Source organism: Mercenaria mercenaria, chromosome 18 (assembly GCF_021730395.1).
Source record: "Mercenaria mercenaria strain notata chromosome 18, MADL_Memer_1, whole genome shotgun sequence".
Taxonomy (NCBI): domain Eukaryota; kingdom Metazoa; phylum Mollusca; class Bivalvia; order Venerida; family Veneridae; genus Mercenaria; species Mercenaria mercenaria.
In genome coordinates this window covers 44543392-44615480 of record NC_069378.1, presented here as the reverse complement: position 1 = coordinate 44615480, position 72089 = coordinate 44543392, and the positions used below count along the sequence as shown (strand labels likewise).

Here is a 72089-nt window from a genome sequence, read left to right as displayed (position 1 = left end):
AGAAAGCCAACCTTCACATATTCTGCCATAAACAATAATGGACACGCGGACCGGTGAGTGGTTATTAAGACGACAATTATGACGTCAAATTACCACATGACGACCGATCCATTTATTCCGGATATCAGCATAATTTTCACCAAAATATTTCAATAAGCATTTTCAAATGAAATCAATTCAGGCTTTTTTGTGGTCCATTGTCTAATTTATCACGGTCCTCGTTCAGATACTTGGATATTTTTTCTACTCGGGGGCTAATGTCCCCGTGGTTCAATTTCTAAAAAGTGTGGACCATGATAAATCAGGTTACCAACCACTCGAAGGCCTTGACTATTCGAAGAATTATGTGTTTATAAACATTTAATCCACTGGCTTTTATGTGTTGTTGAAACTATATAGTTTTCAAATTATCAAAAGGATATTTTCATTTAAAAATTATTGATCATATAATCACAGTGACTGCAGCTTTACGCTCTAATGACATTTTTAAAACTACAACCTGACTGATAGTATTTGTCGTATAGACTACCTTTTTATTGATACCAGTTTTAGGCATGATTTAAACTCCATTATAATTATGCATAACGATATTTTTTTTCTACTGTAACTTTTATAGAGTTTAAAAGCTGCCATGTTATAACCTTGTCTTGATTTTATGGCGAAAATGTCTGCTGAAATTATCTTCTTAATTTAACGTGACTTCTCCCCTTTATGACATAAGAATATTGGCAAGGAATTTAAGATGTCTTTATTTGATTTTACTCTGCTAAATTTCCAAAACGAACTATTCCATCATTCAATTTGGGCAGTACCACATTCTATTCAAAGGGGTGTTCACTTAACATTTACTGACTTAATATACATTAAAACATATTTACCATGAATTACTTCCCTTTATATTAAAAACAGGATTTTAGAGGGTGGAGCGGGGGGGGGGGGGGAGTGTAGGGCATTTTTAATATTTCCCTTTTTTCTAGGAATTTTAGCCAAATTGAAAAAGAACAGGGAACAAGTAGGAAATGTACGGTCAATGGACAGCTTGTAGTTTAAGATTGCATTACAATTAAGGTTTTCGAAAAACGTGAGATAATCTTACTAAACCGATTTAGAAATAAAAATATGCATGAGGCTGTACAAGCATTTTAAAAACTTGATCAAAGAAAAGATTGAAACTATGTTGATGTACGAGGCGATTTTAAGCAATCTGAATTTTTTTTTAAAAAAAAATTGTCGTTTCTTTTTGTCGTAGTGAGCGCCCTGTGGAGTTTACATGTTTTGTTTCGTGTGTTTCCGTCATATTTAATGAAATGCGAAGAACTGATGATTTGTGTTTACTGGTATGTCTTGTGCAAAAATGGAAGACAATAAATATAAAATTAAAGCTACTTACTACTAGTGTCCCTGTACAATCGCGTTTTAGGGGCGAATAAGTGACAAATAAATGAAGCCAGCATACATGTAGCGTTTTTACATCTTCCGACTAGAAGGTTTGCCAGTAATATAATGTTTCACAGATATTCTTTTCACTTGAATGCTTTGTCTATATATTGTTGCCCCTAATCAGAAATTGTGGGGCACGATTTATGTTTTATTATTGATTTAATCATTACTTTATACTCCAAGTCAAAACACTTAACAAGTCCGGAACATGAATGCAATGTCAAGGAGACTGAATTCAGCAAAGAAAATGTCAATGTTGAATTAGAAAACAACAAAGATTTATCTACGACGTGTAAAAAAGCCCACACATTCCATTAACGTTTGGCTTTGCAGTACAGGTAAAATTGAAATTTACCGCAACATATAATATTGTCTGATGGTAGTAAATGAATAATGTAAAGGACAAACAAAGTAAAACATTCATTTGTCAATAGATAAGTGTTTAAGTTAGAATAAATGCCGTTTACAGACCAATAGCAGCGCCTAGACATATATACATACAGTTCAAAAGGAAAGCAGCAAGAATATAAAGACTGCTTCCAAGGACTGACTTATTTTCTTGTGACATGTATGGAAATCATTTATTTGTAGTAATTTATTACTGTTTTATATAGAGACCGTACCATAGCTCTTCGCATTGTTCGATTTTTCAAAAAAAGTGGTTTTTCCAAGAGCACCGGTTACGATTAAAAATGTAAACAATGGACTCTGTCTGTAAATTATTTGAATGAATGAATGATCGTCGATCTTAGTCATAATATTGATTGACAGTGAATGCTAATGACTCCTTGTGTTGCAGAAAGGTATTTAGTTTGTAACTGTAATTTCCTATCAATTGATATCCTCTCGAAACTGGTAAAGTAATTGCTTATATCTGGACAAAGCCCACTGTCTTTGCCATTCGCCAGCTACTAAAAGGGCAAATATATAAGATTCAGTGTAAGTTATATTTCACTGGTACTACCAGTTAGTAAGTTCATACTCTAAAAAACACGTCAGAGAAATTTGGGCAGTTTTGACCGATTAAAATGTTAACAGCATTAGATTATATTTTTTCTTTACACGCAAATTGCCGTTAGGTAACAAAGCGAATACGCCGATAATCCGGAGTAGGCCGATTATGTGCTATTGTCACAAAACTGTTCCAGTTCACGTAATGTAATCGGTGCTCTTAAACTGCCTAGCTATAGCTACTGCTGTTATAGGGAAGTGGTAGAGTGTCTGCCTCAGGAGTGAGAGGTCCTGGTTCGAGTCCCAGTTTCAGCTTAACAATTTTCATTCTGCTACAGCATCTTTTTGCTGTTAAAGTACTGTTCCAGTTGTTCTATATTTTTAGCACACAGTATCATGGATCATTATTTAGAAATCCAGATCACAGTTGAATGTTAAATCAAATGCACCCAAGAAGAAAATATTCGCCATATTATGTCCCTTTGATGTTTCTGCTCTCCAGGTTCAAGAAGAGTTACATTTCCTTGATCACAAAATTTTCTTTTACATGAAAATATTAAATGCTCATAACTCTACGTTTTTGCTTAAAATATTGTCAATATATCTATTTTTGAGAAATATATGGACATTTGTCTTCATTTCAAAACTTTTAAACTTCATACCTATGATTTGAAAAACTTAGGTACTATCTCTATTTTATACGTTTCATTTTTAGCATGGTTTGTTATCCCTGTCAGCAAGTTTATCGACGTCTTTACTTGTAGCAGACATAGTGTTTGCCCGCAAAGACGAGGCGATAAAAGCAAAACTCTTGAGCAAGACTATGTTTATGTCAGGCTTATGTACATTTTTGCAAACTGCGATTGGCATCCGGTAAAGCAGATTCGATTAAAAACGGTTCATTTTATTATTGTGACCAATACAATCTTAAATGGCACAACTCAACGTGTGTTCATAAATTTCATATAAAATGCATGAGAAAGTTCTTCATGTACATGTATTTAAATTTAGCTGAATTGTAAGCGTATTTTACTTCACCTAATTTCTGATCCTGATGAAACCTTAGGACGTAGACATACGGCCTATCAAAGTAAACAGTCTATTAAAGGAAACCACATGTTAAGCCATCTGCATTTTGACATGTACATAACATGTACATAACATGAATTTCTTTAATCTATCAATTTCCATTAGTACAGGGGTCCATTTTTGCTTTTGTTTTTTTCTTCTTTCAGCTTACCACTTTACCAGGGACCTACTGCAACTTTTGTAGTTCCACTTGTCGCGATTCCTTAGAATTCGAGGCAACGAGTTTCAACTGTATAAAGCATCATTTTTCTGCATCGTCGTTGATGATGCAGTGCTTTGTCGACGTGTTTTGGCATATCACGGTGAAACCAATTAGTAAATTAAAAATATTTTAAAGGTATCCAATTACTTTTGCATTCAACGTGTACTATTTTTAATCTAATGCGTAGTACTGTTTATACACATAAACTTGTTCATTTTATCTTAGCATACACTGTACGCAATAACTTTTTATGCTTTTAAATATGAGCTTTGGATCTAATATACCTTTAAAGGGATAGGTTATTTTTTGTAATCATTTGAATGAATAAATAGAATTATTTAAAGCATCGTAGAAAAGAATTTCCACGTTTTATGGTAAAAGTAAAGGTCAAGGTGATTGCGACTTTGACTATTTAAACACTTTCAGATCAATGATTGCAGATTCTTTGGCTTAAAATGGTCGATCTTTACGGATTATTTTATCGAGGTAGGTGGTGGAGGGGGTTTGTATTTTACAAAGAATTATTGCTGATATGTTGTTTTCATCATCAGCTGCAATGAATATTACGACCGGAGAAGACGAAGCTGTTACAACCATAGTAAAAATTCAAAATGTAAGATATCATAGTATACTTTACCTGTGCAGTATAGATCGTTTTACCATGCATTTCCGTTAAATTTACCAGTTTTTTTTCATTTACAAGTGCAAATTATTCTTTATAATTCTAAAACTATTGATTTGTCTGTTTTCTGTTAGTTCATGGACGCTAATGAATTTTCTACTGCCAGTTTCATAAATTAAAATATCATTATCTGAGTTTCAAAAGAATATGACGAAAAAAAAACCCGGAGGAGTACCTTTTATCGATTTTTATCTTGTCGATATGAATGGTCTATTTTCTTCATGGGGGATGGGGGAGCGTGACCGAGTACTAATGTTCGCTGACTTCGAACTGCACACCCATCACCGATGTTGGTTCGATTACTCGCTTGGAATATATTACTATTTCATGTGAAGTAGCCATCCAGCTGACCCCTAAGAAAGGTCGATGTTTTGTACCAAGTTGCCCACCTTTGCTTGAAATAATGCACGAAATGGTACCTGGGGTCTTTCGTCGCTATCAAAAGCTAGACTAATAGAGATAGCATTGCGTCGAAATGACTAAAAAAGAAAAAAGAAATAACCACTTACTTTTTCAGCTCGTTGGAAGCCTCATGATTACCGGTGCTCTACAAATGCTCATTGGTTTCCTGGGCCTGGTTCGTCTGCTGCTTCGATTTATTGGACCAATAACTGTAATACCAGCTTTAACCCTGATGGTTCTATACGTCTTTACGTCTACCGTTAGATTTGCGAAGACACAATGGGGAATCGCAGCATTGTGTGTTTATATAGATTTAATCTTGATGTATTTCATGAAAATGAGGTCTTCTTAATTTTGTGTAGAGAATATTATCAGTATTTACTTAAGATCAGCTGATATATTTCTTTGTTTGCCTGTTTTTTTTCTGGGTTGAACACCGTGCAGTATATTTAAGTAATGTAACGGTGGATAGTTAACCTAGTGTTCCTGGATTCTGTACCAGTACAAAACAGTTCTTCGAATGTAACTCCAAACTTTTCCACATGAATCAGAGGTTGAAGACGAAGGATTTCAGACTTTTATCAAATCGACATGGAAATCATAAGCCTCGCCGTGGGATCGAACTCATGTCCCCGCGATTCGAAGATCTGTGCTTTCCCTATTGAGCTAAGCTTAAAAAGCAACAGATTAGTTTTTGTCTTAAGTTCAGAATTTTATGCCAGGGTCTGATTAACGTCTCCATGAATCATAAGCTGTTATAACTTTAATGTTACTAATACTGATAACTTTAGTGGTCACAATTTGGTATACGACTAAAATACCAGATACCCGTGTTTAAGTACAAGTGAATATATAGATATTTTCAATCAATGGGTAAATCATTTCTATTTTATATTGATTACATATGCGTTATGGTACAAGACGTTTATGTTAAACACGAAACATTGATTTTCAGTGAGGAATACACTTCAATGCACTTCACTAAATTTTAGGGACTTTTGCATTTTGCTATTAATTTGAATCTCATGATCATTTATGCAATTCATTGACAAAATAATATATTTCATGTATACATGTATTTATATTTAGTTTCTTTATTGCAAGATTAGGCGATATTACGAATTTCCAGACTTTAATACTACATGGGCAAGAGTTTCACTCCAGTCTAGTATTACTCAAGAGACAGAGAGTGAGGGGTGACTTAAGTTAGCACATTAATCAGTTCGCTTACGGGGGATTTCATAGATGAATTATATAGGGGTGAAAGCGAAAAGGTTCTAGGTGACATTTTTTCTGAAAACCACTTTTTTACAGAAAAAGACATAAAGTGTGTCTAACTAGCATTTGATGAAAGATTTCCAGTCAGAAGCTACATTTATTTGAAATTATTGCAAATTTGTCCAAACGTTTCAAGTGATAATTGTTCCAATGTTTAATGAGAAAAAGTTCCAAGTGTATGTAAGCACTTAGAAATTTTTTCGCTTTTATCCCAATATCAATTATGGTAAGTGACTTTGGGCCTAAGTGAATATTTTTTTAAGGTAGGAGTTTTTTGCTTTTTTATTTGATATTTTAAGGAATTGTGACAGTACTGATGTTTACTGTGAAAGATATTTGTATGTAAAATATAAAATGTTATCACTTGGAACTATTTTGCAATTAACATAGGAACAAAATGAATGCATTACAGTTAATGCGAAAAGGTTCTAAGTGAATTTTTTAGCTACAGATCAGCTTCAACTTAATAATCCTTGCTATATGCCAGTTTTTTTAAAATATAATATGAAATAAGGCACTGCCTCTAGTTGGAATTGATCATATAACTAATGCTTACTTGATATAGAAAAATGGAAAAAATACTTTTTCTCAAATTTTACATCAAAAATGTTTTAGGTGGATAGAAAATCATGTAACTAAGAAAATGAATGGTCACATCAATATTTTTTAATTCAAAAAGGAAAGAATTACAGTATTTTTTCTGTTCCTGTTATTACTAGCCTGATGGTTTTTATTTTTCATAGTATTTCTATAAAACTTGAGAGCACCAGTGTTACATGTACAATGATGTCACTGATAATGTCATAATTATCATGCCATCAATATCAGGAACTTGTGCTGACTTTGGTATTTCATTTTGGAGAGAATTGTTGTTTGTTAGTTGTTTTTGGAAGTTTAGCTAAAAGTACGGACAAAAATATTACTTTTTCGCTTATTTCTGAAGAGGAAAGAAGAAAATTAATACTGGTGAGTATAGTTATTGTTTTTTGAAATGATCTTAATTCTTACAGCACTTATTTAGTTTTTTGCTATTTTTAAGAACGTTTTATGTGCACCAGTATCCCACACATTGTCGTTTACTGGCAGGTGAGTCTGGCTTTTCTTGAAGTGTTTCAACACTAGCTTAAGCTGGCCCATGACTTTTCAGTTCTGACAGTCAAAGATGAGCAAACTAATGAAATATACTCATCTATCATACGTTTTTTAACTCCAGTTTCACCATTTCAATTTACCTTAAAACTGATTTTGTCTGTGCTATTTTTCGCAAACTATTGGTCTGATTTCAATGAAACTTCACAGGACTAGTGTCAGAGCCTAGGGATATTCATCGTATTTTGTGATAGCTCTTGTTCAACATGTTTAAAGGTTGCAGAACAGTCCTTTTAGCAAAAAAGGAATTTCCCAATTCCTGTTAGCAATAATAAACCTTTTACCACTCCCTACTAAAACTGCTTTCTTAATACAGGTTTGACAATATATATTGCTCTTCATTTCAGGTCCCAAATTTCATACACAGTATGTATCTGGTGAAGTACTTTTAGGGAGAATACTTGTGAGAGAAATCAAGCACATCTATAGGCCTACTGACCAAATCACAGGCACTTGCTTAAAAATAATTCAAAGGTCTTGTCCTTACTGGCTATATCCCCTATGACTGCAAACATTTGAATTATTGCTCCTTTTCTGTGACAAAATGTACCAGTGTGGGCACACCTCATCTTCTACGGATACATTATAGTTTCTTTATTCTTTTACTTCAAATGCAATGTTCCTGTCACACAGTCACAAAAGCAAAATACATGTATAAACATGTCTGTCAAGTGGATACTGTTTAAAATAGAAAAAGTGGAAACTCCACAGGTCGCTCAACACAACAAAAACAAAAATGTTACAGGTTTGATTGAGCCTGTTCATGGACTGTAGTGGAAAGGCATATTGTATATATAAAGTTGTATGTATTTTTATTTGCATGATTTTTGATGCCTGACTAGTCATTTGATGTCCAGTAGCATTTCATCTTGCGGTTTATCGTATACCCGCATATAAGGTTAAGGTGGTATACAGTGTAACCTGTTTATAGCAGTCATCTAAGGGATGGATTGAGAATGACCACTATAGACAGGTGGCCTCTATATCCAGCGATATCTTTCATTTGCAGACATAAAATTATAATTTTTATACACGGACCTAAATGATACTGAATTGAGCTCAAACATGTCCCCATTAAACTTAACAACATTAAAAAGTCATATTATAAATGCATTACAAAATTAATATTAAATTTTAAATGTTTAAAAATATATACATTAATATGTTCGCTTTTTTTTAAATAAAAAAAAGATTGTAGTCATGTTTGTACTACTCTAACCTCTAAGTATTCAGCTTTTCTTTTTATGGTTACAATAGTGTTGTACTCCAAAAAGTTTTACTTCTGTTACCATTTTCGAGACAATTTTTAAAATCACGGCAACCCTTTAAGAGAGGGTGCATTTCGTCTTTGAGATGCCGATAAATTTAACAGTATAACATCTGTTTATAACCCTGAAAGTTTTGATCTGTAACTGTCAAATTTGCGTGTACATCATAAATTGAAAATTCGCAATCAGATTAGCGATATTAGTCAAATTATCATAATCACTCTCAGTGTTTATAATTACGTGGTTATTTGTGTACGATTTATACGCTGTGAAATTGACCATCATGGCAGTGACCACTATGTCAATATTTCGGCCAAATTCGGTCTCTTTCCTGCTGGCTATTGATTGCGTTGGACAGGTTCACGCTAATTAAGGTCCATTATACAAGGATTTTAATACGATGGATCTCAAACTGGATGTTACAAACAGGGTCAAGTTATTTACAGGTGACCGTTATTGCAGGTTACACTGTACTTGAATCAGATTTTCAGTACTCTGTCAGTCCATCCGTTCGTCTATCTGTCAGCTTGCCTGCAATACTTCGCATAAACCACTGGGTGGATTTCGACAAAACTTCACCAAAATTATTTGTGCCGAGCCTGGTTATGCATATCAGAGCGGCATTCCAGTTAGATATTTGTGAGAGAGTTACGGCCCCATTTAAGGAAATTATCGGTGCCAATATCAATGATCTGTATTTATTTTAGGATTCTGTCCATTCAAGCAACATGCCATCAAGGCAATGAAAAGTTCATGGGTGCTGGAAATCAATGTACCGCAAATTGTTTAGCAGCTATGGTATATTCTTATTTATGTATTTATTTTGTTGGGTTTAACGTCGCACCGACACAATTATAGGTCATATGACGACTTTCCAGCTTTGATGGGGGAGGAAGACCCCAGGTGCACCTCCGTGCATCATTTCATCACGAGCGGGCACCTGGGTTGAACCACCGACCTTCCGTAAGCCAGCTGGATGGCTTCCTCACATGAAGAATTCAAAGCCCGGAGTTAGGCTCGAACCCACATTGATAAGGGGCAAGTGATTTGAAGTCAGCGACCGTAACCACTCGGCCACGGAGGCCTCTATGGTATATTCAATCACAAAGTCGCCAAAACACTGGACACCCACTGATGTAGAGGACATTCTCTCTAACGGAGACAGCTTGTACATGACAGTCGGGCTGTGCTCTTAATATCTGATGATTTGTGAACTTTCACATAAAACATCAAACTTTGACATGAAAATTAACAGTCTTATTGTGGTACTTTGTTGATACACACACATTAGGTTATAAACAAAAAAAAAACAATCGGATTGAATTGCCCCAATAGTGCACTGTCCAATGAGTTATTGTAAAGGGACAGTAGGTTATTAAGTTAGTTTTATTGTTTTCACATTTGTATTCCTGTTACAGTTTTAATCATGTATGGCCATTTATACACGTAATTACAGAAAAGAGACATTATGTTCCATTAAATAGTTTATTAAATGTCATTTTGTGCTCTAAAAGTGTAAAATCCATTTGTCCACAATATTCAGGTTGATTAGTTTCTAGAGCTTCTGAGTGTTGAAAGAAACAGTTTGTTTGTGTTTCAACTTGCCCAGAGATAATGTTGACATTTTTGCAAGGTGAACATTTTTATTGAAGTTTAATGTTGACTGAGACATTTCCAGTAACATAGCTTAAAGCAAATTTGAAATAAACTGTGCGTTTAAACTTACTTCAAGATGTTAACATTCTTACATAATGGAAGCAGCGTTATTGTTGAATTTTACTGTCCCCCGCCCTTTGAAGAAAAAAGGTAGGCTGTGTCCTTCTGTCCGTACTTCCATCATACTTTGTGTCCGGTACATAACTCGGCATAAATGATCCCTATAATAAGACAATATCTCATGCGCATGAACCTAGCACCAAGGTCAAGGTCAAACTTACAGGTCAGAGGTAAACAGGATTCTGTTTCTTGTCCTGTCCATAACTCTGCCTTCCACGAGGGATTTTGAAATCACTCTGTATAAACATTCCCAGTAATGAGACGATGTGTCATGCTCAATACCCAGACCCTTAGCTCGAAGATCAAGGTCATACAAAGAGGTCAAAGGATAACATGGTCTGTTTCGTGTCCGGTCTATAAGTATGCCACCCACGAAGGGATTTTGAAATACATTGGCACAAATTTCCCCTTAATGAGTTGTTTTGCAAAGAAAACCCAGGCCCACACCTCAAAGTATTCAAATAATTAAATTGTTTGCTGTGTGTGATATGTCCTTAGCCAAGGGAAGTTTGTAGCTTTGTTACTATGGATATTTTCAGGGAAAAGACTCTTTTCAGTAAATTTTTTTATAATTAGAATCGAAGTTGAAACATTTTACATATCGCTAATTTGCTAATTTTCACATTCAGCTTTTATCTTGAATAGGTTTTACTGGACATTAATTGAGGAATAGACTAATCTTATTTTTTCAGAAAAAAAATCATTTTTACCTCCAGTTCATATTGTATATATGGTAAGCTAGTTGTGTAATTTCAGGGCCACTTTCAGCTCATTTGTAGATAATACAGGAACTTGATCATTTGTTGATAATACAGGTATTTGATTATGTCTCTCCCCCCACATACTCTTTTTGCCCTGCCCGTCTGTCTGTTCATCAGTCTGTCTGTCACACTTTGTTTCCGCTCAATAACTAGAGATCCATATGACCCATCGTCTTCAAACTTGATAGGATGGTTGGACTAATTGTCAATGAGTAGATGATAGGGCAGTAGGTCAAAGGTCAAGGTCACTGTGACTCTTACTTCGAAAATAGTTTCTGCTCAATAACTTTTGATCCTTTTGACCAAGAGTCTTCAAACAAGGATGATTGGACTTAGTTAGTACATGATTCCTATTGTTATTCCTTTCCTCATTGTGACTCCTGTCGTCCAAAATTCGCCATTCATTTATTCTCACCTATGACAATGCAGTGAGGGAGACATGCACTTTTTCAAAAATGCATCTTCTAGTTTTACTAGATCTGGATCGTATTCATAAAGCATCATTACTAGCAGGTTTTTCAAATAAAAATTTCAAGGAAATCATTAATTAAAATAACTTAGGGTAAATTTTAAGTTCTACTAAGCTGCTTTATGGATACGGGCCTTGTTTAAGTTTACAGATCAAGGGAAATAGTCTAGTTAAAATATTTGCATATTCTTACAGTTATATTAATGATAAGGATAAATTTTGATGTAATGTGAAATAAAACGTTAATGATTGTCATGTTGGTGTTAGTCTTTATTTACACAACAGAATGTTAGTAGTAGCATTAACATAACAATGGCATATTATTTATTAGATTACTGATCGTAACACAAACATGAAGAAGATCATTATGAATCTATATCCTCCGCCTGAGTTAGCAGTTTTTAGAGGGAACATTTCTGTGAAGTTTGGTTTAAATTGGCCAAGCGGTTAAGGACATCTTTTCACAATAGCTCACCTTGATCACTTTGTGCTCAGTTGAGCTAAAATAAAGCCCACTAATCTCTAATCTGAAACTTGTTTGAAGTAAACTGACTATAAAAATACAAGAGATATTATATTCTTTTGTGAAAAAGTCTTGAGTGATTTTGTTTACAAGAAGTGACACTGCGAAAAGTGTCTATGTGATTTTTTTTTCACATTACATTGCTATTTTTGCTCAGGTTAGCTAAAAGCCCACTCTTTTGAGACTTATAGGAAGTATTATATTCTCTACTGACTATAAGGATACAATAAAATAATACACAATGTTATTGTTAAAAAGTCCTAAGTGATTTTTTTCACAAGAAGTTAATATATAAAGTTATTGCGAAAAAGGTCTAAGTGATTTTTTTTCACATTACATTGCATTCACTGAGTAGTTAAAGATGGACAATTTCAAATGAGGAAAAAGTGAAGAATTGTATACTTCAGGAAGACTTTTTTCTATGCAAAAATTTTAACCTTCTCCTGAAAAGTTTTCTAAAATGCACTTAGAACCTTTTCGCTTTCACCCCTCGAATAGCACTGTTCTTGTAGAACTTCCTTATTTGTGGACCGGATACCTTAAACAGCTTTTACGCTGTTGATAAACCGTTCCACTTCTACGCTTATGCTGAAGTTTAGGAAGGACGTAAAGCGTACAGTCTACACTAATTGAGCCGCACCACGAGAAAACCAACATAGTGCATTTGCGACCAGCATAAATCCAGACCAGCCTGCGCACCTGCGCCGTCTGGTCAGGATCCATGCTGTCCGTTTTCAAGGCCCATTGCAATTAGAGAAACCGTTAGCGAACAGCATGGATCCTGACCGGTCTGGATCCATGCTGGTCGCAAATGCACTATGTTGGTTTTCTCATGATGCGGCTAAATCTATGCTGAGAAAAAAAACAACTAGAAGTACTTGAAAGCAGCCTTGCAACTTTGCAAGTTTTAAATTTTACATTCAAAGTCATGTGTCTTATTTTTACACCACATTTCCTTGGTTGACGGCACCTCAGCTCAGTCAGTTTTGTGAAAGGTTTGTTAATTTTTAAAAGCCATTATAGATCAGATTTGCAGTCTGACTGATGCACACGACTGCTTATAATCATTTTAGATTCGGTTTCAGCTTAGTGCTGATGTTTTAATGTTTACCCGTCATGGCCATAAATTACAAATACAGGCGGCTCGGTGAGTGACTGCAGTCACAATTTTTATTCATAACGTTTAAAGAAAATGGCAAACACTGAAAAGTTAAGTGGAACTGATAATGTTACATTCATTCAGACGGACGACTCCTCTGCTGTGAAGGTAAGTCTGTTGCATTTTTTAATGTATTATACATTTACGGTCAAAATATACTTTCTTCAAACTTCAGACAAAAATTGATTTTCTTCATAAAAATGGTAATCGCGGAAAGTATCATCTTTGCAACGAATGTTTTTTCTGTCATTTCTTAAGATGTTTGTTAGACATGAAAAAAGGGCAATTGTTCTCTGTTGCTCTTAGCTAAAATTGATTATTTTAGTTTGACTTTAATGGAAGGTTAAAATTTATCTCTCTCGAGTCCAATTCCTTGAGAAACTAGTAGATGTGTCATATCAAGACATGGCCGTGACAAAAGTGAAGCCCAGATACACGGCCTCCTGTTTGAAATGACTGTGTATTATAGAAAAGCAGAAAAAATGTCCTTTATGTGGGCAATGGGCAAATCATGTAGCAGGGCGCCTAGGTTGTCCATTCCTTCGCAAAAGACGTTTGCAAAATAGGGCGAAGTGGACTGTGGTAAATATTTCAAGGGTGCCATCTCAACGGAATTTAATTATATTATGTGCGATAGGAAAACAAACTAGTGTGATCACCCAGTTTTCGTCCGTCGTAAACAATTTTGTTTGAAAAAATCCAGAGATCACAATCATGGCCTTATCGTATGACGGAGACTTCGTTAGAAACTCTGTCTTAACAAAATGTCAGATGATTTTGAATCTTGGTCAGATGTAGGCCACTAGGTCTCTAGATTTTTATGATTTGTCATTGTGACCTAGTTCTTAATCCCAGATAACGCAGTATTTAAATTGATTTCATGAAGAAATATATTCTGAATAAATTTTAAATAGAGCAAACAGAAAATATGTCTTCTATATTGCTAAGAAGCAGTTTCTACAATTTAACATAGTGACCTAGTTATTGACCCACGATAATAAAAGTTTAAACTTGACCTAGATTTTATAAAAAGACAAACGTTCTGACTTAGTTTTATTTATATCAGATACAAAATAGGTCTTAACAATGTTAAGAATGTATTTCTATGATATGGCCAAGTGATCTAGTTAAATATTCCAAATAGCCCTTTTTACATTTGTTAGAGATATGTTCTGTCAAAGTTCCATGTAGAAAATACAGCACATACAGCGTCAAGAATGTATTTTTATGACATAACTTACTGAACCACTTTTTAACACCAGATGAGCAAGTTTCAAACTTAACCTAGACTTGATTGAGATAAAATATGTGACCATGTTTCATACAGATCAAATAAATAACTAAGTCTCTATAGGGTTAACAAAGCTTTTCTATTATTTGGCTCAGTGGCCTTGTTTTGGGTTTAGTTTCAGATTTAACTTACATCTGACCCGCTTTTTATAAGATCTAGTAAAAAGTATTGCCACTAGAGAGTTAACAATGTTATATTCTATGATACATAAGCTAGGTTTTAATCTAAGTTAATCCATTTTCAAACTAGGTTTGCACTGAAGGTTCCATGTGCACCGCCGTATGAACACATCTGTGAATGTCTCTAAATTGTTTTTTTGTACTTTTAGCATGTGTAAATGTTGAGTTCTGCTCAACCCGGGGCTAGAGGGTGTGGACGGTAGCATGCATTTCCACTACCGTCAATGAACAGGCTCAATCAAACCGAGCCTGCAACATTTTCGTTTTTGTTGTGTTGAGCGACCTGTGGAGTTTCCACTTTTTCTATTTTAACGTAGTATTAAGCAGTTGTTCAATTTTAATTATTTAATTTTAAAGGGACACAACTCTTTGAGAATACTTTAAGATTCCAATCGTACGCAACAGTACCGTAAGATATGCATTGCACACTTCTGTGCTTTGGCGATATACTGCTAAACCTTGAAAAAGTATCCGATAAAATGTAAGACAAATTTGTTCTATACGTGCGGAAGTATTCATGTACTTATATTAGATAATCTGACTCAGAGGAGTTACGATATAGTATTATATCACCAAAACACAGAAATATTTGGTAGCCGAACGACATCTTTACCAACACTATACCTGTCCAAAGCATGTTGTACAGTTCTGTCCCCTTGTGACTGGATACTCAAACTATTTTCCAAAAGTTGTCCCCCTTTAAAAAGTATGCCATTTGTAAAAACATGATATAAACAATTAAACTATGTTATACTTAGTCAATGTGAAATTTCAGCCCTGGGACATTATTGCAAATGCAATAAACGAAGATACGTAACAGTTCTTTGAAAAAGTCTTTTCATTATCGGCTTTAGCAGGATTCACTCGCATATCTTAAACTCAAATTACATGTATATACTACCTCATTTTTAATCTCCAAAAATAGAAACAAAATGTATGCCTTTATTTCCTTTAAAATAAATGAAGCATTGCATTTTAATCTTAATTGAAATCTGTAAAATGTAACCTACATATATTATCTAACTGCGTATTTGCAAACTAGTGTAACAGTTTGAAGACGCATACAGCGTACGTATTTTTATTTGAGTAGGATGCTCTAATTGCAATTTGTAAATGTAAGACATATAAATGTCTGACTGCAAATTTAAAAACTATGTTTTGTGGAGACACATTTAACTTATCTGCGTTCTGATCGCTCTAATGTAATTTGTAAAAATAACTCACATATTTGACTTTTTTTGCAAACTGGTTACCTAGTATGTGGTAGCAACAGCAGCCGCTTATCGTTTATTATCAGATCATGATGAAAATCATTGTTTTACATTTCGTAACTATTGTATGTTAATGAATATTCTAATATGGCTCGATTTGATTGCCAGTTAAACAAAGAAGAACGTCAACCTATACATATTTTGCCATAAACAATAATTGACATGCGGACCGATAATTAGTTATTATGACGTCAATTATGACGTCAAATTACCACATGACGGCCCGTCCATTTATATTTGGATATCAGCATAATTTTCATCAAAATATTTCAATAAGCATTTTGAAATGCTTTTTTTGTGGTTTATTGACTAATTTACCACGGTCATCGTTCAGATACTTACATATTTAACTACTCGGGGGCTAACGCCCTCGTGGTTCAATTTTTCTAAAGTGTAGACCGTGAGAAATCATGTTACCAACCATTCGAAGTCCTTGATTATTTGATAGATTATGTGTTTATAAACATTTAATCTACTGATGGCTTTTATGTGTTGTTGACAGTTTGACACGTCAAAAGTGTTTCATAATGTCAGACAAAGGCTTCCATAACGGTGCATTTATTTTCACTGCGTGTATGAATTAATCATCTTTGATGTAGGAAGGTTTGCCTAATTTTTAATAATAATTATATAGATATAATAAATTATAATTATGATATTTTTCAACTACATTGTATTAAATCTTTTTTTAAAACATCAGCATTATTTATTCACATTCATTTAGTAATGCATGTATTCTGACATTATAAAGATAAGTTTGAAAATAGATTGACAGCATTTCACAAGCTTTTTCAAATTTCTTAACAAGAGTGTACAAGAAGAATCTGTTCTGATGTTATTGCTGTAAAGAATAACATTGTGTGCCTAGTTTAAAGCAGTTTTTGATGTCGCGTATTCGCTCACTCAAAACACATGAACATTAAACAAATTGCTGATTTGTTATGTTTTTATGTCTTAGCGAAGAATAATATTAAGACAAATGAAATGATAAAGCAAAAAAGTATATTCAAATACCGGTTTTGATATACACATGTAATTCACGTAAATGCACTTAAACAAATAACACACTGTATAGTTTTCAATTTATTAAAGCATTTCTTTCCTTTTAAAATCATTAAACATATAATCACAGTGACTGCAACTTTACGCTCTAATGATTTCTTTTATAACTACAACCTGACTGATAGTATCTGACTACCTTTTTTAGTCATGGTTTAAACTCCAATATATTTATGCATTACGACAATTTTTTTCTACTGGTAATTTTTATAGTGTTAAAAATCTGCAGGGTTATAACCTTTTCTTGATTTTATGGCGAAAATGTCCTGCTGAAATTATCTTCTTAATTCAACGTGACCTCCGCTTTATGACATAAGAATATGGGCAAGGATTTTAAGATTTTTTTTTAACCTTTACCCTGCTGAAATTCTAAAATGAACTAGTCCATCATACAATTTGGGCAGCACCACATACTCTTCAAAGGGGTGTTCACTGAAAATTTACTGATTGAATAGCTAACAGTGCAGACCATGATCAGCCTGAGTAAAGTGCTTGCATTGAATATGAAGACTTACAGAACTATATTAAAACATATATACCATGCAGTACTTCCCTTTATATTAAAAACAGGATTTTAGGGGTGGGGAGTAAGGCATTCTTGGGAATTTCAGTTAATATTTCTTTTTTTTTTTAGGAATTTTAGCCAAATTGAAAAAAGTAGGAAATTAAGGGTCACTGGACAGCCTATAGTTCTTAATTGCATTACAATTAAGGTTTTCGAAAGAAAATGAGATACCCTTACCAAACCGATTTAGAAAAAAATATGCGTGAGGCTGTACAAGCATTTTGAAAACTCGATCAAAGAAAAGATTGAAAACATGTTGATGTACGAGGCGATCTCAAACGTTAATCTGACTTGTCGCGCCTTTTTGTCGTATTGAGCGAACTGCGGAGTTTACATGTTTTATTTCATGTGTTTCCGTCATATTTTATGAAAAGTCGAAGAACTGCTGATTTGTGTTTGCTGGTATGTTCTGTAAAATATGGATGAAGCTACTTACTTATAGTGTCCCTGTACAATTGCGTTTTAGGGGCGAAGACATGACAAATAAAACCAACATACATGTACCGGTTTTACATCTTCCGACTAGAAAGTTTGCCAGTAAAATAATGTTTCACAGATATTCATTTCACTTGAATGCTTTGTGTCTTTGTATCGTTTTCCCGAACCAGAAATTGTGGCGCACGATTTGTGATTTATTATTTATCTAATCATTACTTTATACTCCAAGTCACAACATTTAACAATTCCGAAACATGAAGGCAATGTCAAGGAGGCTGAAGGCAGCAAAGAAAATGTCAAAGTTGAATTAGAAAACAACGAACAAACAAGATTTATCTACGACGTGTATGAAAGCCCACCCATCCCATTAACGTTTGGCTTTGCAATACAGGTAAAATTGGAAGTTTATCACAACATATGATATTGTCTGATAGTAGTAAATGAATAATGTAAAGGTCGAACAAAGGCAAGCATTCATTTGTCAATAGATAAGTGTTTAAGAATAAATGCCATTTACACACCAATAACAGCGCCTAGGCAAATATACTCACAGTTCAATAAGAAAGCGGCAAGTATAAAGACTGCTTCCAAGGACTTATTTTCTAGTGACATTTATAGAAATCATTTCTTTGTAATAATTCATTACTAAGTTTTATTTGTTTCCGTTTTAGCATGGTCTGTTATCCCTGTCAGCAAGTTTATCGACGTCTTTACTCGTAGCAGACATAGTGTGTGCTCGCAAAGACGAGGCGATAAAAGCAAAACTCTTGAGCACGACTATGTTTATGTCAGGCTTATGTACATTTTTGCAAAATACGATCGGTATCCGGTAAGGCAGATTTGATTAAAACGCTCAGTTTTATTATTGTGACCAGTACAATCTTAAATGGCACAACTTAACGTGTACTCACAAATTTCGTATAAAATGCATAAGAAAGGTATTTAGGTATTTAAATTTAACTTCGCCAAATTTCTCATCATGTTGAAACCTTAGGACGTGGATAAACAATCTATGAAAAGAAACCACATGTTGAACCATCTGCATTTTGACATGTAAATAACATTAATTCCTTTAATCTATTAATTTCCATTAGTACATAAACCCCAAGTTTTCAGCGTGTCTGAGCATTTTGTGCTTTTTTCCAGCTTACCACTATACCAGGGACCTACTGCAACCTTTGTAGTTCCACTTGTCGCCCTAATGTCACTTCCGGCTTGGAGTTGTCCTGTTGAAAATGTGGCATCTGGTGAGATTTATTATCATAAGTGATACTTTAACTATAAGCAATATATCATCTGATAAAATAATTTTAGTTTATTATTACCCATATTTCAAGTGGATATGGTTTTTATGAGTACTGTGTTCATAAAGCTTACATAATACATATGAGGCTCAATATCACGAACTCGCTTATCTCAGAACTCCTGCTTTCCCGAAGATTATTTTCAAGACCCATCCCGAACACACGTGCACAAAATGCCATTCAGTCGAATTTTGGTTATCTCGAAGTAACTCGCTCGATCCCTTAGAATTCGAGGCAACGAGTTTCAACTGTATAAAGCATCATTTTTCTGTATCGTCGTTGATGATGCAGTGTTTTGTCGACGTGTTTTGGCATATTACGGCAAAGTCAATATGACCCTCTCCATGAGAAAACCAACATTGTGCGTTTGCGACCAGTATGGATCCAGACCAGCCTGCGCATCAGCGCAGTCTGGTCAGGATCCATGCTGTTCGCTAATGGTTTCTCTAATTGCAACAGGCTTTGAATGCGAACAGCATGGATCCTGACCAGACTGCGCGGATGTTGGTTTTCTCATGGTGCGGCTCATATGCATTTTAAAGATATTTTCAAAGGTATCCAATTGCTTTTTAGCATAGAGTGTGTACTATTTTTAATCTTATGCACAGTACTGTTTATACACATAAACTTGTTAATTTTATCTTTACATACATAACACGCAATAATTGTTCATGCATTTTAAATATGAGATTTATATCTAATATACCTTTAAAGGGATAGGCTATTTTTGTAATCATTTGAATGATCGAATAGAATTCTTTAAAGCACCGTAGAAAAAGAATTTCCCCTCATCTTACTCAATGCTTTGTGGTGAAAGCAAAGGTCAAGGTGACTGTAACTTTGACTATTCAAACACTTCCAGATCAATGATTGAAGCATTCTTTGGCTTATAATTGTCAAACTTCACAGATTATTTTATCTTGAGGGTAGGGAAGAGGTAGGTGGTGAAAGGGGGATATATATTTTACAAAGAGTTCTTGCTGATACGTTATTTTCATCAGCAGTTGCAATGAATATTACCACCGGAGAAGACGAAGCTGTTACAACCGTAGTAAAAATTCAAAAGGTAAGATATCATGGTAAACTTTACCTGTGCAGTATGGATCGTTTTACCAGGCATTTCCGTTTAATTCACCAGTTGTTTTTTCCTTTATAAGTGCAAATGATTCCTTATAATTCTACAACTATCGTTTTGTCTGTTTTCTGTTTGTTCCTGGACGCTTACGAATTTTTCTCTGTCAGTTTCATAAATTACAACCTCATTATCTGATTTTCAAAAGAATATGACAAAAAAGGAGAAGTACCTTTTATCGATTTTTATCTTGTCGATATGAATGGTCTATTTTCTTCGTAGGGGATGGGGAAGCGTGACCGAATACTAATGGTCACAGTCTTCGAACTGCACATCCCTCAGCGCTATTGGTTCGAAACCTCGCTTGAAATATATAACCATTTCTTGTGAAGTAGCCATCCAGCTGACCCTATAGAAAGGTCAATGTTTCTACCAAGGTGCCCACCTGTGCTTGAAATAATGCCCGAAGTGGCACCTTGGGTCTTTCTTCGCAATCAAAAGCTAGACAAGTAACATTTGACCTAAAATTGCGTCGAAGTGGCTGAAAAAAAAAAGAAATAAAATAAACCAATTACTTTTTCAGCTCGTTGGAAGTCTAATGATTGCCGGTGCGCTACAAATGCTCATTGGTTTTCTGGGCCTTGTTGGTCTACTGCTACGATTTATTGGACCAATAACTGTAATACCAGCTTTAACACTGATGGCTCTATACGTCTTCACATCTACCGTTAGATTTGCGAAGACACAATGGGGAATTGCAGCATTGTGTGTTTATATAGATTTAATCTTTGTGTATTTCATGAAAATGAGGTCTTCTAATTTTTGTGTAGAGAATATGATCAGTATTTGCTTAAGACCAGCTGATATATTTCTTTGTTTGTTTGTTTTTTCTGGGTTGAGTGCCGTTTTCAACAGTATATTTAAGTTATGTAACGGCGGGCAGTTAAGCTAGTGTTCCTGGATTCTGTACCAGTACAAAACTGTTCTTCGTAAGCACAGTCAACTTCCCCACATAAATCAGAGTTGGAGCAAATCGACATTGAGAACATACGCCTCGCCCGGGGATCGAACTCGCGACCCCGCGATCCGAAGGTCTGCGCTTTCCCTATTGAGCTAAGCGTAAAACGTAACAGATAAGTGTTTGTCTTAAGTTCAGAATTTAGTTTGTGAATTCATATAAATTCTGGAAAAGTTGCGGTTTTGCACGTGTTGAATACAAGTAAATATGCAGATCTTTTAAATCAAGGTGTAAGTCGCTTCTGTTTTATATTGAAATAATTTGTTCATGATAGTACAAGACGATATTTTAAATCCAGTGCTATAAAAGTGCCAAATGTTAATCAGGGTATTCGATATACATTTCCTGAACTGCAAAAAAATAAAGAACAGTCATACAATACGCCAGGGTCTGATTAACGTTTCCATGAACCTTAAGCTGTTATAACTTTAGTGTTACTAATACTGATAACTTTAGTGGTAATAATACTGGTTTACACAAATTGGTATACGACTAAAATACCAGATATCCGTGTTTAAGTACAAGTAAATATACAGATATTTTCAATCAATGCGTCTATCGCTTCTGTATTATATTGATTATATTATATGTGTTATGGTACAAGACGTTTATGTTAAATACAAAATATTAATGTATAGTGAGGAATACACTTCAATGCATTTCACTTAATTTCAGTGCTTTTTGTATCTCATTATCTGATGAAAAAATAAATTTTTAAAGTAAATAATAAATTTCACGTATACATAGATGTATATTAGTGTCTTAATTACAAGGACACAAATTAGGTCATATTACGAATTCCAGACTTTAATACACAAGGAAAACAAAATAGTTTCACTCAAATGTAATATTATCTCAGATAAAGAGAGAGTGTGGGATAACTTTAAATTAGCAAATTTATCCATTCATAGACGAATTATATTCTGTACAGATTAGATACAAGTGCCGTTGTTATTCATTTCTCTCAATCTACTACATTACATTACAAAAATGGTACAATATTTGCAGTCACATTTATTAATTTGAATATGCTGAATTTGAATAAATGTGTCATTCTTTTCAAGAACGGTTGGTGTGACCCTTGTGTTATCATTTTATCTTGGAAAAAAGAAGACACCAATACCCTGGTATAGCAAATCACGTGGCTTCCACGTCAAGTGGTCTTTGTTTCATAAAATGTTTTCGGTAAGTCTTTAAATTTGTATGCGAGTCTCATTGTTCTACAAATATAAAATCTAACGATTAAGACTTAAAACTTGTTCAAGTGGCGCAAATAAAATGGAAGCTTCTGTAAGTTACATAATGACCTTGTTTTAAATTTGGAATGAAGAAATATATACCAGCTTTGCTCATATATGTGACGTACGCAAGCTTTGTTCACGGAAGTTTTTATATTGAAATCGCGCTTTGATTTTCCATTTAATTTCAATGCTGAATCACATGATGTCCTTGTCATTAGGATTTAGTCTTAATTTGTTGCAAAGGACTAGTCCGTCTGACTTTTGAACACGCCTCTTGGCATTACCCTGTGACGATGCTATGTCAAAAACACGGGACAATTTCGGCTTAAATAAGATTCAAAAGATGCTTAATAACAGTTCATAGAACATTGCTGATTTTCCAGATACTCCTCGCAACTATGGTGGGCTGGTTCGTAAGTTGGATCGTTACGACCGCTGGTGGATATGATGAGTCTCCAACAAGTCTAGATTACTACGCTAGAACAGACTCTCGCACTTACATTATTGGTGAAACAAAATGGCTTATTTTTCCATATCCAGGTATTATATATTTTATCATGTTTGAGGAAGAGTGAAAAGCCGCAATGTCTTATTTTACTGTTACATTAGAATGATAATGTTTTGACGTTGCCGTAGTTTCAAGTATATAAGACGTTGGTCGTATGTACTTTGTATATCACAAGTCTAGATAGAAGAAATGTCTACGTTTCAAATGAAAAGTCTAACTTGTGTGAAAGAATATTACTTTTTTTTCCACTTATAATTTATTATGGTGAATAAATATACTTTGTTTATTCAACTCGTTTGGTGAATTCAATACGAAAAGACATTTTAAGTTAAGAGTCTCATTTTATTTTTTTCAACCAGTAGGTGAAGGTGCAATCTGACTAAAGTACTCAATCTTCATAAATTAAGATATGACGGCCATCGTTTTGTGTAATCGGATTTCCAATATCGCTATTTTTATTTCGACCAATCTATTTTCATTTGAAGCAATTAGTTTACTCGTTTAACAAACGTTTGGCTTAACCTTCAAAATTGCACAAACCTTCAAACTGCACAAAACACATTTGTTGTTTTCTAGGCGAGGATTCCACCATATCTATCTTTAATCTTTAATTACTTTATTATTTTATTATGTCACAATTTAGAAATTTCTAGATGTGGTCATATTAAGTATTATAAATCCGTGATAATCACATATCTAAAATTGGAATCCCAGTCTAAATAAAGATTATTTAACTTCTACTTGCAATTTCAAAATGTTGAAAGTAAAGTTCGGATTGGCTAGCGGAAAGGTCGTCTGAACGTGACCCTCTATCGATTGTCTTCAGATCCAATGCGTAGCAATAGTAGGAGATTGTTTTAATTAGATTGATGAAAGTGCTACTGAAATTAAAATATATATAATTTATTCTTTTTTTTTACAAATTTTACCTGGTCGCAACGACTCTTTTTGAAATGAGGAATAAAATTAACTTTTTTTTTCAAAATTTGATATTTATTTCCAGTTGTCATTTCTTTTGTTCATTTTATAAAGCTTATAGTTTAGTTTTAAAATCAATGTATGTTTTATACCACAGTATTCGTAAATATATTTACTCTGTGATTAGGTAGCTTGACTGAACTTTAATTTTACAGGACAATTTGGTCGCCCTAGGTACGATACCGGTGCATTAATTTCCTTTCTGATTGCTACACTTGCATCGATAATTGATTCTATCGGTGATTACTACGCATGCGTGAAAGTTATCGAAGCTCCGCCTCCACCGAAGCATGCTGTCAGTCGTGGTATTGCAGTTGAAGGGTTGCTGAGTTTTATTGCAGGAGCAGCTGGGGCTGGGCATGCTACATCAACATTTGGAGGCAATATTGGTGCAATAGGAATAACTAAGGTAAATTTAAATACTTCTACGGTAAATGTTTTTTGTAAATTTATGCAAAACACTTTAGTAAATGTTTTTAAAACGGAAAACACTAAGTTAAATGTTTCTTTTTAAAAACAATGCATTAGGGTAAATTTTCTGAAAAGCAAAACACAAGGACATTTCTTTTTGAAAAACAAAACACTAGGGTGAATGTAAACATGATACTCTTTAAAATTCTTTTCAACGTTATATTGCAATATCTTCTTAGTTTAGACATGTATATTTCTTGTCAAAGTAGGCATAATAATATTAAAGTTGTGTAAACTGTACTCCGTTAAATTTCCTTGACATAAAAAGTAATATTTGTCATAAAATGTGTAACTTTAAAATTCGATACTGTACTATAAACTGTACTAATATCCATCAGTCCACTGGTTCATTTGAATGTTCAAATGATGTTTTCCAATTTATTACATTTCTGCACATCATAACACACAGGTTGCAAGTCTACGAGTGTTTCAACTGCTTGGTATAATTTTCATGTTTCTTGGAATAATTGGAAAGATTGGAGCTTTTCTTGTCACGATTCCGTATCCTGTCATTGGCGGATTACAAATCATCAGTTTTGGGGTCCTTGCCGGAGTTATGCTGTCAAACCTCCAATTCATTGACCTTAATTCGAGGCGTAACCTGTCAATAATTGGAATATCTATGTTGGTTGCTATGATGTTGCAGTACTGGATTAACAACTCTAAAGATGCCATTTTGACGGGTATGTTATCAATATTTTGTCTGATGTAATATTACGATTACCCCGCAAACGAAACTAGGGTGGGTGGAATATAAAATGGAATAATCGTACGCTCGTTTATCACAAACAAAGTGAGGATGGAGTATAAAATGGAATATTCGTACGCTAGTTAGTTAGCCCCTTGCAAATCAATACCGTGGTGCATACTGCACCCGCACCTTCAACGGAATTCCAATGAGACACCATGCACGTAATTATCTGATAATAATATGTGCATGACATTGTTATCGAGACGATTACATGTACATCCTATTTCTGTATGTAGGTGTTGTACGGGTTGCTGCCTTCCTTAATTTGGCTTTTTTCTTGGACTTCTGTCCTTGTTTTATACATATGATCACTATTAAATGCATGTGTTGCATAATTCCCTGTGTTGGTCTAAGCATTGCAGAGTTGAGGATCTTTGTTTGCATTATTTGTAAATGGTTGTGTGTCGCGCAAACAAACGCCACATTTAGATGAATCCCAATGAAACTTGTTACGCTAGATCATTTTCATTGCAGAGTCAAGTTACTCTTCAACTGGATAAAATGGCGTAATTGGTATATGGATAAAATATGTAAAGAAAGCGTTATGAGTATATGGACACAATTTGTAAAATGGCGTTATTTGTACATGTACATAAACATGTATATAATGGCGTTATTTGTACATAGACATAATATGAAAAATAGCGGCGCAAATAACTGCAGTACACTTAAAGAAAACTAGCTATTAAATGTGTATTTGCACGACATATTCTTTTACAGTCATTTAAGATATTTCCGAGTAATACTGTAAATACTGCGTCAAATGAAAGTAAGCGGCTCAAAAGTCTTCCAAGTTTTATAATGGATTTCTAAAAAAACTCTGAAGTCCGTTACCTTGACCCCTCGGCCACGGATGCCCAATCATGAAATTTGAAGATCAAGTTTACTCCTCATTATTTATGGAATAATGCAACATTTATATAAATCTGTATTTGATTTACAGGTTCAAAAGATCTTGATAATACAATAACGATGCTGATGGCAAACCCGGTGTTTATGGCGGGTTTATTGGCTTGTTTCTTTGACAACACAATGCCAGGTATTTCATGTTGGTTTTTACAACACAAAATATGGTTAGAAAAATCATCTTTGTAATTCAAAATTATCGAATGGTTAATAACATTTTATTTTGAACTGGTCCTGAAATAAAAACATTAAACAAACTGAAAGAGGAAGTTATCAGCGTCGATAAAAATACAAGATCCTAAAAGGAGACAGCATAGCCGCAACAATACTTTGAATTGTAACTTTTAAAACACTCCGGTTATTGAGCTGTCTATTTTACATTTTCGACTACTTCAATGACCATGTGTGAAGATCCTTATTTGAAGTGGATGGTTATTTATCAGACTGGCTCAGATTTTACAGTAACTAATTATAACACATATTTGGTATTAGTATTGCTGAGATCAAAGAATATACATTTTGACTATTTTAAGGGCAGTAACTCTAGAAATACTTGTTTTTTTATCAGACTTGACCTTGATATTACAGAGAAATACCTTCTTGCTTCTAGAGGATTAAACTTTCCAGAGGGAGGTGTTTTTTGCCACTGACCGTTCCAAGGCGGTGCCCCACTGTGTTCCTTTATTTGTTTGTTTTGTCCTCGTGTGTTTTCTTTGTATGTGTGTGTTAGTAGTGTGCACATCTGCATGCTGTGGGTTTTGTTTTTGGGAGGCTACATTTTTAGAACGTGGCATACTCTGTTTGATATTTATCTTTGTTTTTCTGTATAACTACGAATGCAATCAGGTGAACAATCTCTGTTTAGCAGTCAGTGTAAATTACCGAATATTAGGCTAACTCAAGAGCAGTATACTGGTTTTTGAATTTAGCCTTGATGTTATAGATACACATTCCGTATTAGTTTGATTTAGTTTAAACACACTGTATGTAGTTCTGTCAGTGTTTGGAATTTGAAGTAATTCAAGGAAAATATTTCTTAAATGTTCTGGTTTTGTAGATACCTTCTGTCGCCTCAATGTGATCTAATAAACCGCCCCGCCAAGACGAGGGAACTATGAAAACGTTGAATCAGAAAATCAAAACAGATAATTATAGATAAAGTTCTAACGACAATTAAGTTCAAAATATCGCAATTACTTTATAGAACTGGCAACAATATTTACATTTTTAAGAACTGGGTAAAAATTGATAAAACAATTCTGTTTTACACAATATTGTACGACTTATGTTACAACTAACATTTTCCTTGTGTCAGGGACCAGAGAAGAACGTGGTATCGTCGCATGGCAAGACGAGTTTAAGGCAGGAGTTGACGAATCCGAGACACCAAAATGTGTCAGTGAGGACAAAAGGGCTAAGAAACTGGCGAAAACAATTTACGTCATTCCGTACTTCGACAAAATTCTTAAACGGTTCCGAGGCGTTGGGTTTCTACCCGTTTGTCCGAAATACGATCCTAAATTTGAAGACTAGGCAATTGTGTAGTCTCTATAAAAGGACATTTAGATCAAATCCTCAATCACACTCCTATTTAGAGGTGCCATTGCTTTTGTCATTTTATTAAACTGTTCAGAAAGACAAAAATATATAATTGGATATCAAGCTTATCTGTGTAGTTATGACGTTTGTGTTATTTTAGCTTACGTATATAATGTCAACGGTTTAGGATTATTTTTTGTGGGGTGGGGGCGAGGGGTGGAGGGTGTAACGTCGCACCGACACAGTTATAGGTCATGTGGCGACTTTCCAGCTTTAAAGGTGGAGGAAGAACCCGGGTGACCCTCCGTGCATAAATTTATTAGGAGCGGGCACCTGGGTAGAACCACCGACCTCCGATAAGCCAGCTGGATGGCTTCCTCACATGAACAATTCAAAGCCCCGAGCGAGGCTCGAACCTGCATCAGTGAGGAGTTTGGACATATTATAAACATTAGAATATGAGTGTTTGTTTCTAAAATATTTTAACAAGAGGGCCATGATGGCCCTATATCGCTCACCTGTTATCATTGCACTTGAGGACAAGAAGGGCCTCAGAAAAAATATCTAAGTCCAAAGGACAGGAACAACAAAGGAAAGAAATTTAACCAAAAAGAAAAAAAAATTCTTACAAGGTACAGATATGTCAAAATACACCTAAATATTGGAGGTACCATCCATGTTGTACCATAGAAAATTGGTCTCGGTTTTTCCCTACGGCCAATAATAAAAAAGTTACTAAAAATGGCTATTTATATATTGACGTAAAAGGGAAGTAATTAAAAAGAAAATTATTGTAAGTGAACAAAAGAAGGATCTGCCAAATAAATCTGTTGACATAAATGAAAGTTCAGATCAGTATCTTCATTAGTTACGGAGATATACCCATTTTAATTTGAAATAAAGGGAGGTAATTTGACATAAAATCAGTCCATAGTTACCTACCCTGATTGTCACAGTCCAACTAATGACAATAATGAAATTTCAAATAAGTCCTATAAGTACTTACTGATATAAATCCATTTTGACTACAATCAAGGGAGGTAATCAGATATAAAATAACTCTGGAATCTACGATCGGATCTGATTTGTCATGGAATCCAAGATTTATTGTTGCTGAAGATATTTTGGAAGTTTGTATCAAATAAAACCATAAAAGAAGTCTCTATATGGCTGCAAAAGCCAAAACAGCCAATTTTGGACATTTAAGGGGCCATAACTCTAGAACCCATGATGGCATCTGGCCAGTTCAAGAAAAGAACCAAGATCTTGTGGTGATACAAGTTGTGTGCAAGTTTGGTTAAAATCAAATCATAAATGAAGTTGCTATTGTGCAGACAAGGTCAAAATAGCTAATTTTGGCCCTTTCAGGGGCCATAACTCTGGAAGCCATTATGGGATCTGGCCAGTTCAACAAAGGAACTGAGATCTTATGGTAATACAAGTTCTGTGCAAGTTTGATTAAATTCAAATCAAAAATGAAGCTGCTATTGTGCAGACAAGGTCAAAATAGCTAATTCTGGCCTTTTCAGGGGCCATAAATCTGGAACCCATAAAGGAATCTAGCCAGTTCAAAAAAGGAACCAAGATCTAGTAGTGATACAAGTTGTGTGCAAGTTTGGTTAAAATCAAATCATAAATGAAGCTGCTATTGTGCAAACAAGGTCAAAATAGCTAATTCTGGCCCTTTCAGGGGCCATAACTCTAGAACCCATAAAGGGATCTGGCCAGTTCAAGAAAAGAACCAAGATCTTATGGTGGTACAAGTCGTGTGCCAGTTTTATAAAAATCAAATCATAAATAAAGCTGCTATTGTGCAGACAAGGTCAAAATAGCTGATTTTGGCCCTTTCAGGGGCCATTACTCTGGAACCCATAAGGGGATCTGGCCAGTTCAAGAAAGGAACCGAGATCTTATGGTGATACAAGTTGTGTGTAAGTTTGGTTAAAATAAAATCATAAATGAAACCACTATCGTGCAGACAAGAAATTGTTGACGGACGCACGGACTGACGACGGACGACTGACGAAGGGCGATCACAAAAGCTCTCCTTGTCACTATGTGACAGGTGAGCTAAAAAATCCAAATCAAGGAAAAATGATGACCGCGTCGAGAATCGAACCCGGACCGCCGCGGCAATAAAGTCATTTTCCCGTCCTCGTAACCAAAAGAGCTATAGAATTAGAGCTATAGAATTTTGACTTCCAAATATCGAAATTTACAACTGAGACATTTTACCTGGAAAACGCTTTACGATTTTCATCGTACAAAAAAGTAGTAAAAACAGCAAGTTCTCATGTGTTTCCGTAACATCTTAAGAAATATAGCATTTATTTCCAGAATTCTAAAAAAAAATATATGTTATGTTGTCGAAAGATCTGGAGACGAGTCCCTTTAATATGTATAGATGCATTAAGTATTACCTTAGACATAGTATCATGTGCGGCATATTAGTTATGCATGTCTATATACAGATTCACTTCCATGTTGTTGTTAATATATTATGGTTTTAGTTTTACTAATTTTATAAAAACAATATTTGCATGATAAACAAGGTAAAATGTGTTTTAATGTGCTTGAGACATTTCGTCACTTGTAACGAACAGGGTCATACAAATCGAGTCTGCTGTCATTGTGCTTTGTTCCGTTCCATGCTTACAAACATTATTGCACATATACAATCAACAAATATATCCACTGTTAGTACAGATCAGGGCGGTCTGACCTCAGGCTCTGAGCAAGCGAAAGCACCAAGAACATGCAAAAATTTAAGATATAGGCATGATTGGCAAAGGACTTCGGACACTATCTATATGAATTTGCCTACTCCTGGAGTGAAAAATAAACCACTCAGAAATAAATATTTAATTACAAATACCGTCAGAGTACATACTTGAGACTATTTCGTAAAGTCAAATTTTCAATGTTTGTTTCGTTGAACGGTGATTTTTGCTCTAAATAGAATTACGTACCCTCCTATATAGATATTAAAGCTATTTTTCTTTATACAACATTGCCCCCCCCCCCCCCCCCCCCCCCCCCTTCCCCCCCCCCCCCCCATGCATCAAAACCATATTTTGCCAGCATATGTAGATATTTATTATACACAGTTTCTGTAACTATTGTGTTGATGCAAGGTGGGGGGGGGGGTGGGAACAGTACTTTAAAGCTTTAAAGCAAAAAATATAACTACAGGGTGTTCCCAAAAGTAAACTAACCAATACTTTTTATAGTCATTTTATATAATTTGATAGTCACATATTTTTACATCTCGTCGCCTGATTCTTATAGTGCTCTATCTCCATTTTTTGAAAAAATGAGATTTTTACATCATTTTGTTTGTCTCGCCGAGCTCTATCGTTCTGGAGCAAGAAAACGTAACATTTGACGTCATAGAGAAAGATCCTGCGTAATACTTTGCTCCATGTCCTCTGTTTGAATGTAACAGTAACGATTAAAGTACTCTATCTCCAGGACTTAAAGCACTGTAATGTTTAAAATTATTCTGACCAATCATACACATAAACTAATATCATGTGATCATCATTAGACTTTGTAAAGGAATGCTCTATCTCCATTTAACTTAATCCAGAATTGCTCTAACTCCATTTTAACCAATAGAAAGCACAGTTACATGCATGTGATCACAACAAAATATGGCGGATAGGCATAGTTGTAGCATGTTTGAAATATACTTAGAATGCCTATCTACACGACATGCATTGGCTAGCCATAGGTGAGATTGCTTATACAGGTCATTTTATCATTTTATTGCTAATACAAACACATATCATTGTCAATTAAGCTGTAGGTAGACAATACATGCAAGATTTGCAACAGACCTTATTGATGTGTATTTCGGACAGAAACTATTTTCGTCATTCTGAAGCTGTATCTTAAGAAATACCACTGAATATAACAACAGTATTTGCAAACATGTTTCCGAGAAGCAAATTTGTGATAGTAAGTTATTGTCTATTAAGAGCAGTAGAAATAAAATCAAAAACAGAACATATGTTACGTTACAAAGTTACAGTAAGGGGCTAACTATTTTTTTTTTTGTTGATCACTTTTTTAACTATGCAAATTTTGCTGAATTTAGTATTCGTAAGACAACAAGAACTGGCAGTACAATATCCCTACTTCCAGACGCAAAAATCCTATCGTTCAACTTGCAACCCTTGACAACAGAGAAAATTGAAAATTAAATACTTAAAAAACAATGTCAAATATCAAACAAGGAATGCAATGCTGAAATTCAATTCACTAAATGAAAGTACGTACATGAAGAGAAACTGTAAGGAATATAAAAAAAAACGATTGCGTTTGTTAGAGAGAATAGATATATATGTTTCTTAGAATTGTTAGTAGTCAGTTATTACAAATGGTTGGTGTAAATCAAAATCAATGCCACAAAACTATTAAAGTATCACATGATGTAACTCTACCAAATATGAAACATGTGTGCTGTGACTGCAAATGTTTAGTTGCAAAATAAATTCTATGAATTCTTGTTATGATACTCCGCATTAAGTTGAAATGTATGCCACCAGATTTGAGAACAACATGCAGAAACTAAATGGAATATATACAATAAGATTAGTATGAAAGGTATGACCGGGACATATTATTTGCGATGTAATATCTTTGAGCCTTAATTTAATTGTGTGAAAAGTTAACAAGAGGCCTAAATGGGCCTAAGTCCTTCAACTGAACCTTAACCATCTGACTTTGCTTCTAACTAGGTTTGGTGAAAATCCTTTAACCTGTTCATTATTTTTTATTATCATTTTGCTGTCACGCACCAAAGCATAACCATCGAAAGAAATAATCTAAAGTTATTTCTTTTTCAACTCTAGTGGTCCCTAAAAGGGCCAAAGTGTCCCTATTTGAATAGATTTTATATAAGACATAACATGGTAAAAGACTTTATAATGATGCTCTGGACAAGGTTTTATGAAGACCCATTCAGGAGTTAGAGAGGAATTTAGTAAAAGGTATCTCTATTTTGCAACTCTAGCAGCCCCTAAAAGAGGCCACACTAATTGAATAAATTAGTTAAAGGACCTAATAAAAGTTTGATGAAGATCCATCAAGCGGTTGAAAAGTAGTCATTTAAAGGCATTTGTAGCTTTAGGTCTAGTGGTCCCTTAGAGGGCCATGCGTTCCCCCACCCCAACCCACAATTAACTGAAGGGGGCAATATAATGATGCTACGGACCGAGAATGATGACAGTCAATTGAGTGGTTCATTAGAAGTAGTCATTAAAAATATTTTTGATTTTAGCCCTAGAATGAGCAAACAGTCTCCGTTTGAATACAATTGAGAGAGAGCCCTCTAATGATGCCACCGGCCATCTCTGATGAAGATCCATCCAGCGATTCATGACCAGAAAATATTTATATTTGTAGCTCTAGTTGCCACTAAGAGGGGCAAAGTGCCCTTAATCATACAAATTTGAGAAAGGACCTTATACTGGTCTCTAGACCAAGTTTGGTGAATATCCATCAAATGGTTCATGAGTAGTCGTTTAAAGGTATTTCTGTTTTGAACTCTAACAGACCAAGTGCCCCTAACAGAACAATTTTGGCGAAGATTCTTATAATAATGCTACAAATCAAGTTTGAAGAAGATCCATTGTGTGGTTCATGAGATAACATCACTTAAGGGAATTTCCAATTTTAGCTATGGTAACCCCTAAAAAGGGCCAATCGTCCCCATCTGAACCAGTTTGGGAGAGGATGTTATAATGATGCTACAGACTATGTTTGATAAAGATCTATCAAGCGGTTCATGGGAAGTTCCTTAAATGTTTTTCCTATTTTTTTTTTTTGCTCTAGCTGGCAGTAGCTGCCCTTAAAGGGGCCAAGATCAATCATTTGATCAAATCTTTCCAAAAATTCTACTGACCAGTAGTTTCAGAGGAGAAAAAAATTAAGTACAATGTTGACGCAGGAAGACGGACGATGGACGCCGTACAATCAACCTATTTTAATAGCTAAAAAAGAGACATGAATATAACATTGATTGTGTTGTGTAAAAGAGAACTGGTATGACTGACAAGTACAGTTACATGCAAAATTTGAACATAATATAAAAACTGTCGTTTTGTGAAAGAATACAGTTATAACTGAGAATATTTAGATGCAAAGACAATGTCATTAGGTATTGTTATAATGCTTAGTATTATATCAACCTTAATGCCAACTGATAACAAAACACGGAAAATCTTACTCAGCGTAATGAAAAGCAAGTTGTAATTGGCAAATAGAATAGTTACGACTAAAAAAGATTTTAGATCTTTGTTCATTGCTGACAATAATGATTGCGGTTACTGAGTAATTAAACTTCAAAATCTTTCTGTTTAATATAATACTACGATATGGTTTACAAATACCCATCTGCAAATAAGTAGGACCAATGTGCCTAGTTTAATAGCCGATTACGTCAATAGCGTAGCAGTTCAGTTAACCCTGAACAGTACGGACAGCATGGTAAAACCATTTGCAAATCAGTCCAAATCTTCTGACTTTGAACACCTGCCCCTCACCACTGTTTGAAATCTCGCTTTTTCATGAGGGGAGGCCATCCAGTTGACACGAAGAAAGTCATATACCCAGGTATCTGCGAGTGCCAACTAGAGTCCTCCTCCTCAAAGAAAATCTTGAAAGTTGCAATATGGCCTATGATATCGTGTCAGTTTGATAATACTAAAACCAAATCCAATCCTCCTTTAATTTTAAAATGAGTACAGTGACTGTCATTACTGTTTAAGAGCTCTCGCACTATTTTCAATATACAATTGTAATAAATATTATCTGGCTCTATGTCCAATTTTGTAAATTCACAGTGCTCTATCTCCCGATAGAGCAATACACCTTTAACATTTTTTTCTATTTTTGCCAAATTTGCTCTATCTCCAAAGTGAAAAATGTATAAATGCAGAAAAGTAAAAACGAAATGTATTTAAAAGCATTTACAGTCTGAAAGAACTAAGCGCAAGGAACAAGCAGATATATTTATCACCATTTTCGCCCAGAAATAAAGAAAATAGACAAGAGTTAAGCTTTGGAAGCGATTTTCGCCACGTTTAAAAAATGGTAGATAGAGCATCGTTCCACTCACGCGACGATCTGTTTGTAACTTAAATAACATACAAATGTTTTCAAAGCGTGGAAATAGGTGTGTTATGCATACATGTATAGTAGTGAGAGAATCAAATACTGTGAAGTCATTATTATTCGTTGGGTTGAATTTTCAATGAACTTGACTTATTCTGGTTGTTTTTTGCAGTAGATTGGAAAATGTGTGCAGTAAAATACTAGCAACACACCGGACAATCTACTGCATGTCCTCCTTGCGACGCGCACGCCACTAGCGATGAGGAAGTTATTTGTTTTCCAGTTAATTTTATTAGTTTTGTTATTATTTATCTTTTATCTTTTATATATTATCATTTCTTTATTTGTTTCATCTTTCTCTGTGCATTGATGATGATTTCTTTTAGACACATACTAAATGTCACACGCATTCATTACTTCATGTTCTACATTTTGTGAAAACTAAACTGATGATTGTTCTATGTTGAGGTCTAGGCCTAAACACCACAGTAAAGAGGCAATATATGTGTTGGTCAGAAAGTTCCACGACATTAAATAACGAAGAAACCAACGAATGATCGATAATCTATTTATTTTTCTATAACGAAATAAACACGTTTTTACTATAGGTCTAAAACCACTATATCTATTTTTTACTACTAGGTGTGTTACCACTATCGATATTTTTCTCCTGTTTCACACTCTTCTGTCCATACCCCCCTCACATTGAGAGGTTAAACCGAACAATACAATAACGTAACAATCTATAGCTATTGGTACTCAAAATGTACTTGATATGTAATTAATGTATTCGATACTTTTTTCTTCCACAAACTATTTGAACTTAACTAGAAATTAAAGCATTTTGGTAGCTTCAAGTTTATATCGAATAGCAAAGTTCTAATTGTAAGTTTTCCCTTGAAAAAATATATTCTGTGATAAACATCATTAATATCAATACAAAGATTACTTAATCTCATGTATTTTAGCAATATTTGCTATCCAAATTGGTACATGTAAACTAACTCAACTGTTGGTAGACAGCCTTCAATTCAAATTATGCAAGGGGAACAACCAGTTCCTCATTACTACTAAATCTAGAACAACAGTTACTTCCCTTTGTAAATTCCTACAAAAGTACAAAAAACAAAACAAACTCTTTACTAAATCTAGGAAAAATGCAGTTTTTAAAATAATATTCCCACTTAACATTTAGTTAGATAGCAAAGAGTACATGTACTGTAGATGACCATGTTTTGTCATATATCAAATCTTGAAAAAACTACAACAATGTATTCAGTCAAGTTTCATGCTAGTGTTGTAGTATTACAAAATTTACAATATACATGTATATACATGTGGTCCACAGATTACTCTATCGCAAATCTGCATCTTTAAAGGTAAAAAATGTATTTAAATACAATGCAACATATTACGTCTTAAATCACTAATTTTATATTAGTGTGCACTATCATCAACAAAAGAAAATATACTGCAAATACTGCAAACATTTTCAGTTTCACTTCAATCTCAAAAAATAAGACTACTCTATCTCAAGTATTTTACAGTATTAAAAGTGCTTGTCTTTCTGTTTTATTCTGTCTCTGTAATTCAGCTTTTTTTTGCATTTCTAAAACTTTAATTCAAAATGCAAAACAGCATGAGGAGCCTGGAATTCACATAATAAGGCACTTGGGGATTATTATGCCCCTTAAACACAATGCCTTTCCGAAAAAAAAAAAAAACTGCATGACTTGTATAGAAGGCACTGGGGATTATTATGCCCCTTAAAACACTATGCCTTTCTGATTTAAAGAACTTGCACTTTTTTTATTTTACGAGTGTTTTCTAGTTTGACATTTTAATTAATCAATTTTCAGCCGCTTCAACAACTAGACTCAGACGCGTTATAGGACGCCGAAATATGCTTATCCCAACTTGAATGTCTACCACCCGAACATGTCCATCTGGTCCACTGTGTAAATTTGTTATTCTACCAAGAGACCAACATCCTCGCGAAGTATTTGGATCCACTATAAGAACAACATCATTGACTTTGAAGTCACGAGAATCTTTGAACCATTTTGATCGAGTTCCGAGAGTTGGTAGATATTCCCTAATCCAACGTTTCCAGAAGTGACGTAACAGTTCTTGAACGTAGCGCCAACGCTTTTTTGTATCGTAACAGTCCGTATTAACAATATCTGGAGCGAATCGTCCGCCAAGTTGACCAATCAGGAAATGATTAGGTGTTAGAACTATATCATCACTGGGATTTGATGACTGATACGTCAAGGGTCGACTATTGATCAAATTCTCTGCTCCAACTACTGCAGTATGCAATTCTTCATCTGTGATGTCCGCGTTGCCTAATAAAGCATATAAAGCTTTCTTTGCAGATTTCACCATGGATTCATGACATCCACCAAAGTGTGGGGCATTTGGCGGAATAAACTTCCATTCAATTTTCCGGTTTGAAGCATCTTTAACTATTGCACTTTGGTCAAGGTTCTGGTAATGATCTTTAAGTTCATTCACACAACCAACAAAATTTGTCCCGTTATCTGACAGAATGAGATTGGGTGTGCCTCTACGACTTACAAATCTGTTTAAGGCATTCAAAAAGGAATTAGTGTCTAAACTGTACGCAATTTCTAGATGAACAGCTCTTACTGTCAAGCAAGTGAATACACAAAGATAACGCTTTAGTCTTGTTTTACCACGCCCTTGCTTTGTAATAAATGGCCCCGCATAGTCCACTGCCGTGTTGGTAAACGCTCGCATCGAGTGTCCAAATCGCTCAACAGGTAATGGACCCATTTTCTGTTTTGAAGTTTGCACTTTTTGACGTCTACATTTAGCACACCTTTTTTCCCATTCGCGTATCTCTTCTCTGGCTGCTATGATCCAATATCTACTCGAAATTTCAGCCAATGTCAAGTTTGTTCCCCCATGGTTCACTTTCTCATGACAATTTTTTATGATTAACTTTGTCACCGAATGCTCTCTTGGAAGAATAATTGGGAATCTGACTTCATATGGGATGAATTTTGCAAATTTTAGTCTACTGTCACTTCTCATGACGCCTTCAGAATCCAGTTTCGGATTCAATGGTGCAAGTTTACTAGTTACAGATACATTTTATCCTTTCAAAAGGCATGGATATTCAACACTAAAACATTCTGCTTGTGCTGTTCGAATAATCTGAAATTCTGCTTGTTGAAGTTCATGAATACTTAGCTCAGGAGATAATCTTCGTTCGTGTTTAGCGACTTGACAGTTATCTATGAAACGATGTACCCAAGCCGATATACGTAGTAAGTGATTCCAGTCGGAGTATTGCGCCGGATCAAGTCTGAAGTCACTATCAGTATTTACATCGATAAAGCTGCTGTTCATGGAATTCCGTTTCATTTCTATTTTACCTGCTTCATGCAACTGAAACTTGTTTTCAGGCCAAAATTCTGGGCCGTATTCAAGAAACTTTGGTCCATGCCACCACTGAACACTTTCTGCAAGATCATTTACAGGTATGCCTCGTGACGTCATATCCGCCGGATTCTCTTTCGTTGGAACGTATCTCCATTGACTAGGTGAGGTATGTTCATGAATAAATCCTATTCGATTTGCAACGAAAGTCTTGTATTTCCTACTTTGGCTATGAATCCAATAAAGGACATTCATACTGTCAGACCAAAACGTACAATGACTAATGTCTATTTTCAATGCTGAACAGATTATCAAAGTCAAGGTCAACCCTAACACTGCGGCTAATAATTCCATTCTTGGAATGCTTTGTGATTTTAAAGGTGCGACTTTTCCTTTTGCTGCAACAATGTTTGACCAACTTAATTGCGGTTTTACACTATATACAACTGTTCCATAAGCATCACTTGAAGCATCAACAAATACATGTAACTCGCCTTCCTGTTCTATCTGAATACACCTTTGCACCTTTATTTTATTTAAGTCACTGAGTTCAATGTACCACTGTCTTATCTCACAAGCTAAACTTTCAGGCAGTTCATCATCCCAGTCAAGTCCTGTAAGCCAAATCTTCTGCATAATCATTTTAGCTCTTATTATAAATGGCGCTAAAAACCCATTGGATCATAAAGTGACGCGATTGTTCTTAACACATTTCGTTTGGTAATTTTCATGTTAAGTTTGATTTCAGAATGGGTATAGATGAATTCATCGGTGTTTGATTTCCAACTCAAGCCTAATGTTTTTACCGTTGGTAATTGGCTTTCTGACATGTTGACTTGTGATGATCTCTTTTCGAGTGGGATGTGTTCTAATACTGCTGTAGAATTTGAAAGCCATTTTCTTGCATTCATGCCCGCCTTTTCCCATAGTTCATTTAGTTCCTGATACAATTTGATCCCTTGCACTTCATTTTCAACAGATGTCATACTATCATCCATGTAGGTACATTTCATGACAGTTTCAGCAGCGAGAGGATATTTTTCTGCATACTGCAAGGCATTGAACTGGGATACATACTGCGCCAAAAATGGAGACACATTTACGCCAAAAACAAGTCTACTGAATTCATATGTCTCTACCGGATGATCTGATGACGCTCTCCAGAGGAATCGATGATATGCTCTATCTGGCGGAAACAAACCAACTTGTAAATACATTTCTTGAATGTCACAGATCAAGGCCACAGGGTTTCTTCAAATAGATCATTCTGCAGTTTTGGGCCTTGATAGATTACATCATTTAGTGAAAGCGAATTGTATTTGGCAGAGGCATCAAAAAATGCGCACTTTAGTAGTGTCCTTGTCTGGACGTACGACCGGAAAATGCGGCAAATACCACTTAGTCTTCTCAGCTTCACAATTTGTCAATTTGGAAATGTAGCCCTTTTCTTCATATTTTTCAATAGTATTTCTATAGCAATCTTTCAGTTCCATATTTGAATTCAGTTTTCTCTCATTACTTTTAAGTCTATCATATGCCATGTTGTAATTATTTGACAATTCACTTTTGTTTTCTTTCCACGGCACCGGGACTTCATATCTATGAAGCTTTTGATCATACTGCAATTCACTCTTCATCAAATTCATAACTTTCTCATTTTCCCTACTGATATACATGACTTGTTCAGTTTCAACATTTTCCAACTCCCAACATTTTCTCAATGTTTCATTTATTTCACAATCAAACGGTTCACTATTGATGTGAAAGGTGAACATACTAACTTCGTTTTCTTTTTCAAGTATGGGTCCCACACAGGTCCACCCGAGTGGAGTCAATCTTGCTGATGGTGATCCTACTGGGCCGTTAACTTCACGCAAACATGTATGCAATGCCAAATAATCTAGTCCTATTAACAAATCAACTTTTGGCTTTCGTTCAATCGACGGAAACTGTATTCCTTTCAGATGTTCCCACCGCTTCGCATAGTTAAACCAGTTTGTCGGTTTCAAATTCCCAGCTACGTTTTGTGTTGTATATGCTTCCATTTCAATTTCAGTTTGTCTATCTATACTGCACAGTTTGTACTTTACACACATTGTTTCAAAATTCACAGATTTTTCATTCAATGTATTTACCACAACTGTTTCATACACAGACTTTAGACCGAGTTCTGCAGCAACATCTTCATTCAAATATGTCTTAGTGCTCCCATCATCAAGTAGAGCATTGATTACTATTTCCCGACCATTTGCCTTTAGAATTACAGGAACAGTTCGAAGAGCTATATATCCATTTTGCGTACTTGTAAATGTCTGACTCTGTGTAACATTCTGATTTTGTTCTGTATTCTCTTGGATTTCTGCTGGTGAGAATAATGACGCTTGCGGGTTCAATTCCGATTGGTACAGCAGTCTGTGATGTGTCTTTTGACATCCATTAATACCACATTTCTTCATTCGTCTGCAATTACTGCCTGTGTGATTGTTTCCTAAACAGCGAAAACACAGTCTTAATTCTTTTGCCTTTTGCCATCTCTCAGTTACTGGAAGTCTATTCATTATACTGCATTCCCACGTTCCATGAGGTTTAAAACAAAGCTTACAATCTCTTTGTTTACTGTTAACGAAGAAGGATCTTTGTTCTTTTGACTTTTGATAGCTTCCATCCAATCCACATTTAGTTTCCATGGCAATGTTGTGAAATTCTGATTCCTTTAACACCCACTCATTTAATGCTTCCACAGACTCCTTCTTATCTTTTTCATAAAGCCATCTTTGGTATCGTGAAATCATACTTTCAGGGAGTTTTTCAACAACTGCTGGTACATAAAACCACTGTGTATATCTTGCACATCGTTTTCTTTCAAATTTATTAATGCAATGTCCAACAAATCTGCATATCTTTCAACTGACTTTGCATTTTCATATCTGATTACAGGGAATTTATCAATTTCTTCTATAAATTTATTCACTAATCTCCGTTCACCGCCAAATTTTCTCTCAAGTCTCTCTTTAGCCTTTTCGTTTGCTAATGCGGAGTGTCCAAGACCTTCAATGGCTTTTAGTGCTTCGCCTTTTAGGTATTGACGCATTTGCAGAAACTTGTATTCCTCGGTTGCCTCTGTGCTATCGATACAGGCAGTAAAAGCCGCTTTCCAAAATGCATAATCTCTCTTTATACCTGTGAATACTGGGATAGAAACCCTTTTCATTTGACGTGATAAATCAATATCAAGTTGCTTTTTGTTGATTCACTATCTTCTGGCATTTCACCGCTGGAAGATTTATTACTATTTGTTTCACTTATAAACTCGTGATACTCTTGAATTACACTATCATATTCTTTCTCAATATGTTCGATCTCTTTTATTGTGTCCATCATTTCTTTGGTTTTTCCTTGTATTTTATACTCGTCACTTAGTTCTTCTATCGACTTGATAGCATTATCCATTGCAACCTCAAGTTTGTCTAACAGCTCTTTCAATAACAATTTTTCAGCCTCCTCACTGATTTCATCTTTCAGCTTATTTCTAGCTCGAGTGAAGGCTGCCTTGCTTCGAGATTTAACCTTTTTTAATTCCATAATTTTTACTTCCCTTTCGTGCTTCGCCATTTTCTCACTCTCGTCTTCTATTTCACTCATTGTCCGAAATTCTATTGTTATGCACTATCCGAACTTCTACTCAAGTTACGCTTCGAATTGGTTACGATATAATAGTCCCATTACAATTGTCCAAAAAACCTCGCTCTGCTACCAGTTTTATGTTGGTCAGAAAGTTCCACGACATTAAATAACGAAGAAACCAACGAATGATCGATAATCTATTTATTTTTCTATAACGAAATAAACACGTTTTTACTATAGATCTAAAACCACTATATCTATTTCTTACTACCTGGTGTGTTACCACTATCGATATTTTTCTCCTGTTTCACACTCTTCTGTCCAATATGTACAACAGTTACTCTGATCCTGACTATAGTCTATCCATCCGAAATAATGCTTGGCATTGATATGCCTGTGATGCATAGGTCAAGAACAGTAGCTTCTTGGCAGGTTATATCAGTGACGGTTTAACATTCAGTGTGATGCCATGAAAGTGATGTGTCAAGTCGCTTTACATGCAGATGGCATATACAAATACGGCTAGACTAGAAAACGAACTAAAAAGTCCAGCCGAGCTTCAGGTGGAATTTTTATGCAGCGGCCTGCTACTACTTTAGCCCTACAAATGACACATTTTGAATGCGTGTTGCCTACAACTTCAGTCCTGATTTGCAGAACAGTGGGGTTGCAGTCACACTCATCCTGCGTTAACTTTTTCCGATACAGCTTCCTTAGGCAAGCTCCACAAAGAACTATCATTTCGGATACATTTTTATTACATGCTTTAGTCCAATATTGTCTGTGCCACTGCGAGAACCCTACGGCCTTGATAAGATGACTGCCTTTTCTTAGTATGAATGTTATATTGCGCACACATATCTGCCATCAGGCCAACCGCTTAGCTCGATAGAGAGAGCACATATCTACCGATCGCGGGGTCGTGAGTTCGAGCCCTGGGCGAGGCGAATGTTCTCCGTGACGATTTTATAAAAGACATTGTGTCTGAAATCATTCATCTTCCACCTCTGATTCTTGTGGGGAAGTTGGCAGTTACATGCGGGGAACAGGTATGCACTGGTACAGAATAGAAGAACACTGGTTAGGTTAATTGCCCGCCGTTATATATCTGAAATACTGTTGAAAAAAAAACAACAACAAACAAACATATCTGCCATCACTTATAACAGAGCTATACAGACAAGTACATGTACTTGAATAACCAAGTGCCCACTGTAATAAAACTGACCGGTCACTTATACATGCATATCTGTAGCATTCCTATTCACACATGTAATGCATCAATAACTTTACATTATGAACAGTGTATAGATAAGAAAGTAAAGTAAGTTTAAATCAAGTACAGGTTGTTTGCAAAAAAATCGTTTCCTTTTTTATTCATTTACAAGATTTTTATCTTAAAATGCTAAAATTTCCTTAAATAAACAGATTTTGTCACTTTTATTCTATTGAAATTCATATATTTGAAACTTCCGTAAAGTGATGACATCATATTTTAACGGAAATTAAAAATTTTATTTTTTTCAAAAACATATACCCTGGCCTAGTTTAAATAAAAAAAAAACATCTTGATAAGAATGGATACAAACCAGTTTCTGTTATAATATGTTAAGTAACACATTGGTTTATATGTGATTTGAAACGATTTGGATATTGTTTCAATACTTAATGAGAATTTTGCATTCAAAATGTAGGCTAGAAGCATATGATAGTGTCCGAAGTCCTTTACTCTGGTGTAGAGCACCTATACATGTGAAGCGTTCTTCAAAGTTTCATTTAAATTGAAAACCAAGAATGTACCGATCGAACGGACAGACGTACAGACAGGGGCAAATTAAGGCGCCAACCACCCCTCCTGTTACAAAAAATGGGAATGGGGTCATAAAGAACTTTATTCAATTTTCAGCTAATACAGGTATATGAATTAAAATATGTCAGTACATGTCAGTGAACATTGCGTTCCTCTCATATCTGCTTGCAAGAACCACTTGGGCAGGCATGATCTATAGAACACTTATCACCAGTCACACCGTCTGTTGGTCTTTGACTGCTTGCGCCTCCAGTGCAGTAATATCCTGTGCGGGAAGAAATTGATATATTGCTGTAACATTGCAATGTTTATCTGAATATAATGGACGAAAATATGAATATTTGAAATGTTACTCAGTGTAATGTAAAGTCGGCGTTTGTGGAAGCTGGAGGGTAGAGCGTCAAATTTCTAACACATAGGTCAAGGGTTTGGAACCATGTCTTCAGGCTTTTAATGAAAATACGGGCACAGCATTCGATTAATTTATTAATTAATGCAAACAAATGAAAGAGTGGGTATAATGTATCCTAGTTGCCATATATTTTGATATGTCGTAGAAAAACATGGACTTTAACGTTGAAATTGGCGTTGAGTCATGCCGTGTAAAATATTACTGACAATCAATAATACATACTTATATTGAAAAGTACTACACATTCTAATTAATGTAAAAATATGTCTAAAACTACCTGAACTGCAATATCCTGTTGGCTGGAAAAGGCCAGTTGAACTGCAATATTTTCCACACGGACATGATATACATTCTGCTATGCTTGTTCCACTGGATTTGTTCTGGTAGGTTCCTTGTGGGCAGGGTATAGGCTGAGAGGTTCCTGTTGGACAGTAATATCCAACTGGACATGGGCCACAGGATTGTCCTGTTGGACTGACAAAGGTACCTGCCGGGCACATGGTAGGTGCTACCGACCCAACTGGGCAGTACATATCATGCGGACAATGATAAATCTCAGTTGTATGTGGACAGTACCATCCTGCAGGACAAAAGTAGCAAGTTGACTGCTCTGTTCTGTTACCACTGTATGTCCCGGCTGGGCACATCTTAGGCGCTTCTGATCCAGTGGGGCAAAAATATCCTACAGGACATGCGATACATATGGACTGCCCAGTTTGGGTGCCATATGTTCCGGCTTTACATGGGATAGGCGCAGTTGATCCAGTAGGGCAAAGATGCCCCACAGGACATGTGATACATGCCGACTGTCCAGTAAGTGCATTATATGTTCCGGCTTTACATGGCGAAGGTGTAGATGCTCCAGTAGGACAGAAATAGCCTATAGGGCATCGTGACCCAATAGTCAGAGCTTCTACTGAACAAAAGTAACCAGCTGGACAGACACGACATGATGTTTGTTGCATTAAGTTGTTGTACGTTCCGACTGGACATGGAAGAGGCGAAGAGGTACCATTTGGACAGTAGTGACCCGATGGACAAGGTACATTATCATCTATCAATAGCCTGCGATGTCCCGTATGACCATCTGTTATAATGTAAAGTCAATATATTATACAATTTTTATACAGTCCAACTCACTGAATTTGAACAAAGACACCGTGATTTTTTTTTTTCTTCATTTGTGAAAGGACTAAAATTTCATCGGAAACGAAGTTAAAGTGTATAATTCTTTGAATACGGTAAGGATTATGAGCGTAACTCTTAAACACTCGTCTACACATAATTGTGTATGCTTAAGTTTATATAACAAAATTCGATTAACACTTACGTGCCACTGTATTACAAAATACTAATATCGTCAAAAGCGAAGGTAAAGTATTCAATGAGCCTGAAAATAGAAACTGACCAGTTTAAGACAGCTAAAATCTTTATATGTTTGTATATTTTATTATCAGTGATTATGTTTATAGACTATGAAAATCTTTTAGAAATTTAAGGTATTTTCAATACCTACTTTCTGAAGATAATTAGAAAAGATAAAAACATTCAAAACGTGTAAATATCACTTCACCAACTTCAACGTATTACACCGCCTTAAAAAAATGAAAAATGAAATAAAATTTTAAACTGTTACCATGAATTAAAAGTTGAAAACTTGTTAGAACAGTTACAGTGGATTCAAGGGCGGATCCAGCCGGGTACATTCGATGCCCCGAATACCATTCATCAGCTATAAATCCTGCGAGCATACATTTTGACCGCTTGAAATTTAGACATTTTAGTGGAAAGCAGAGGATTGCTTTGCTTGCAAATATATCAGTTACTATAGTAATTATTATTGCTGGAACATTGACAACTTAAGACTTTCGAATTAACAAACTTTAAATTGCTTTAAAATAATACATAACATTGGTACAAATACAACGCTATTTCTACTGTACCTCAGATTGCACTATTTGAAATATTACGGAGTGACATGCTCGGATCCCCTAGAAATACAACGCCCTCTAAAGTAGTATTTTAAAAACGTTCATACATACGTGTTTTATTCATAGTTCAATGTAGTCTACCAACGTGTTAAATTTATGTATATTTGTAACACAGTCCTCATATGCTACCGATCCTATATTTAACTGATAAGAGTAAAATGATAAATGGTATCGTAGCAATGTACATGTACACACTGATCTAACGTACTAACTGACAATGAAATTCTCGTTACTATGGTGACTCGTTACTGCAATGTCGAACTGTCGTGTTCACGACCTCCCACCCCCACCGTTCTTCTCAACCCTCCCTACAAGACACAACGCCAGATCAGTTTCGATGTTCTGGTGCTTCGAAGACAATACCAATTTCTCTGTCGGGTTGGCTTCTTTTCTGACACGTCATCGTGCTTGTGGGACAAGGAGACGACAAAATATCATGTGTCTTTCTGTTGTGATGTTGCTTAGCGCCAACCAACAAGAAGAAGGTAAGAATATATTCTGTCGTAATTTGCCTTCCGGCTGACATGCGCAAACGCACAAAATATGTATTAAATATTGATATCTAAAAGAGAGCTAAATAGTATTTAATAAAAACAAATTCAGTCATCAAGACGCTTTGCTATTAAACCATATGTACATCTCTACATGCTATGATGATAATACCTCAATATTGCATCTGTCAAATTAAAAAAAATTATCGCCATTCCACTGGACGGCAAGCTACAAATTAAAAAATAAACCTTTTGTCTTTTTCCTGTTATGACGGTGCCCTGCCATTACGACAAATCGACAGAATGCTTCTGTGTCTTTTCTTGTTTTTGCGTGGCGTATCCGTCAGCATAAAAAAACAATAAATTAGGGCGACCACATGACGGAAAAAAAATTGTCATTTACTCGTGATGTCGTGTCCTTGTAATTGCGGAGGGCGAAAACACAAATTTATCGTGTTGTCGTGTTGTTGCTCTAGTACAGGTGCAAACATGAATAAACGAGCCACCAAACAATAAACACCATACTCTGTTACTGGTATTTAATTATCTAGTTGAGACTGTATACTTAATCAAAATAAAGTTTCAAGATAGCAGGATATGTTCAAAAAGCTAACAATTTTTCATGATGGCTGTCGATTGGAGAGCAGATCTTAAAACATATTTTGATTTTCTTTTTACAATGATGTTTCGTGCACATAGAATACAATGCCTATCAATAAATTCAGTGTCTTCCTTTAAATGTTCGGTATATTTGATGTAACAACATTCTTTTAAAAGCAGTGTTCCCATCATACAATTGAAATCATAGCTACTTTATTTTCTATTTAGAAGCATTTGTGCATGATGTTTGTTCGGTTGCAACTATTATTTTGTAAGAGAGATGCTTTCGAATAAATGTTCCTTTATGTGGTATTTGAAAGATGGTATCATTATTGTTACAAGTAGGCATGTCTCAGTTTCTGAAACTTTTCAAATGCCCGATTAATATTTGTCGAAATAAAGCGTATTCTTCGCCCGCTTTACCCCGCCTATGAATCAAAGGGGGATCACTTGATGACACAACAACAGTTTTGGAATGTAAAGACTTGTATGCGAAAATTTGATAAAGTGTCTCCGTGGATTTTAAAATTAGTTTTTATTGTACTTGATAGAATGTTTGCAATTTTATTGTTAAACGAATAATCCCCTAAATTTGAAAAGGGGTATACAATATTAGTTACAAACCGTTTAGATTAGCATTTCAGCTTTCAGACTCAGTTTGTGAAAATGTTTGTAAAATTACCAGATTTCCGAATTTAGTAAAATACAAACGGAAAGGCAAAATATTTATGGAACTTGTTGATGTAAAAAGATACATCACGGTGTAGTGACAGCTTATGGAATAAAATCGGAACTTAACTTTTGCCCATATTATGTTTTGCGTTAAAAATCAATTCGCCTTATTTTCAGTACGATATCATTTGCAAGCCGCGTCAAGTTTATACTTTTAATTCATGGTAACAGTTAATGATCCAATGTTTACCAGAAAGTTTGATATATTAGTGGTAAAAATATACATATGTTAGAAATGTTAACCCGTACCTGGGTCTGTAAGTTATTAAAACATTAAGATTTTCAAAAATAACTCGGCAAATTGACACGATACCGGTATATTTGTCAACAGTATGTCAGGTTTCTCGTGTGATCTTGGGACAGTCAGTGGCTACGTTAGATACACTGGTATCTTGGTTGTGCGAATGTTCGAAAGGTACATTATTCTTCAGCGACAGGTGTATATGTATCAAGCAAATAGCCAGAAGCATGCTTGAAACTTGGGTGATGCCCAAGATATTACTAGTTTTTTATTGGAAATTTTTGAGGACTCGGATATAGGAACCTGTGAGTGCGGACGACACGCTCTGCAATATATGACCTGTGTGTGCCAATTCGCCGTTAAATAAGACTCATTCACTTATCTTTGAACGGTAGAGGCATTCTGAGTTGCGCAACATTACTACTTCTCCGCCGTCGTGTGTCTCAATGGAAGCACATGATCAGCGGAAAATTAACTGCCAACACGATAGTAAATCCGTTTATTGATGACAACACGAAACACAATTTTGACAGAGTTCAATATGTGTTTTTTTATCTCGAGTGGGTCCAGACATTGTAGTCCATCAAGGCATTGGCATACAAAATGCAACATCACGCTGGTCACAGGGAATCACATGTATGGTTCTTTTGCATCGGTTAACACGACCAAACAAAAGTGCATCTAACCGTTTTCAAATGCCATAAACATAAAAAGTGGCACAGAAAAGCGGAGTCAACATCACCACATGTTAAATAGTTTATTGGATTAATAGACAAAACGAGAATACTACTCAACATTATACTCAACTAATACACTTTATTTTACAAAATACCAAGAACATATGAGCTCCAACAACATCATCCAATCACATCAGTCTCGCCGCTGAAAGATAGAAGCGTAACAATTTTACTGAAAAATACGAGGGTTGGTCCAGAAGTAATTTATTATTAATGAAATTGTTTCAAGATGAACGCTTATTCAATTATGATTACATGGGTAACTTTTATATCCTAGGGTTGATCGTTTTAAATGGACAAAACTTCAAAGTTCATCCTTGACGGCGTTTCGCCGCACACAAAAATAGTGTTACTTTCATAAACAGAACAAAATGACCAGGCAAAGACAATCTGCAACTGATATTAAAATTATAACAAAGTAAATGATATGAAATTATTATGTCTTTCAGCAGTCAACCGTGAAAACAATATTGGCATTCTTAAGGTTAAAGACTGTTGTGTAGTGCTATGTTTTTTTAACTGCTTAGTGAAAAAAATATCAGTTTCTAACGTCAATAACGTTTGACGGTGATCGTTACCATGCTTTATGTATATATCGATATCTCGATCAGTAAGCAATATTTTTTTGTGATATTTTCAAAAATTTAAAGTATTGCAAATAGTTAAAAATACTTGGGTAGGAATTTGTTGTTTTCTTTTCTTAAACACGTTTGGTATGACTCCAGTGACACTAATTTTGGATTAATCCTCGTATATAGAGGCTTTCTTAAATAAGTATGAATCTTTTAACAAAACTGACTTTTTGTACTGTTAATGAAGTACTGATTTACATTTTCCTCCTTTTGTATCTACGTTTATTATCAGACACGAATTGTTATTTAAACAGAGGAGTGACAGATTTAAACACAATTTTGATACGAACTAAATTTCCACACATAGTTTTAATATTGTAAGTTTTTCACGGTATTCAGGTACTAACCAAGAAAAAAAGATATAATTTTTATTAATTTATCGCTGTATAGTACAAAAACATATGTTTTGAAAGAATGATGACTGACACAGGGCCTTTAGATATGTACAAAATTAATATTCTTCATTGTTAGCTACATGTACTTTATGCTGGGTTTTATTTTACTTTTATTGTTTTTTTGTGGGGGTGGTGTGGGTGTGTGTGTGGGGGGGGGGGGGGTTCAAACTGCCATATATTGATACAAAAAAGCATCTTATGCCCAAATTGTTTTTGAATAAATGACCAATCATTACATGGCATCTATGTAAACATAAAATAAACAGGTTTGTTGAATAAGGAGTTTGATATGAGAAGTTTCGATTGTACTACATAGCATAAATTTATATAACCACTACAAAATTGGCAGTTCTTAACAAAAGACACAATTGATTTTTTTAGTTAAATGCATTTGATGAGACTTTTTTGTATTTAAAGTTAATAAGTTATGATAAAATGTTTTAATAAAAACGCCCATAAAAATGTTGGCAAATTTTAGTGAAATCTTTAATTTGTAGATATAAGTAACCTTAGGGTTTGATTTTCCTACCAATGAGTCAATGAAGTGAGGTTAAATTGGCATGGTACGGGATATGCGAAACCGACCCTACGTATGTAATTTCAAAAAGTAAACATCAGTAAGTGTACGTACGTGATTTCGCATAAAGGTATTTTCTTGTCCGAGCAGACTCCATCGTACCACCGGAAGTCTAGGTCTGTCTTTGTTGCCGCACAGTCTTCGTTACCGCTATTAGAATTTGGTTCTCCTGGATTCCAGTCTGTAAATGTAGGAGAGGTTTTTGTGTCATACCATTCCCATAGTCCCTCTGTAGCTTCATCTGTTAGACCTATCCATGTGTCGTCAGCTATATTAAAACAAATAATAATATTTTATTTGTTATATATTTTTTATATTTCTTGCGTTCTTATTTCTAGCTTATAGAACAACGATTTACTGAAAAGCAGTTACTTATAGAATATAGCAATATAACATAAAATAAACTAAAACTTGCACTACATTCTACCTATTAGTTAACATACGTAACGTAACAATTTAACTTGTTTCAGGCCTGTAGCTGTTGATGATTATTTAATACGTAAACTGTAAACATCAGTAAAAAATTATAAATAGTAGAGTAATAATAAAACAATATAATATCTGAGATGTGATGGTTGCATTTGAGATTTATCAAAACCAAACTTGTATTTAATCATTTGTTCATAAAAAGGATCATTAATGTCTGGTGTTTCTCTTTATAATATGTTAAAAATTATCTCAAAGTAAAGAATACTTTTACTTAAAATAATTATCATGGAATTACCACGGTTTCGCACAGACAAAAGAATGTGTATGAACATAAATGGAGGCACCTACATTTTATTTGGAAACAACGTAACACGTACCTTTTATTGATCGCAGCTCGTCTTTAATGAAAAGATTTTCTACTTGATCATTTATATGGACAAGGTGGCCACCATTGTGTTGGTTGCAATAATGCTATATAGATTGAAAAATAAAAAGCGTCAAATAAATCTCAGCTGTCCAAGCGACTTACAGCACAAGAGTTAAAACCATACAATGCTAAATATCATTCCTGTTAGCCCGTGCGTATCAGCAGAATACCGCCTCCAGATTATGTGGCGAAGCTGTCATTTACTTGCGGAGAACAAGCTAGTTCCGGCTCAGAAACCACAAACATTGCTTAACCTCCATCTTTACGTTGAAATAGGATTTTAAACTTTAATAAAACAAACATTCTTTATACTTTTTACTTTGATATATTCTTGTCAAAAGGAAAATCGGAATTTTAAAAAGTTCATTTTTAATAATCTTGCACGTTACATCTAATGTCGTTGTTCCAAATAGTCGTTCAGTCTTTAAAGCTTAGAATGGGAATCTTTAAAATAATGCGAGAGTATAGGTTTTAACAATAAACAGTTTTTACCTCAGCTTCGTAGAAAGAAAGTGGTCCGCCATGAGCAAAAAGATAGCAAGACCCCCGGTATGCGATCCATCTGTCTGGGCAATCTGTTCCATGCACAAGTACTAAAATTGACAAGCTCTTCCTTAATCAGATTTATTTGAATTCTAGTAGTCACGCGATAATTTAATCAAGGGACCAATGTAGATTTTTTTATTCCCATGATTAAATTGACTTGTAGCCACAACATACACTCGTATGGGAACAAGATAGTAACTCATGGCAACGCAGTAATCTACTATTCTGAAACAACATTTAATAATTTGAATATTTGAATTTGGAACGACCATTAGGTCTTATGGTACATTATTTACATGATCCAACTTAATTTTGCCCATTTTTTACTTTTGTTGTTTAAAATGTTATAGATTTTTTTTCTACAATGTAGATTTTAATGAAACTTCTTACAATGGAAAATAAACATATGTTCTATAATGCACATGTGTATGTTGAGATATTTGCTCATGATGTTAAACAAAATATATACATTGAAATAAATCAAAATTTTTAGACATTAGTTAGAATTACTGAACGAGTCAAACATTTAAATATCATATTAGATAACTAAACGTGCAGTACGTGCAAACTACCTAATATTAAGAAAACTTGTGGTTGAACAGTTTCAACCCGTCAATATTCTATTGCAAAGTATGCGTTCTTCATATATTTCTTCTTTTTTAAATGATCATTGCAGACTAAAATCATATTACGTGTACGACTAATCGCCTATTGTGTTGATACATATACAATAAAATAGTTTGTAGGATCATATGTTGAGAGTATTTTTGAAATATCTGGTCAATGTTTAGGAGAAAACACATCATTATCCTAATCTAAAAACGTTAAAGGGACATTTTACTTTAGCATATTGAACTGTAAATTTGAAATTCTTTAATGTTTAGCAAAAAAACGATCCTGTTAAAATGACAGTTTTTCTATCTTTTGTAATAAATATATATAGTAAACCTACATTATTTCGAGGGGTAAGTGCCAGAAGGTGCTATGTACCACATTTTACGTTTTTCACTTTTTTGCATTTTCTGGTAGAGTTTTTCAAGCTGCATATTTTGCACCAATTTGCGTCATTATATCATATTTCTTTCCTAAGTTATTTAATTGGGATCAAATCAGTCATTGCAGAATCTCTGTTAATAAGTTATGCCAAAAACAGTTTTCATTACATAGCACGTTATCAAAGTAAGTTTATCTTATTTGAAATGAACCAAAACAGTCTATATACTAATAGCTGCTTTTGACAGACTGCATTTTAAGGCTTTGGGAGGATTTTTCAAAATCCATAACATGATATGTAAAGATAGCACGTTTTAGCAGAGCAGTTTTCTCCATATTATGCATTAACCCAACTGAGCCAGAAAAAGTCATGTAAAGATAGGACCTAAATCTTACTGATATTTTACAGTAGTGCAATAGCCATATTGTGCTATGTTATGATAGAAGATTCTGGTTGAAGGCTCGGTAGTAAGATTGTTTGTCATTTGCATGTCAAGAAGCAGACATTCCACGATAGGTTTAATAGGCAGTGTTGACTTTTACTGTTTTTTTTTCAATAATTAGGTGAAGAAAACGGACTATCAAGTTTAGAGTGTGTGGCAGATATTGTATTTTGCACTGGAATGTTGAACATTATCCTGTTTAAATGTTTTAGAAAAAAGTGTGGAAGTTATTAAAAGTGAAGTAGACTTACTACTGTCAGCAAATGATCTTGGAAGAGGAAAAATCAAACCTTATTAATTGTAACTGCTTTTTATAAGCTAGTTGGAAACATACTGGCAAAGATCCATCACATTTATGACACTCTTGAAGAAAGAATGGAAAAGTATATTGCCTTTGTGTTAACTGGCATTATTCAGATTATGAAGGAATAGCTGAAGCTTGATTATGTGTCAGTGGCAGACCTTTTCCCATTGGTACTGGCTAATTACACAAAGCGCAATGTTATATTCTACACAAATAATGTTGAAGAACCAGTCAGCACAATGAAACCAACCAAAAGTAATTTACTTGCCACTGCAGATAAAAGTAAGTGTAACTACATGTATACATCCTTTCTGGAATTTTGGATCAGTTTGAAAGATACCTTTAAAATTCAGGCTCTAAAATATACTTTGCCTTGCCGTTACAAGATGAACAATTTGACTAACAGAAACAACAAATATACACCTACCACCAATGATAAATCAACACCACAGAAAAGAGCTACATCAAGAAAAAATCAGTTTTTATAATGCCTGAGGAGTTCCATACTAAAATAGGAAAAGCATTACAAGAAACATGGAATGAATGTGAAAAAACGTTACAGGCTGTCAGGTGCAGAGTATAAATCAGCAGATGGAAAGCCAAACACCACTAGTTGAGCCAGTAGGCTGTAGCAACTGCAGACAAAATGTGACACAAAAGTTACATCAGAACAAAGGCAACAATTCTTTAAATCAGTTTGGTCATTGACAAATTATGATAGACAAAAAAATGTTTGTCAACTGTAGAAGAGACAGACACTAAAACATATCAAAGCCAAATCAAAATGAAAACAGGTTTCAAGAAGAATTTCTTTCGAAACTGAAAATAAAGGTATTCAGTCTGTAAGACGTTTTTTTAAAGAAAACTTCAATAGGTAAGGCATAACTATATTGATCATACGTTGAAGAACAAAAAGGATGGACATTTTACAGGAAGTGCTTAGAGAGGAAAACAAACCCTTATAACGTAATTTCTCAAAGTAGATGCAGTGAAAAAGCATACTGAATCTTTCCCACCCATAAGTTCACATTATGTACGAGAAGGGAAAAGGAGACAGTTCCTGGATTTGCATCTCACACTGCCAAAAATGTATGACCTCTATCTGGAGGAGTAAAACAATGAAAACAAAGCCAGTTTTATTGGAAGGATACAGATTAATGTTCTACCTAGGAAGGACCAATGCAACAGATGTAATCAGTTTTACATGGCATGGCAAGAATGAATTATGATTTATGAACAAAATAATGCTTTTGACAAACCTAAGCAAAGAAAGAACCCAAACCAAAATGGCAAGCTTAATTAAGTTTGCATTAAGGTCGCAGCAAGATTGCAGTTGCGATCTTAACAAGCATGCAGCAAGATTGCGACTGGAACTATCGCAACCATAATTTAAGCTTGCGCAAAGTAATTTGCGCGCTTCCTGCAACCTATTTAAGATCTTGCAAGCTTTTAAGGTTGCGCATGCTTGCGACTGGAACCATAGCGATCTTAATTGCGACCTTGCAAGTTTACACAATCATAATAAAATTGCAAACTCGCACAATCATAACAAGATTGTAAGCTTGCGCAAACTTGCAAGCTTACACACACACATATCAGTGTACTGAAAAACATTTGTGAGTCCCGTGCAACTTTGTAAACATAAAAAAGGTTGCGCAATCTTGCAAACTTAACTGTCTTTCCAAACATTGTTTAGGTTTATGAGACAGTTTTAATAAGTTTAGGGTGTAAAAATTTAATTATAAACGATTTTATAAAACAATATTTGTAGTGATCAGTAAATATTAATACTCAACAATCAGGGACAATAGTTTTTAAAACAACATATTCTGACAAAAAATGTTTAATAATTGGTTTTATATATAACCTCCCTTTTATATGTATCAGTGAACTAAACGAGTTTTAAAAAGGTTATAGGTAATGAATTTGAAAAACTGAAAATGTTTCCCTCCAGAAGACAACAAGTAAATACTGTTGCAAATTAAGTATCATTCAAAGCTACCTATTTCTGCCGCAAAGAAAATCTATCTATCGCAACTATGCAACAGTGGTAATATTCCTGAATATTTCCATGTATTACACGGCTTTAATTAACAGTAAAAACAGTACCAGAGATTGTTTACCAGAACCAAATACTGTTCAAGATTCAAGCAATGACTCCAATAGTAACTTAACACTGAGGGTCAGATAAATTTACCACTACATTTTAAATGTGACTGACAATGTGGTTCCTAAGACTTAGCCCTCTCCTTTCCCTTGCATTTACGCTACTTTTTGCATCCCATCCCCTTTACTTTTAGTAAGTTTTCATGGCTCCTCTTATTTTGGCAGCCGAATCCCAAGACGGTACTTGATTGTTTTTTCCTACTTGTGCGGGTGTGTTTGTAAGCTTATGGGTCTATAACGGTGCCCTACTGTTTTCTTATGTGTTGCTTGTTCGTTTTTCTATGTTATTCAGTTGATCGTCGTTGTGTGTTTGTCTTTGGTACATGAGTGTCTGCGCTACTGTGCTTAAAGTTGTAGTGCGACTGTTTTTAAAGAACATGGCATTCCCTTGTATATTTGTCCTTGTTCAGTTTTCCCCCTTCGGATTCCTCCCTTACCCCCGACCCAATTTCGCCCCTTACCGTTTCCTTCCCCTTTATCAATATTTAGCTTATATTAATATGTACTTGTTGGATGTTTGAAGCAACCCGTCTGAAATATTTTTCCATTACAGCTTCTATTTGTTGTGGGCCTACTATGTAAATGCGTGGCTCTGGGGCTGTGGTTTTGGTGCTCTGTGCTTTCAAGAAATCTACCCTTGCCTATTATCTTTTTTAGTGTGTGGCAATAATGATAGTTACATAGATTACAGTCATAAGCATGTGTATCAAACTTTATATCTCTATTAATGCAGTGTTTATATTTCATAACATCACATTAATGTATTATGAAATACATAAACACATTACCTAAAACGTTGTAGATGATTCTTAATACATGATAAGACAGTCTAATAAGAGCTTAAAATGGAGCTATATACATATAGGCTATTTGTGACCTGAAAAGTCTTAAGCTAAGACAAAGAAAGCATCATGCCATAAGAATCTATGTTTTTATAGAATATATTTGTATGCCAAAAAACTTACATTTATGTCAACTTTGCATATGCTAGAAGATTCTATTGCTTTATAGAATGTTTTCGACACTTACAAAAATTATGACATGCAACATCTTCACCAGCTATCAATTTATAGCATGTTCTGGCTCAGTATTGTTTCGAAAGTTTTAACAGAATTGTACATGCCAAAACCAGATATCTTTCAATGGAATGTTTTAGTTATTCTGATATTTGCAAATAAATGGCCTTTTAGTTGTGCCAAAACAATTGTTTTGGATTTGACCTAATTTACTAAAGATATCAACAAAATACATATATCATGTATCAAATAATGATAAAGTAAATAAAACCATAGTTTTGATATCTCAAAATACCCTACTGTTAAAAAGAAAAAAGAAAAAAACGCTCTCCTGTAAAATTTTAAAAAATGCACATAGCAGGTTCTGGCACTTACCCCTCGATTTGTTATTGAATGGATATCTAGTTTATAATTCAAATTATCATTATAGCTAGTAATGTAACATTAAACTACTTAAAATAGCAATTGAAAGCATCTGTCCAGATGCAACTAACCTTACTTCTTTTATACTTTGCCTTTGTTGGGATACATCCACATGTTACATTGCGAATTGCAGAAATAATGAAACACTTTAATGATATATATTAAAATTTTGCAGTTTGTTTTGGGTCAAAATATTAATACAATGTTTTCTTATGATACACTACAATATTCTGAAACATATTACTGAATGTGAGGTGATCGATTATAGCACTTTTCATCTCCATATAAAACTGCTACGCCCCGATGTGAAATCTCCGCGACAGAATTCAAAAGTGATTAACCTTAAAAAGTTCCTGATGTTCATTCATATTTGTATAGTTTGCATCTTAAACGGACGAAAATAACGTGCATGTTTTATATTGTTTCTACAAATACAACCGCTAATTTTTTAAAGCTAGAATGGAACGTGTTAAGTCAGAAAGATAAATATTGAAAAAAAAATAAATACCTTGGAAGAACAACAGGCTGATCGCAATAGCTATAACACTACCTTGATACGCCATTTTAATGTAGCCTGAAATTTATGAAATATCTTAAAATTATTTTGGCCAACAGAGATAAGAATGTCTGTAAGTAGACTAATCATGTCAGAATTGGCATCAGTACTGTTGTTTTATTATTGACATGGTATAGATTATTATTTCTTTAAAAGACCATCAAGGTCGGGAGGATGCGATTATTTTTTGAGGATTTTGAACCTTATATACGTCCTCAACTTCTCACTCTTGTAACAAATACGTTATTTTAAAATTTGCTTTTTTTATTGTTTTAACGTTACTCCGAGATAATTACAGATCATATGGCGACTTTTGATCTTCTGATGTTGTAGGAAGACCAATGGTGTCCCTCTGGTAATTATGCTTATTATTTCAGAAGGGGCGGACACTTGGGTTAAAACCGTTGAACTTCCATTAACCACGTGGGTGGCTTCCTCATACCTCTGGCGCAAGGTTTCCAGCCCATTGCGGACAGTAGCCTTTAACAAATCGGTGATGGAAGTCCCTAAATTTTCTTGTCTAGAAAAAAATAAATAGAGTACTGATATGGTATTTAGTATATGCGGCAGGTTAACTGATTACTGTGACACAACCGAAAAGTGTGTCTATGTTTATTTATTGTCCATATGGACGGCCTCTCGTTTCCTAATCTGGTGAAGTGAAACCAGATCTGTTTTGATCTTGTTTAGTTGTTTCAAAATATTTACTTAATTTTCCGTTGTAGTTTATACACAAACTGGGGATATTATTGTTTCTGTTTTCAACTCGAAACCTCTGCTTATTACACTATTACGAAACGTTATTGTTATAACTCACACAGAATACATATATGGCATAATAATTTATGACACAGATAGATTACACATTTGTTAAATAGGTGCGATTGTACCGTAAAGGAAGTAGCCTATCTACAGATAACCCTGTTGTTTTAGCTTATATATCGAGCTGACATTAAATTGACCTCGCAGTTTTTGATATCTTAAGGACAATTAAGTGTAGATATTCTATGATAAGGCTCGAAATGACTCGAAAAAAACTGTACACATTCTGTAAGTAAAAAAAAGTATTATTTTTTCATTGTTAAATTAATATGAGTATGGCATTAATGCATAAAATGGGCGCGATTAATAACAATTTATTAGTATCTCCTTCGAAGTTATCCCAGTTTCGTCCGGCTGATGTTTGTGTCAGTTCTATCATTATTTGGGCCATTCCATGTACAAAAACCTGTATAATTACTGACAAAAAAAATAAAGTAACACAATATTCTTCAATAGAACATTCTTTTACCGTTCAAATCTTAAGTAATTATCTTCTCTAAATCAAGAAGTACAATGATTTTAAGTAAGTCACCTAGGGCATTTTAGACGTGACGTTAAGAACTTCAGGAAAGCAGTATGACGTCGCCGGGCATAGCGTGTATTTTACAAGTAATTAGATTGCAACAAAGTTTGCATATCAGTTGCTAAACACCATACGTTTGAATATTTAAGAACAGTTTAAAATGATTTTACTGAAAAACATACATTATCCGTATGCTTTTTGGTTTCATCACGGGCATTCTACCGGCACATCTATATATTTTCATGATGCATGGGTGCTTTGGAACTCCGTTGTTATGAAAACACAAATAACATTTTTTGTTAAATATACACAATTGTATTACAATTAGACTTACAAAGTCTGTTGGGATCAAATAATCTGTATTAATGTTAATTTCTTTCCTCATACTGACAGTGATTATTACTCAGAAAACTGTCTTCTCTCTAGACTCATCTCAAGAGGCAAACATAAGAGATATTGTAATTTTTTCAAGAAAATGCTATGAAAGGGGATTTTATGTAGTAGAGATATTTGTTTTGAAGGACTCTAAGGTCTGATGCCAGTTTATATAATTACAATATTCTTGTTTCTAGTTTCTGCATGAACATAAGTAAAACAATGATTTTCCTGTATTTTAAAGTACTTATTATGCAATATTTATATCATGTCATTAATACAGGTTTTCTCAGGGCCCATTTATAATTTCTACTGTATTTAGTCAATAAAAGGAGATATATAGAAAAAGGTGCTCAGTCTATCGAATCAAATTAACGATCGCTACATGATTACAGGTGAAGTCTTGAACAGTGATATATTGTCCAGTTAGATACTGACCTCCAAACCCTTCATTACCTTACTTAGTCTATGATAGACACATATAGTTGAAACAAGAGGGTCATGATGACCCTGGACCGCTCACCTGAGTAATATGAGCTACATGTTTCAAATGTTAAACTGATGATAAAATATTAAGAAAGTCAGTAGGTCACATTCATGGTCAATGAAATTCAGTTTTACGATTGGTGTGCAAAACTATGTATGTCATCAAAATTTCAAGGCTGTATCTTAAAAAAACAAGAAAGTAGGTCAGTAGGTCAAGTTCACAGTCAAGTGACATCATATTACTTGGGGTCATCAGTCAATTATGATTAAACAGTCTTGGGAATAGGGTCAAATGATTTTTAAGTAGTTTTTCCTATATAACTCACATAATAAATAAGTGACCCCAGGGCGGGGCCTCTTTTGACCCCAGGGGCACAGTTTGAACAATTTTCATAGCGGACCATTGGATAAGGCCACATACCAAATATCAATGCTCTAGGCCTTATGGATTTAGAGAAGATTTATTTTAGAGTTTTTCCTATATAAGTCTATATAAACCACGTGACCTCCAGGGCGGGGCCATATTTGACTCTAGGGGAATAATTTGAAATTTTTTGTAGAAGACCACTATATGATGCTATATACCAAATATCAAAGCCCTAGGCCCTGTGGTTTTGGAGAAGAAGATTTTTAAAGTGTTTCCTTTCGTTTGCCATGGGAACCAGAGTTCTGATGGAATTCAATTCATTGAACAATTTTGAAAAGGGGCCACCTAAGGATCATTCCTGTGAAGTTTGGTGTAATTCTGCACAGTGGTTTTCAAGAAGAAGATTTTTATAGAAATTATTGACGCACGACGGACGACGCACGACGGAAATCAAGCGGTCACAATAGCTCACCTTGTCACTTCGTGACAGGTGAGCTATAAACGGAATTTGTATTATACAGAAATGTTCTGATGGTACCTTAACTTTGTATATGTATTAGATAAGCAAAGTCGTGACACTTGTGCGCACACTAGTTTAATCTAAAAGTTAGAATTAGTCTGTCTTTAACTTCAGATACCAATTTATATGCGAGAAATATCTTTAAACTTTACTTTTGTCTACATCTCCAACTGTACATCCCTACCCTCCTCCCCCGCACATATAGCAAAAGGATAAAGATAACGGACAGTTAGTTGGTTAATGGTTAATTCTTGTGTATATCTACTGAACCCCTTGAAGGATCCCTATGCAATTTTGGTTACATGTTCAACTTAAGATGACGTCGTGCACAACGAATGTTTCAGGGTAAGATTGAGGTCGAAATCGAAGGTCATATGTTTCGGTCTTGGATTTTGAGCGCCCTGTCCGTCTCTTCAGTACCTTTAGAAGGGTGTAAAAGAAACTTGGATTGAATGTTCAACTCATAATGAAGACTGATGGTCAGATTAAAACTTCGTATAAATTGCGATAGCCGAAGGTCACATTTAATGTTTAGATTTAGATTTGAAGATTGAATACTGCTTAAGCCGGTGCTAGATGGGCGTGGGCAGTGTTGCATTTTCCATTACTGCCCATGAACAGACTCAATCAAACCGAGTCTGCAATTTTCACTGTTTGCCTAGTTCTCGGTGCTTCCGAGGGATCTACTTTCCAGATTTCATTTACTTCACAACAGCGGGTGTTAAGTGCTGTGTGGCGGACGTAAAAAGTCACCCCGACTTCATCTCAGTGTTGTTATATTTTCTGGTCCTTCGGGATCATTGATTCCAACTCATTTAGATTTGAAGATCGAATACTGCTTAAGCCGGTGCTAGGAGGCGTGGGCAGTGTTGTATTTCCATTACTGCCCATGAACAGTCTCAATCAAACCGAGCCTGCAATTTTCACTGTTTGCCTTGTTCTCGGTGCTTCCGAGGGATCTACTTTCCAGATTTTATTTACTTTACAACAGGTAGTGTTACGTGCTGTGTGGCGGCCGTAAGAAGTCGCCCCCACTTCATTTCAGTGTTGCTATATTTTCTGGTCCTTCGGGATTATTGATTTCAACTCATTTAGATTTGAAGATGTAATACAGCTTAAGCCGGTGCTGGGGGCGTGGACAGTGTTGCATTTTCCATAACTGCCCACGAACAGACTCAATAAAATTGAGTCTGCAATTTGCTCTGTTTGCCTTGTTCTTGGTGCTTCAGAGGGATCTACTTTACAGATTGTATTTTTTGGGAATGGAATTATTTGATCTATTATTACAACCTAAGCCCCTGTAAAGATAATATTCATGTACAATAGGTGGATATGTATAAGCCATGATATCATCGGTTTGATAACAAGGACACACCTATAGGTAAAAGATTTAAGCCTTGGACTTATGTCCGGTCATTTTACATTAAACCCATATGGGGTATGTTTGAAGTTTGCGATATATGAATATTCATTTCAGCACGAGTAAATGCAGAAAATATTACAAAAGAGACAGAGGTAAAGATCTAAACTGAATGGCAAACTTTCGAGCCAAACCTTGCCTTATAAACATTTTAAATGATATCTGTTAAACTTTGGGTCTTGGCTCATTAAGATGAAGTGACTGTTCCATGTTACAGACACACTAGTCAATGGTAAATGCAATGCTGTCAGCAAGTCTAATACGCATGGTATTTAAAGGAAGTTGCTTATTCTATGTATTTCTTTTTTTTTTCAGTTTTGAATATTCTTCTCTGCTTGGTCAACACATCATTTGTGGGTGAGTATTATAACAAATCTATAAGAAATTTCTTTACAATATAGCTAAATAGTATATGTCTAATGACAATTTATGTATCATTAGCTAAACTTCTGTTGAGTTGGTAAGGCGCCAATATGTATACTCCGGTAATAATGAATGTGTCTTTGATAACGCAATCGCGGTAAAAAGATGCGTTCCAACCGTAACTGTTAAGTTCAAACTGTTTGAACTAAAAAGTTATTTTCATAATAATATTTACTGTGTGTCTTTACAGTATCTTTGGAGTGTTACAACTGTACCGACATCGAAAGCGTGAACAACTGTACAAACATATCGCAATGTGGATCTGGAGAGGTATGTATAAAAAAAGAAAAAATGTTCGATAAGATTAGACAAGTTTTAAGAATAGAGTGTTCCATAAACGAATCCCTTCGGCAGTGCATGTGAGGATCAGTAAGTGAGTTGCCTTTTCACAAATTAAACAAAGAAAAACAACCAGAAAACAAGGATAAAACCTACATAATGACGGAACACGCGTGGTCACCTCCTTTGAACGGTCAGTTGCAAAAGACAAACAACCCTTTGGGTTTTATGGTGCGATAAAACTTTACTTTAACTCCTTTCATCAATATCATAGTCTACAAATTGTTAAACAGGATCGCCTGGTAAATATCTTCGTATCAAGCGCTAGAAAAAATAAAGAAGTGGAAAACTATAGGCGACTAATATGATATAAACGAAGTCGTTGCAGGCTCGATTTCACAGAGCCTGTTCATGGACTGCAGTGGAAATGCAAGCTGTCGTTCACGCCTCTAGCCCCGGGATGAGCAACATTTACACAACTTACAAAAACCAGAAAATAATGTATTGTCCCTAGATAAAATAATGGCTTTGTCCTTTACTGGAATTAAATTGGCAGAACAAAACAGGAGTTTAGGGAGGGTACGTATGGGTATGGAAACTGCATATCTCATAACTGTCAAAAGAAGATAAAAAAACAGGCATCATATCCAAGGATCTAAGGAGTTATTAAACAATACCCAAAACTTTTAAAGTCAATATTCAAAATAAAATTGAATATTGCTGTAAATGAATTAAATGGTGGGTAATGCACATATCATTAGGACTATACGTTACATGACCTCTAAACAATGTATTCGAACAATTTTATATCTCAAAGAAAGCCAAGTTTTGGCAAAAGTTAGTTGTGTAAATATAACACACTAACATTGAACGAAGGATATCTATTCTGCGGTTTTCAAAAGAGCTTATAACACATGTCATTATTTCAAAAATGTCATTATGTTTGAAGAAAACTGATGTTAATTATAGAAGACAGTTTTTGAAATCGCGTGGTTTTATAGCTAAAATTACGTTTCATAGTTTCTAGGGGTCAAATTTAACTGTTGGATAATCTGTGCAGATTCGTGTTTGCGTTATAGTTATTCTGCTTAGATTTAGTTTCGTCATTTTAAGATTTACTAACCGTCACCTCTTCATTTAATTGTTTTCATGTTGTTGTTTTTGTTTTTCATTCTTATTACATTGCTTTAGTTTTGTCAGTTTAATTATATTCAATCTGTTTTACAGTCTTGTTACCTTGGTTTAGTTTCGTCAGTTTAATTATATTCAATCTGTTTATAGTCTTGTTACTTTGGTTTAGTTTCGTCAGTTTAATTATATTCAATCTGTTTTACAGTCTTGTTACCTTGATTTAGTTCCGTCAGTTTAATTATATTCAATCTGTTTATAGTCTTGTTACTTTAGTTTAGTTTCGTCAGTTTAATTATATTCAATCTGTTTATAGTCTTGTTACCTTGATTTAGTTCCGTCAGTTTAATTATATTCAATCTGTTTATAGTCTTGTTACCTTGGTTTAGTTTCGTCAGTTTAATCATATTCAATCTGTTTATAGTCTTGTTACCTTGATTTAGTTCCGTCAGTTTAGTTATATCTGTTTATAGTCTTGTTACCTTGGTTTAGTTTCGTCAGTTAATTATATTCAATCTGTTTATAGTCTTGTTACCTTGGTTTAGTTTCGTCAGTTTAATTATATTCAATCTGTTTATAGTCTTGTTACATCGATTTAGTTCCGTCAGTTTAATTATATTCAATCTGTTTATAGTCTTGTTACCTTGGTTTAGTTTCGTCAGTTTAATTATATTCAATCTGTTTATAGTCTTGTTACCTCGATTTAGTTTCGTCAGTTTAATTATATTCAATCTGTTTCACTGTCTTGTTACCTTGATTTAGTTTCGTCAGTTTAATTATATTCAATCTGTTTACAGTCTTGTTACATTGATTTAGTTTCGTCAGTTTAATTATATTCAATCTGTTTTTCAGTCTTGTTACCTTGATTTAGTTCCGTCAGGACAGACAAGCGTTTTTAATCTAGGCTGCCTAGACAATCAGGTAATGTACAACCTTTGCTAACAGTACATCGAACGTGAAAATTTACAAAAACATTTTGTCTTTTTCGTAAGATATCCATTCCAGATCAATAACTTCTGTTAAAGAAACATATTTCAGTACTGGCTCAAATCCATAACATCTTTCAGACTGTACTTTTTTAATTCCATGATCATTGTAATTTTAGTACGTGTTTTATTTGCTCGGCTTTGCATTTAATGTGCAATACTAACGTGCTTATAATAATTGTTTCATTTTAAATTTAGATATTTGCTGCATTTTATAATAAGTTACTTCGTAAGATCGCGATCTTATCTAAGACAAATGAAACAGATCCCTCTCATATTTTGTTACTTTGATTAATGCATCTCTAAAATAGATTCAATAGTGTATGAATTACAGGGAAATTGAAGGCATATGCAGTTAAAAAAGTACTACAGTAGAAAAAACATTTTAACATCTCGCGATATACTGCCTTATAATTACTTAAACATATATAGGATTATTTTTTACGAATCATTACAAGTTGATAAGGTATATCCAAGTGATTACATATTTCGAAAGTAATTATCATGGATTTGATGTTTTAGAAATGTATGGCAATTGGTAACTCTGTTCCTAGTATAGTTGGAAGAGATGTCAACAAACGACAATTAAAAACGTGTCATGAATGCTGCAGTACCGACAACTGTAATAAAGTCCTTTGTGAACATTTAAAACGTATGTTATTTGATATCAAAGCTTTATTTGAAAAAGAAACACCATGTGCACACATGGTTGATATATACTTGTTTAGTTTTGAAAACATATATCACTGTATTCTATAGTAAATGAATATTTGTCCCACCGGGACAATTTGAAGCTTGTGTCAGGATTGTAGTTTCAAATATCATTGTGAGTAATATCAACTTTTAAATCCCTGTGACATAAAGCAATATGTTTTACCATAAATATCTACTGATTTATTTAAAGTAAGTTTGGATTTTAACATTAAATACAACTTTGTAGCCCCATGACACACTTGTCTGTCTTAAGTCTTCTAAGTCTTTACAAAAGCAATAAACAGAGTTCATAATCATAATTGAGCCGTGCCATGAGAAAACCAACATAGTGGCTTTGCGACCAGCATGGATCCAGACCAGCCTGCGCATCCGCGCAGTCTGGTCAGGATCCATGCTGTTCGCTAACAGTTTCTCCAATTCCAATAGGCTTTAAAAGCGAACAGCATGGATCCTGACCAGACTGCGCGGATGCGCAGGCTGGTCTGGATCCATGCTGGTCGCAAAGCCACTATGTTGGTTTTCTCATGGCACGGCTCAATTATTTTAACCTTTGAAACATGACAATACTGATGCCATATTATCACAAGCGCCCTTAACGAGTACTTCCATATAAGACCTTCTTTATTTTAAAATAAAAAAAAATATCAGAATCTAAATGATGTTTAACTAAATTCACCTAGTCTTAATCGGTGAAATCTACACTCTTCTTAATTATCATCTTTGTTTTATCTTTATTTTAACAGGGTCACACTGACCTACATTTTGATGCGATAAGCTACAGGAGATAATTCTTCCTATTTCATCCACATTTCTTTTCATCAAAGAATCAAAATATATAGCTGAACCATATTTAGTCTGCGTAATCGCGAAAGTCTTTTGCAGGTGTTTATTATCTTCGTTGTGCTTAAAAATAATTAGATATTGTTATTCTGTTTATAACTTCTCAAATGTACAAATAATGTCATTTGTTTCAGCAACGGCATGTGTTGACAGTGAAAAGGTCGACTGTGCATTCTTAAACACGGTTGCAAATATTTGTCAAGATATCCAGCATGCGAAAACGATATGCCCACGTTTCTGTAATCTTTGCGATCTTGGTAAGGACCTTCTTGTCTTTAATAAATCAGTCAGTAACAACTTCCGTATACATACGTGAAATAGCTTTGTCATAAGATACTTCATAAGACGTTTATGTAATATCGAGATTTAACTGGTAAAAAGAGCATTTACGAAAATAACCGAGCGACAAATAAACCATGATTACATTAATTTTGTCTTTGTTAAGAATCTTGACATTCACTTGACAAACATGCGGACTACGCATTATATTAAGCGCATGAGCCAAAAATACAGAACTGTCTTGAAACTCGGACGACATGAACTTGATCTTACCATACCAGCGGTAGCATTGAACTGTAGTTATGTACATCCCATTTTACAAAGATAAGGAAACATACAAAATTACGTCGAGCATAAGATAACCAAAGCCATGTCGTACATATGCATAAATCAATTTATAAAACCTCATAAAATCAAGGAATTCTGGTAAGATTAACTATTAGAAAAAAAAAAACGACGTTAAATTGTAGTCAGATAGGGAAAAGGCTTAAATAAAAACGTGAGCTTCAAGGACTAACCAGATGACCTGACAACTGACATTAATAAAAACAATTTCTGAAATTAAAATGTTCGTTCTTTGGGCGACCATTTTTGGACCGACGAGAGCTGTTGCAAGGGGACAATGTTTATGTCATAGACAGGAAGAACTCTCCCCGATCAAATTTCTAAATAATAACGACTATATAATATTCTAGTATCGAAGAATCGTGAAACAAGCTCCCGGTCGCATACCCTTTAATTGTATATCGTGAATCATATAGTATACATCTTGCGTGAAGCGCTCATGCGCTTCGGTCGCGTATTTCATTTGTACAGCGTGCGCTTCGTGTGACAACTACAGATTTCTGACTACCTAGTGGCTGAAAGTTTGCATATTATCTTGCTAAAGCAGCCATTATTACAAAAGCCTTCAAACATAGTAGAAGAACAGACAAACGGATATATGCTCCCCAAACAGCCTTTCGCGAGGTTTTACTATCAAATAACTATTTATAAATGAATACATTGAACAGCAGTATTTTATTAATCATTAAATAGAAGTTTGCATTTCATTATCAACAGTTGATGGAGACTGGGCTGACTGGTCTGCATGGTCAAGCTGTGATGTGACATGTGACAATGGAACCCAGTCTCGATACCGAACATGTACCGATCCGGCTCCAGCACATGGTGGTTTGAATTGTACCGGAATCGACAACGAAATTCGAATGTGTGAAAGACAATTATGCCCAGGTTTGTTTAGTTTTGTAATTTGACGATGTAATTGGTGTTTAGGAAGAACTGGTCAAATGTATCAGAGGTGCTGTCTACTTCTACATCAAAAATACATAATACATATGTGTCAAACAAAAAGATATACAAATGTACTGCATACGGCAAGAAGTTTCATGGTATGTTTAACACATTTAAATCGCAGGTTTCAAAAGGTATATTCATCGTGTCAATTCCGCCCGCTTAGACTATTGATTTTTACTTTTTAAGAAAGCTTTCTAGCTGGCATGTAGAATTTGGTTGGTTCTGCCTAGTCGACAAATTATAGTGGGATACGCAACCAAGTCTGAAATGTCGCCAAAAGCGATCTTCGATATAACTATATCATTTGAGGTGTGACTATTACTTTGGTGATAATATATATCTGTTACTACGAAATAACGTGCAATGTACATCATAATGGAATGCACTTTAATGCGTTTTTGTAGCGAGACAATATTTAATTTACAACATACTATGCCAAATTTTCGTGCAAATATTCAAGAATATTTATGTATACATAGTTTAAACACGTCTGTGTATTAACAGAACTTGATGGTAAGTTGCTTAAAATACTACATATGTAAAGATGCTAACAAAAATGTGCTTGATAGTTACGAATGCAGCTTATATATCAAGCCAAGTGAAATACTTTCGATTTGGGTTTTCAAGACGTAAATGACAAAATACTTAAACGAAGTATTTGCCATAATATATTTTTAACTATTTCTTGACGTCAACAGGTTTTGTTAGTGTATGTGTTTACCATCATGTAAGATTATTTTAAGTTCATGGAGGATGGGCAGAGTGGTTAAAATGGGAAGCATGTTCCGTAAGTTGCGATATTGGTATCCAAAGACGTCATCGCACCTGTTCTAATCCTGCACCAGAAAGGTTTGGAGATCATTGTTATGGAGATACTATGGATGACCGGTTATGTTTCCCAGGACCGTGTGCAAGTATGTACAATTGAAATACAGTTAATTATGTGTAAAATAGAAAAAGTGGAAACGTCACAGGTCGTCCAACGCCACAAAAAGAAACAACAAAAAATGCTGCAGGCTCGGTTTCGTTGAGCCTGTTCATAGACGGTAGTGGAAATGCATGGACATTCACACATGCTACTGGTCCAAAAAAAATAGATGTGTTCATACGGCGGTGCACATGGAACCCGTCAATAATACACTAATTTCATGAAAAGCTGCGTATGATCCTCACTGAAAATAATAGGACATTGCAAAATGATATAAACAAAATTGGAACAGGAACAAACATTGATGATAAAAAAGTTGCATATTCTAAATGTCTTAAAATGGAGTAAAAACTTGTAACCTGTTTATCAGTGTGCGAAAGACGGTGGTCCTGGTTTTTGATTGCGCTATGACTTATTGCTTTATTCACTCAAAGGTATATTGAACGTATTTTTTTCTTAATTTCACACGTGCAAAAAGACGTTCTTGCAAAAACAGTCCATTGTTAATGAGGTTTATATTCCTTAAATGAGTATTCGGGTTTTGATTAATGTCTCATCACCTTGTTCTTTGTTCCGGTTCTTAGATATCAAACTACTCGAGCTAACGCCCTCATGGTTCAATTCCTGAGTATCTGAATCCGAAACTTTGAAAAATTAGACGACAAAGCACTCGAGGGTGTTGATTATTTGTTAATAAAAAGTACTATTCATTGGTATAAATAGAGTCACGTCATTGATGATAAGGAGTAAGAAGTATTTGTAGATCTCAAGTAGTGAAACCATAACCATGTGACTTCGTAGAAAATGTCGTACCATTCGCCGATTAAACCTCTCTGGATAGAGTAACCGCCGAAATATTATACTTTATAATCAAAATAATCATTGCCTTTTAGGAACGGCAGACAGGTGGATTTAGATAATCGTATATAATTGTTCAGGCAGCCATACCATTTGATTTATTGTAAAATAAGAGAAATCTTTTAGTTTTAATTTCCATCAATGTCAATCAGAGTACACATGAACAGGGTATATCGTCTTTTATTACAGCGCCGTTCTGTTGCACTGTGTTGTGATGACACATTGGAATTTCATACAAATCTGAACATGTTGAAAGTAAAATCAATGATCAAACTTCAAATAAATATGTTTTGGAATGCAATTTCTTGATTTTAGATGGCGGTTGGTCAAGCTGGGGTACCTGGAGCAACTGCACTGTTGCCTGTGGTGGTGGAACAAAGACCCGGTCAAGGACATGTACGAATCCCCGTCCATCAGAACAAGGAAAGAACTGCGAAGGCGACCCCATCCAGGTCACAGCTTGTGGCAATGCAGTTTGTCGTAAGTAATTATATATAATGAAATTAAATAAGTTCAATTTTTGTATATGTTGGTAATAGAATATATTTCCTTACTTTTGTGTTTCAATGGAATTTTATAACACAATAAGTGTGTGGTATGAAATATGAACGATTCAAGTAAGATAGTTTTATGATGAATTGATTGACCAATAAAGCCTGAAAAATAACATTTTGATGTTGCATCTTGAAACACATTAATAATGGTCATTTTAGTTATAATGTCATAATGTTCAGGATACTTTATTTAAATTCATACTTTTATTATGACTCAGCTTTAACCTTTGCTATATAAAGATAAAGGCATTGCACTATGATTTGCATTAAATATCCCTTCTGAAACAAATGTGTCATTATTTTTACCTATTAATCAACTAGTCAAAGCGAGACAAAGCAAAACCATTGCACCCTTACAACAACTCGATGATGGCATCACTATGCAATAACTTTTAACAGACCCTATCGACACTGTTCTGAAAGATATGCGCATTTATCATATTTTCCAGTGCCTAACGTTGCCTTTAACGCTTACTGGGTGGACGACTTGAGCCCTGCTGCAGGCCAGACCATGGTTTTTACTCGCGTCTTGGTGAACGAGGGAGGGGCTTACAATAATTCTACAGGGGAGTTCACGGCACCTGTGCATGGAACATACTCCTTCAGTGCACAAATGTGTTTTGCTAACAATCAGAATTTGTACTTTGACATCAAGGTAGGGGACACGACGTACGCCTCATCCTATGCATTTGATGCTAGTGCCGTTTCTTGTCCCATGGCACAGGCTGTTGCCACCGTGAAGAAGCATCAGAAAGTGATTGTGCAGTGGACACACACCACGTACACCGGGAACTATATAGTGCGTGGTGATGCATTAAGGAACTACTTTACGGGAATATTAGTCCATGCATAGATTTATTTAGAAGGTTGTTGAATTTTCCACATTTGTATTGTCCAATAATTTCAAGACCATATTAAATTTACAGACGTCGGTACAAATTCTTGAGAAGGATTTATGTTTATTTATTACATTGTATTAATACGTTATAGAAATATTTGAGCGAAAAAGACAAACACGCTCAAATTCACTGCACAATCAAAAATAAACATTTTATGCACCTTCATATTAAAGTGTAAAGAAAATCACTTAAACATTACCCATTATTTTATCCAATGCGCGGTAAGGAAATGGACTCTTATGACTATTATGTTCCGCTCTCAGAGGCATACATCAAATGCTTTTGAGTTAATTTGCACATAATCAAAAAATGAAGAATCACAATAAAGAAAATGGTTTATTTCTGTTGATATTTCTTGTTCTTCTGGACCCACCAACTTAGATGGTTCTATATATATTTTGGTGCTACCAAGCTAGCCAACAAGCAATAGTAAGAAAACATTTTCACAAGATTACAAGTATCCTTTTTTAATCCAGATACCGGCTAGCGTTTAATAATTCATTGAGAAAGTGCTAAAGTTTTAAATACTTTCAAAAGCCAGGCTGAAATTTTCTTTGTCTTTCTGGACAGACACAATTCA

General features: G+C 34.8%; 7 protein-coding genes across 7 annotated transcripts; 2 read left to right on the top strand and 5 right to left on the bottom strand.

Annotated features, from left to right (window-relative positions):
- The first annotated feature begins 13182 nt into the window (after positions 1-13182).
- Positions 13183-27827, top strand: LOC123538160 (solute carrier family 23 member 1-like). Its single transcript, XM_053529809.1, has 12 exons — positions 13183-13257; positions 18182-18343; positions 18624-18781; positions 19099-19218; positions 20166-20322; positions 20912-21093; positions 22411-22531; positions 22971-23127; positions 24223-24482; positions 24954-25227; positions 26239-26334; positions 27517-27827. Exons 1-12 carry the CDS (start codon positions 13183-13185, stop codon positions 27732-27734), a joined length of 1980 nt encoding a protein of 659 aa, XP_053385784.1. The 3' UTR covers positions 27735-27827.
- Positions 27828-36707: 8880 nt separating this feature from the next.
- Positions 36708-37919, bottom strand: LOC123538159 (uncharacterized). The gene has a single exon (XM_045322127.2). It carries the CDS (start codon positions 37917-37919, stop codon positions 36708-36710), a length of 1212 nt encoding a protein of 403 aa, XP_045178062.2.
- Positions 37920-37979: 60 nt separating this feature from the next.
- LOC123538158 (uncharacterized) lies at positions 37980-38909 on the bottom strand. The gene has a single exon (XM_045322126.2). The coding sequence runs from the start codon at positions 38907-38909 to the stop codon at positions 37980-37982; it is 930 nt and encodes a 309-aa protein (XP_045178061.2).
- Positions 38910-39598: 689 nt separating this feature from the next.
- On the bottom strand, positions 39599-41059 carry LOC128550562 (uncharacterized). The gene has a single exon (XM_053529807.1). It carries the CDS (start codon positions 41057-41059, stop codon positions 39599-39601), a length of 1461 nt encoding a protein of 486 aa, XP_053385782.1.
- A 2711-nt stretch (positions 41060-43770) lies between these two features.
- On the bottom strand, positions 43771-46291 carry LOC123539093 (signal peptide, CUB and EGF-like domain-containing protein 1). The gene is made up of 4 exons (XM_045323571.2): positions 46156-46291; positions 45444-45503; positions 44391-45200; positions 43771-43966 (listed from the first exon to the last, which is right to left on the bottom strand). Exons 1-4 carry the CDS (start codon positions 46166-46168, stop codon positions 43857-43859), a joined length of 993 nt encoding a protein of 330 aa, XP_045179506.2. The 5' UTR covers positions 46169-46291; the 3' UTR covers positions 43771-43856.
- A 2620-nt stretch (positions 46292-48911) lies between these two features.
- Positions 48912-57886, bottom strand: LOC123539506 (perlucin-like protein). The gene is made up of 5 exons (XM_045324157.2): positions 57765-57886; positions 51858-51958; positions 51316-51409; positions 50564-50777; positions 48912-49050 (listed from the first exon to the last, which is right to left on the bottom strand). Exons 1-5 carry the CDS (start codon positions 57817-57819, stop codon positions 49026-49028), a joined length of 489 nt encoding a protein of 162 aa, XP_045180092.2. The 5' UTR covers positions 57820-57886; the 3' UTR covers positions 48912-49025.
- An 863-nt stretch (positions 57887-58749) lies between these two features.
- Positions 58750-71856, top strand: LOC123538989 (semaphorin-5A-like). Its single transcript, XM_045323433.2, has 10 exons — positions 58750-58862; positions 62641-62682; positions 62939-63018; positions 65008-65076; positions 65664-65793; positions 66830-66952; positions 68037-68207; positions 69014-69184; positions 70372-70536; positions 71060-71856. The coding sequence occupies exons 1-10, from the start codon at positions 58820-58822 to the stop codon at positions 71461-71463; spliced, it is 1398 nt and encodes a 465-aa protein (XP_045179368.2). The 5' UTR covers positions 58750-58819; the 3' UTR covers positions 71464-71856.
- The last annotated feature ends 233 nt before the right edge of the window (positions 71857-72089 follow it).

Coding starts and splice junctions, on each gene's coding strand:
- LOC123538160 (XM_053529809.1), top strand. CDS start 13,183: ATGGCAAACACTGAAAAGTTAAGTGGAACTGATAATGTTACATTCATT. Junction 21,094..22,410: donor CAATGGGGAATTGCAGCATT/GTGTGTTTATAT, acceptor ATTCTTTTCAAG/AACGGTTGGTGTGACCCTTG. Junction 22,532..22,970: donor TGTTTCATAAAATGTTTTCG/GTAAGTCTTTAA, acceptor CTGATTTTCCAG/ATACTCCTCGCAACTATGGT.
- LOC123538159 (XM_045322127.2), bottom strand. CDS start 37,919: ATGAGAAGTGACAGTAGACTAAAATTTGCAAAATTCATCCCATATGAA.
- LOC123538158 (XM_045322126.2), bottom strand. CDS start 38,909: ATGATTATGCAGAAGATTTGGCTTACAGGACTTGACTGGGATGATGAA.
- LOC128550562 (XM_053529807.1), bottom strand. CDS start 41,059: ATGATTTCACGATACCAAAGATGGCTTTATGAAAAAGATAAGAAGGAG.
- LOC123539093 (XM_045323571.2), bottom strand. Junction 45,201..45,443: donor ATTTTGTAATACAGTGGCAC/GTAAGTGTTAAT, acceptor ACATTATAACAG/ATGGTCATACGGGACATCGC. Junction 43,967..44,390: donor AACAGGATATTGCAGTTCAG/GTAGTTTTAGAC, acceptor CTTCCCGCACAG/GATATTACTGCACTGGAGGC.
- LOC123539506 (XM_045324157.2), bottom strand. CDS start 57,819: ATGGCGTATCAAGGTAGTGTTATAGCTATTGCGATCAGCCTGTTGTTC. Junction 50,778..51,315: donor CGAGCTGCGATCAATAAAAG/GTACGTGTTACG, acceptor GTTTTAATATAG/CTGACGACACATGGATAGGT. Junction 49,051..50,563: donor ATACCTTTATGCGAAATCAC/GTACGTACACTT, acceptor TCTATCTTTCAG/CGGCGAGACTGATGTGATTG.
- LOC123538989 (XM_045323433.2), top strand. CDS start 58,820: ATGATAAGGCTCGAAATGACTCGAAAAAAACTGTACACATTCT. Junction 58,863..62,640: donor AAAAAAACTGTACACATTCT/GTAAGTAAAAAA, acceptor TTTTTTTTTCAG/TTTTGAATATTCTTCTCTGC. Junction 66,953..68,036: donor CTGTAATCTTTGCGATCTTG/GTAAGGACCTTC, acceptor CATTATCAACAG/TTGATGGAGACTGGGCTGAC.